At 41.7% G+C, this 72,089-nt stretch overlaps 1 protein-coding gene across 1 annotated transcript; it reads left to right on the plus strand.

Annotated features, from left to right (window-relative positions):
- The first annotated feature begins 31,963 nt into the window (after nucleotides 1–31,963).
- Nucleotides 31,964–42,425, plus strand: ZFP64 (ZFP64 zinc finger protein). The gene is made up of 6 exons (XM_065645924.1): nucleotides 31,964–32,114; nucleotides 32,596–32,835; nucleotides 34,191–34,352; nucleotides 35,215–35,277; nucleotides 35,875–36,126; nucleotides 39,926–42,425. The coding sequence occupies exons 1-6, from the start codon at nucleotides 32,060–32,062 to the stop codon at nucleotides 41,218–41,220; spliced, it is 2,067 nt and encodes a 688-aa protein (XP_065501996.1). The 5' UTR covers nucleotides 31,964–32,059; the 3' UTR covers nucleotides 41,221–42,425.
- Nucleotides 42,426–72,089: the final 29,664 nt, after the last annotated feature.

Here is a 72,089-nt window from a genome sequence, read left to right on the forward strand (position 1 = left end):
GTTCCTGCGGACTGGGGTGGTGTGAGTGTCACCCCAGGTGCCAGCCAGTGATGTGAAGTACCGGGGTGGATGGTTGTGGGTAGAGAGGGGGCAGCATCCGATGCAGATCGGTCATGCCAAGGGGTGTAAAAGCCCATCCAGACACACACAAGGAAGTTTCCTGCAAGCACCTCATACCGATGAGAGCAAACCTGAGAGAACACCCTGATCCGGGCAAGGACCCAAGACCATGATCCCATAGAGGTGCTGTCCAAGCCCAGACATTACATGTGACACGAACCACCTCAGATTACTAGCCCCTGTAATTTGTAACTCTTACAACAAATCTCCCCATTCCTTTTGATCTGTATATGAGGTCCTTTATGTCCTTAACAGGGGGAAAAATCACCTTGCCTCCCTCGATGCTATACTGGAGGCCACCAGGTTAATTCCGCACTATATGCATGGATAAAAAGGAGGATAAGAAGAAAGAGCAGGTCATGCCGTGGCAAAGGTTGAGAAGCTCTGCTTTAAACACTTTATGGGAAATTGTAAAACTTCTAAACAATTTAATAGATTAACTTCCCTTTCCAGTGGCATCTGTAAAACTGAATTATCATCCTCACTTTTAACTGATGCCCAGACCCAATACTCATCCATCAGGGATCATTTACTGATAAAGCAATCAATCCTGCCATGGTGCAGAGGGGACAAACTATGCAAGATACCATCACCAAATATCCTTTCCACCCCAAAGCATTCTGCGAGTCTTTGTCAATGAAAGTGCATTTGTCTGGTCTTATCTGCTGCAGTATACGCGGAATACAAAGGGAGAAAGTAAAATATGCATTTGATGTCCATGTGCAGATGCCAGACATATTATCAACCCAAGGAGGACTGCCTTTTTCCCAGGAATTGAACACAGCACCTGATAACCAACCACTGCACCACTACCTCAGGCACCAAATTAACAGAAATGAAAGGAAACATGAAGCTATTCCAGAATAATGCTGCGGCGTGTGAAGGATTTGAGAGAACAATAAGAGATAGTGTTGAAAAAACGCGTTTCTGTCATATCCTTGTTTCAGGAAATCTTCTGTGACTTAAGCCAGAATCTCTAAAATGCTGGTCATCATCATCATCAGAGTATGCAAAATACGCCTCCTTTTGTATTCATGCTTTGACTCCTCACTAGTAACAGTTTTGCTTTTGATGTTTGTTTTCATAATATCTTAAAGATTTATATGTGCATTGAGAAGATTACAGATCAAAAAGAATCGGAAAAAGTTACAAAACTTTCTATAATTATTTTAATCAACAACAGGATTTTATTAAGGTATGTATAACGTGTGCGACTATCATTTGAAGAAATTAATTTTTTTTTTACTGGAAATATCTCCACTTGCAGTAAGAAATTGTCCATTTCTACTACAAAACAAGTAGATTTTTTAGTAATAAGAAATCATGTTTGAAATAAACATATCATAACTTATTTTCTACAACAGAGGGAATTTTTTTATTTTCCTGCTAATTCTAATAACATTTCTGTATTAGCTGAACATAAGGTAAAAAAATAGAGCAAGTTTATTTCTTAGCCAGATATGAACTTTACTAAGACCAAAGTCATTTTGTGAATGCTAACGTGGCTACTGGAGCAGAAGGAAACCTTTCCCTACTGCTGCCTAGGAGCTGGGATTTTCATCAACAAACAGGTTCAGGCTAAATTAAGAGATTTAGCGTAGCAGAGTTTTTCAAAAGCTTTGTAGTTGTTCAGCTCCACTGAATCGGACACTTAATTCCCGTTTGTGACTATGAAAATCTCTCTTCTGTAATGTCCTGTGTTACAATTCTAGGCTGAAAAGCAGGTGCACAGTAATGTAGAAAGAATGCCGTGCAGGTACTTATTTTGAGGAGTAAAGAAAATAACAGCTATCTTATCGAATGCTTAGTATTTACAATATTTAACAGGGTATCTCCATAGCAGTACACAACCAGATAATAACAAATTAAGATTTTATTATGATTTCTGTATTTATGTATGTGATCTATCACCCAAGATGTCATATGATTTTTTTTATGTCCAGAAAATATGATTTCTATTGTGTGCCAAAGCAAGCTATAAGCAGTTCAGGGAGGACAGCCGGTACAATACAGACCTGCTGGTGACACAGAACTGAATTTCTTTTTAAGGGAATTAACAGGGGCAGCAACTGTAGTGGGGCTCAGAAGTGATGACAATAGGAAAATCTGCAGGGAAGATAGTCTGACTCTGCAAAAGTTACTGACATATGTAGGACAGTAGAAACAGCCCAAGAGCAAATACAAATCCTATCTGAAGATCATGTGGTGAAATGTATCAGAAGGAATTACAGGAAACGAAAACGCAAAGGTAAAACGTAAGGCGGAATTGTACGCCGTCTGCTGCAGAGAAAACCGACACATCGTATGAATCTGGTCTGGAAGAAGCCAAGAGTGTCAGAATTGCAGGAGACAATAGAAAGGTCAAAACCTGATATTCAGTCTCAAATCCTTTTGAATTTATATGCGAGTCAGGATCAAGTCACCAGATCAAAACCTACCCCAGAGGATTTTGAGAGACTCACAAGTGGAAGGACTTTATTTCTCGCTTCTGATTCGGATGTGACTGAAAGCTCCCAGCAGCAGCCGCTCCCTGCAAGCTCCTGCCGTTTGGGGCTGAAATGCTGTAAGAAATGTTCTCAAACTTTCAAATTCCATGACTAGTGTTGAGCAGAGCAAGCTGCCGGTTTGTGCACCTAGAGCAGATGACAGCAATCCCAAACTCAAAACTTCAGGCGTGGAAACCAATTAAAGGTGACCACTGTGCTTTTCTCACCATCCTTTTCTGCTCCTGCGTAGATTTGGTGTTAATGACCGCGTCCAACGAAGAGCTGCTCATAGGGAGCAACTCACTGGGAGGGCTGCAGTTCCTCCCATCCTGCCTGTGGCCGGGCAAAGTTTCTGAAGGTTGTTTCTTCAGTGCCTTTGAGTGGTTTTATTGAACCTGCGGATAAACCGCCCTTAAGGAGACTGCCCAGGCGCTGAGAACAGAACAGTAGTTATAAGGAAAATGAATTGCATCCTTGAGGTGTTGACCCTGTTGAGCACTATTTGGTCAGCAGCAGCTTCAGATGCTGACAGCAGGAACACGAAGCCAACCCCACTGGCTGGAGAATTATTCCTGCAAGCTTGGAGTCTAGTTTTACCCAGGCAGTGGCAAGCAATAAAAAGCTCCTGCTATCAATATGCTGATCACCCATTTTATAGAGGACACTAACCAATACTTCTCTGTAGAGCAAATACAAGAAGCATTTCTTAATTCTGCTAACCAGTCACCGACTGATACGAATTTCTGCCAAGAATTTGTAAGCGATGTAAAGCAAGCTGAAGAAACCGAAACTTGCCCAGTAGCATAAGATGCAGCATAATATGCACAAATCCTCTGCACGGCCAAACAGAAAGGCACAGAACCATAAACAAATAGGCAAAAGTCTCACAATTACCACACACGTGGCAAAAAGAAGCACGCTGAGATGAGGAAAATCATTTCTCCAGAAAATCGGGCAAGAACTGAAAGGTTCACCGTGTTTCTTGGTCATAGGCATTCGTTACCTGGGTGCAGCCTGGATGCTCACCCAAGGCAAAGCAAACGTAGTTTGGGGCCTGTGGAGCTCAGGGTCTATTCCCTTCGTGCAGGAGGTTGCACTTTATCCAGAAAGAGCGAGGACGGAGGGACGCGAGGAGAAGACGTGGAGCCCACAGGGAACCCGCAGGAGCCTCCTACAGCTCCTGGGCTGTTCCAGCTCTCCCTGCCAAAGGCAGACCCGGGCGCCAAACACCTCGTTTATACCCAGCCTGTTGTAACTGCTGCGGTCACCAAAGCGTGAGCGGTATCTATATGCATAGGCTGTCACAACAACTTATTCCAACGCATCTTTCTCCAGGCATCTTGTTTCTGAAATAGCCCCCTGGCCCCCGTGGAAACCTTCCTGAGATTGACTTTTCAATATTTTTAACAGTATTAGGAGTGACTTCTTGCCTCTGTGCATACAAGTGATAGCAACTATCCCTGTTTATCACTGTGACAGATATGTGTGCTAATTAGATATTCTTTCATACGTCCAACCAAATCCCAACTCTTTTGCAAATCAGAGCCTGCACTCAGCTCCTCGAAATGACTGCTGCTTCTCAGAGAACGCTTTCAAAGCATGCTGTGTCCTACCATGAGGAAACACTGATGCTAAGGGTGCAAACAAGTGAATGTTGATCAAGAAAGCCATAATAAAACAAGCTTTTGAAGTGTAACGATTTCTAAACATAAAGCAAAACCGTGGGTTGTATTTTTACAACTTAGAAAATTAAACAGTGGGCAGAAGACAATGCGTCGGTGTCTTCCACGATACCGATCTTCGTGCTGTGTTATGCACAATGCAGAGAGCTACAAAGGCAGGGGCTGCCCGTGCAGCTCGATGTGCCAGATTTCAGCTGGCTCCTCAGGACCTGGCACAGGACCACAAGGATGAAACACACAGCAGCGACTGATCCGCCCGCTCACCCGCGCTGGTGGGGAAGCTCCGGCAGCAGAATCAGGAATGGTGAGAATGACTGAAGACCTTCCAAAAGAGCAACTTGGCTGGTTTTCTTGTGTCATGCCAGTTTGTGCAGCTGGGACTTGACGCACTTCACAAGAAGGCAATGGAGTGACCTTCACCAGGTGCTCCAGACCCTCGAAGGGTTCAAGGTCCCACCACACAGGTCTGAGAGGCAGCCTCATTCCTCAGCCCTGGGAACTGATCAGGATCAACAAATATTAGTAGATGTAAGACTTAAATGCAAATTTTGAAAACACCTTAGGGCCAGTTTCTATATGTTCATTACTCGCAACCAACTCGAGATTTCCATAAGCACTTTATTTCTATTTAATTAAATAAGTAAGAGCCAGATTTTTCAAAGCACTTCATAGATCCCACCCCACTGTGATACCATGGCTGAGCTCTTCTGGGAATCTGGCTGCAAGGGGGTGTGTTAAGTACTTGGAAAATCTTGCTCATTCAGATCTGGCAGGCTGATTCTGAAATAATATCTGGAAATCCACTTGCAACATTTGTAATAACTATCCATTTGCATATACAAAAGCTGACTTTTGGCATGAATATCATTTTCTTCTACCTTTCCTTTGAAAATCTGATCCAGACTGTCTAGACAAGTCAAAACTCCCATTCGTGCCTAATATTTTGCAATTTATTATTTTGCTTTCCCTTCTGATTAATTTGGAAACCTCCCTTAGCAAAGATGTAGTGATAGGAGGATATAGTTTTATAGGCTGCTCATATAATCCCACTACTCTGGTCATACATCCCCTTGAAGTTTGCTCTAAAGCTTACACACAAAAATCCAGCCTCATAAATCTAATTCCACCTAGTGGCATGCACTTTCAGACATCCACAGCTCATCCAAACGCACACTTATGCATTTGATTTTTATTTCTTCCTATACCTTTTTTTTTTTTAATAGTAGCATTGTAAATGTTTAAGCAGGTGAACATTGTAGAGCTAAAAGAAATTTAAATGTGCCATGTATTTTCTAAGCAAAGATACCATGGGAAGACACTAAGATACTTTTAAAAGGGTCTGCTTCTCTCTTTCTCTTTCTTACTCAAAATGCAGCTTTTACAAATATGACATCTTAAAATTAAAATGTTTGTTCTGAAAGTAATAGCCAAGATCATAGAATATTTATGTGTTCATTAATATTTGAATTTTGAATAATGCATACTTGTATATTTCCACAAAAGAATGCAATGTGTGTTTTATACCAAAGTCATATTCTTTTCCCTGTAACAAGTACAGAAGCAGCTTTATTTGCATTACTCACTTGCAGGTATGTAATATCAGATTACACGGTTAATTCCCTTTGTTTCCTAGAAATATCTATGTCAGGCTTTTTTACTTTGCATACAGAGGAGGTCCATATTCATAACAGTCTATTCTAAATGCAGAAAAGTTCTATGCACTTAGCTCTTAATTTTGAAACAGCTTCTCCTTTCATATGTTCTATTCCATTTGTTACTAATTGTATCTGCTTCTTACGGAAAGTTTTGTCTCTGGGAAACCTAAGCCGCATCCTCCCACTTCATCAGTAACGGTTTATCTATGCGCAAGGACACACGGCTGCATCTCAAACAGCACTTCGTGCGCTGCCGCTCACCATCACTCTTCGGGATGCTGATGAATGTGCTGACAGACAAAGGCTAATTGGCAGACTGCACGGAGTCAGTTTTTGATGACACAGGAGAAATAATAGGAGACAGAGCAGGTAACAAAGAAAGTTTAGAGGGAGTAATAACAGAGACATAGACAGAGAGCATTTCATGCGAGGAGAGCACGCAGGCTGAAATACAGCGGGAGGGAACTGAAGAAGCCAAGAAATGCACAAAAGCGTGAAAGAGGGAAAAGGTAAAGGGGAGCTAACCCTGTATGTACCGCTGTTACACTGGCGGAAACGGCTACGATAGGAAAGAAGGTTTGGGATGGCACTTTCAAAGTTGACGTGATTCACCGAAATGTTTGCTCAAGGTTCATGAACCTACTAAGCAAACGTGGACCTATTGTCATAGGAGTCTGGGCTTGCTATGTATTTTGTACTTCAAATTGTGGGCTCCATATGCAGCAGTTTCACCTGATGTTCACCTTGCAATTTGGGTGCGGACACAGTCATTATGAGAGCAAACATTCATTAAAATATTTTGCTGGACACTCATTGGCAAGCATAATTACGGTACATGATTTACGACCACCAATGTGTTCATGATTTTTTGTGAGGCTACTTGTAAATGGCTAATTATGAGTGTGTGGACATGGAATTAATTTGAATGCAGCCCAGATTTTACACTCATTCATGCTCGAGCTGTCTATTACTATTAATTTCTATAGCACCCAGTTGCAGGAGAGTTGATCGGGTCTTTGAGCACAACTGTAAAACTTTAAACCCAAAGAGGGTATTATACGTAAAAAGAACCTGAGAAAGATGATGCAAAGTAAAACAAAACCACTAAATTGTCCACAGACAGTTCTTCTTTAATTGCAACCGATTGGTAAAGGATTTCCTATACTTAAGTCTGTAATTAAAAGATTGACCACCTCTAATGCATTCTTCCATTAGAAATATCGCATGTATTTCCAAAGCTGAATTTTGAGCCTTAGAAAATGCCTTTGAAATATCGGCTAACATAAATCACCTTTTATCCACTGTTCTCGGTAAAACTTCACAAGTTGAGATTAGGCACCCATGTCTGTAAATTATCTGCTTATTAGCAGAAATGTGGGGAGGGCTAACATGCTCGGCCAACTACTGGGTGGAACAGACTGAAGAAGAACACGTGCATTTAAATCAGTTGAGCCTGTAGCTGAAATCTTTCACCTCGGTTTTTAAAGGGAGCCAGAGTGCTCGGGATCTTCTTCCCCAGCACAATCCCACCGAGCCCAACAGGCTGTGGCCAGACGAAGCGTCTGCATTGCTGACTCTGAGCTTCCATCAAGGCTTTACACATCTCCCTGATCTAAACTCCAGTTATAAATAATTGCAGGTGAAATATGCACCCGTAATTATTGTTTTCCTCACTAAAAAAAAAAAAAAAAAAAAAAAAAGTTGGCATTTGATCTTTTCCTTTCTCTTCTTTTTATTATAAAGCACAAATATGAAAAATATACCATCGCACTCTGCACTGTGCACAGAGGCATTTTACCCTTTAAGCCTCCAAAGAAATCTCAGGCCCGAGCAAAGTACCTAATTACTGTGTCTCCATTCAGTGTGTCCCAGGTCAGCGTGCAGATATATGCATAAAGGCAATAGCAGCTCTGGGAAATAATCTTCTTGATTATAAACAGCCATATACATGTTCTCCTGTGTGTAAATACGTGCCACTCACCACGATATAACCGCACAGTATTACTGATTAGGTATCAAAATGGATGGATATACGTATGTTTAAGGAGGATTTTTAAAGCTATTTCTCTCCTAAATCACACACAACCTAAGTCAGTGGGAGTTAGCCTTTTAAAATTTGACCTTTGCATCACACATAATGTCTTCAAGTTGGATATTTTTCACAGTAACTTGCTCCAGAGGTAGCTGAATAACACTTTCTGATAAACGTAACAAATATAATCCATGCATTTACTTTTATTTCGCCAGTGTCCATAATTTGGGGAGTTATTGTTAAAAAATGCGCATTTACTACCACATTGAGGTAATGAAGAAGCCGTGTCTTTTTCCTCTTCTCTTGGCGTGTGAATTGGATTTCTAAAATTCACTCTAGTAATCACAAAACGCTGCTGCAAAGAATTACTTGATAAAACCTTTTGAGATTTCAGCCTACCTCGTCCCTTTGTTTCATAACTAGAAGGAGTATAATGAATGCAAAAACTCAGTGAATAGAGCTCAGCAGGGCCTACTTTTTCTCATGACTCCTGTGATTATAATAATTTGATTTTATAGGTGTCTATCCTAAGACCCCAGCTAGGGAGCAATCTTTACTGAGTCATGAACTTTCACATCATTAAATCTCTCTACATTTATTTTAAACATATCAAAAGTGTCAGATAACTTTAGATCCACTAAATTTTATTTGCATTGGGTGAAATGAAGTTTAGCCACTTGAGAAAACAAGTGGAATCGTTTCCGTAGCGCTCAGGAAGGCGGTTGGGCTCTGGAGCCTGCGATTCCGCCCGTGCGGCAGCCGATCACGTCTCCTGTTCGGGCCGGGACACATGTTCACAAGGCCAGGAATCTGAGTAATTTCCTACCGCCCTGAAGGGAATATTAAACTCTTCTGTCAGTTCGATGTCTATTATTTATGTTCCTTTTTTTTTATTGTTGTTGTTGTTGATTTCAAAAAATATTTCTTTGTTGGTTCAACGCTGACTCCCCATAGAAAGTGATGAAATGCCCAATATGTTAAAAAACCTTATCACTAAATCAGAAGCAGAACTATAAATTTTGGCTTTTGAAACTGAACTGACTGTTGAGGATCATTTTGCTCCTGAAATATTACAGCAGTGATCAATTTGCTGTAAAATTAAGCAGTTTAGCTCTGCAATCTATAGATGGAAAACATGTTGTTCTTGAGCAAAGTTTATGCCCTGCCCAAGGGATAAATTAAATTTTATGGGTAAGACATGCATTATTATATGCTTATCTGTTTAACATATCATTCTTTTCCACATCAGTATTATAAATATTTTTAATCATACATTTGATCTCTTGTGCATATAGTGATATGGTAATTCCCTCTGCCCCCCTCAAAAAATACAACCAAACACAGTTAATTCATCACAGAACAGGGGAGAATATTCTAATCTTCCGAAGAAATATGCTGAAGATTGAAGCAGAGGCACTTAAAATCGGGGCTACTTTGCAATCATTCAGTGGAATAAATTTTTCCTGAAGGAAGGGGTGGAACTACGTTACCTGTTTTTATTATGGTTGTTATTATTGAATATTTATATTACGAGTCTCTAATCAAAACTGGGGGCTGCAGATGAAGACAATCCAGTCATAAAAGTTAGAGAAAGTAATCAAATGTATTAATTTAATAAATTTGTTACTGGTTTTATAAATTTCTGTTGGTTTTCCTTGAATTGTAGAAACTAGATTCAAAGCTCTCCAACTGACCGTCACTTTCAAATCCTGGGCAACTTGTCTTCAAGTTTCAACAGAAATGGACCTTTTGAAGCATGAAGAGTAAGAACCTGTGAATCCTTTGCCTTTCATATACGGGAGAGGGCATGGAGAAACCCTTGAGGTGTGTGTAGGACGAGCCTGAGGAGTCCTGATGCAGTGACAAATGAAATCATAGGTGTAACCACCTGTTCGACATTCACAATATGTGACACTATAGCGTTCAAATTAGAAGCAGATGAACTCCACTTACCCATGTTCGCTATCAGCCACCTCACGGATTATATTCTAAAAATGGCCATGTTGTAAGAACAGAGTTGAAGGTGGACAAGCTGGAAGAGTCAGTCCTCTCCGGTATCTTTTTCCTTTTTTTAGCTTCTGTTAAAGCAGATTAAAGGGCTTAGAATCAAATCCTCAATTATGAGTTAATTCATCTGGTCAGCTTGAATGGGAAAAATATACAGCAAAGACATCTTCATTTGGATATTTGTTCACCAGTCACCTTCAGCATCTGTCATCTGTACTTGATGCTGTCCATTGTGAATACTCCGTGTCATACTATGTTTTACGAAATCTCTCCCGATATGCAATTTAGATTCGAGACACATGCAAATTTTACTAATTTCATCTGGAACTGTGCGACTTACTTCTTTAGTCAGCTTTGAAAATCTAAAGCGTGGGTCCTTGTAACGTTATCTTCATGGTTGACAGCCCTTTTCTGCTCTCACCGCCCACTTGCTTCCTCTCAGTCACACAGATCATCAGCCTCCTAGTTTTTGGTGACATGGATACCACCGACATTATTTCTACTTATCTTAATCTGCACTTCTTTCTTACTTTTTATTTTCTGTAGCATATGTTCCCATCATTTTTTCTTATTGACATAAATACTTTCAGCAGGCACATTTCAGCCCATATCGTAGGCTGCCGATAATATGTTTCCATGTGAATAACCTTTTCCCATTTTTACGGAATGAGAAGTTCAAGTTTATCATAATAAAAAGGAGAAAAACCAGCACCTTTCTTCGAGGTGAGATTTGTTCCACCGTGCAGAAAGTGCTGGGTGGTGCACTGTGGGCCAACCTTGCCTTGCCAGGAAGATGCACATGGTGGAGGTAACTTGCCTTCCTCACTGGGGTGTCGCAGGGGTTAATCAGTGAATGTTTTATAGTTCTTGGAAGATACTGATTTACTAAAGATTATTATTGTATTATTATATCCTTGCACATTATATCCAAAGGTGAATGGTTTTGAGGAGACAATGCAGATGTGTCCCGTATTATCTCCACCACTGTGAGGAAGTTCTACAAATGTGCGTACATCTCGGGGGTACGCTGCCAAAATATCATTGCTGCAGGTATATAAACGGGCTGCCTTCTCAGGCCTTTTGGTAAACTTTAATTCTGTTTTTTTTAAAATCCCTTCTAAAATATTGCTCTCTGGAGCAGGCACTGTCTGTGTGATCTGTGTTTGTACAGATCACTGAGATCTCAATCCGTGACTCAGTGTCCTGCATACCAGCACACAAAAATAAAACAAAAATATATGAAAATGTTGCTCTCTGAGCAGAAGTTGTAGCAGGCAAAAGATTCAAGTCCTAGACATAATAAATACCAAGAAATTCTAACTAGTCTTTGTGAGGGTTGTAATGCTGATATGAAATTATGCCACGAGAACTGATTCGTAACCAATTTACAAGTAGATTTTTACCTGCGAACTAAGGGAAAGTCATTGTACATCTGGATTTTAAGACTCTGTAGTACACTCACAATGATCATAGGTAAATTGGAAGCATGTGAGAAACAAGCATAGAATGAAATACTGTTCTCCAGATATGCACTCTGTTGGAAAATGCCTGGGATAAACAGAAGTGAATGACATACTTCAAAGATGGCATGATACAACTGTTTGCACATTGAAGAGGTAGAGAAGAGAACACTGGAAAGCGAGAAAGACTCCTGAGGAGAAGAAGAGCGTGGACCGCCCTGTGCTCTGGCATGGAAGGAGGTTCTTCAGCTGGCCTGTGAGAAGCTATTTGGAAGATGATTATGGTCAGGTAAGATGGATACGTATATACATACAAGAAGAATGTCTTTAAGAAGTAATTTCTCTAAAATAGGTTTAAACCGAACAAGTATGACAGCGTTGAATCTCTAGTTACTGATTTTATAGTCTTAAAGAGAATTACACTGATTAAACATGCCAGATCTACTCAGATATGTTAAATCCCTGTTAACGCAACTCAAGTTCTAGGCTGGAGATGGGAGCACATTGTGAGCCGTCCTAAAGGAGAGGACAACCGGAGGCCACGGCTCTGAGAAATCTGCACCCAGAGGCACCCCACAGACCCCAGACATACCGGATAACGTGAGATGGGGTTTATGTCACACCTTACAAAATATCCGTTATAACGTTACAACGCAGCACGTGTGCAATTTCTTATCTGTAAAAGCCATCCTACATGAACTACTCAATCTTTGAATTCCTGAGGCACATACGTTATGCACTGCGGGCAAGCACCAATTGTAGTAGCATGATATTAACAAAGACTTTGGTCCCATGCATTGAATTCAATGACAATTTGCCACTGTCTTCACTGAAAACTGGAAAGAGCCCACAGATGAGATGGAGAAATACATTCATACTCTTCCTTGTCTCTTGGAGAAGAACAAGACAAAGGAGGTGGTTCCAGGACTCCAACATCTCACACAACTCAACTACACTTGATTATTATTTGCTTCTCACAACCTGAAAAGACACCTACTACCAGATTTGTCTGTATCAACCCTGCTGAAGCTGAATACTTTCATACATATGTATGCATAGCTTAAGTTTTTATGAGCATAATTTGGGCTTTTCAAAATAGTGACACAATAACAAAGCAAAATTGAGACATGCATGCAATTTGAATACTGATTTGGTTTTATCTCTTGCTGGTGCTGGCACTTTTGATGCTGCTCTTTTCCTTTCCATCTTCTTTCTGCTCTTATTTCCCAATGAATGGAATTAGTTGTGAGTGCGTTTGCTGCTTCTACCAACCAAATATGAAACCTGAGGAAATATATATCTGTGACCTCCCTAAGAGTTTCAGGCATTTACTCATTTGCTGCTACCTCCGAGTTTTCTACCGACTACTTAAAGACGTGTTCCTGATCCTCTTGTCAAATAGCAAAACGAGCACTGTCAGATGGCTATTGCTGTGTTTCGTTGCATTTTCAATACCATCTGCCCTGATTTTTGTTTACGGCAATGCAGCACTGCAAGGAGGGTATCGCAAAGGCTGCCATCTGCTCAGATTGCAGGTCAAATACCCTCAGTGAGGTGTTTGCCTTGATTTGCAGACTCAGGGCAGGATTCCCAGAGCTCCTCTGGAGTGAACGCTAGCCACTCGAGCGGCCAGCAACGAGGTCACCACAGCCAGGTTCCTTCTGCCTCTGCTGCTGGGTCGTCTTGCAAGTTAAAGAGTTATCAGAGGGTCCCTTATGGTAGAGAACGAGGTCTGATGAGGCTCTGCCGTGTCTCCTCACCCTTTCGGGAGGTGCATGAGAGGCCCCTCACACGCAGCAACAGGCAGATTTGAACGGTTTAGCCTTGCGGAGAATCTGGTCCTGAAAATTCTTCGTAAAAAGTACTCCAAAATTTCAAAGAGAAAGCTGAAAAGTGCTCAGGGGCAATCTGTGGACAGAAAACGGGGGTTAAATGTACCTAATAAATTATTTGCAGATGGAATAATCACCGGAAAATACAGGATGCATTTAGAAGGGTTGGATTTGGTGTGTCAGATTCCTCTGGATAGCGAAGCTACCCCAGAAACTGCATTTTCTCAGGTATCGTTCCGGTATGTTACCAGGGCAGAACTCCCATTTGGAACCAGATGCGAGTTCAAGTTTCTTGTACCTGATTCCAGCCAGTACCTGAAGGCAGACGGGAAGCCACTAGAAAAATTTTACAACTGGTTTGTTCCGTCACTATCGAATATGAAGCTTCTTGTATTGGGCAGAAACTGGAGTAACGGTTTCTTCATAACTGTATTCCCAATCTGGCAGATATTTCCACATGTTTGAACTTTCATAATGTGAGCAGAGATTCACTCGCTTCTTTAAAGTTAAGCAGATGTATAGACCGAGTGCAAGAGTACATATGTGTATCATTTACTGGTCATGTTATCATCTGAAGAATTGTTATGTCATGGAGAGAAAGACAGACAGACTTAAAATTACTCATATATAAATGTAAGTGAACATCTAAGACCTTTTGGAAAGCTGTTAAACACTTGGTTTCATCCTGTGGCAGAGCTAAATTCAGCACAAGCACTAAGTTTATTTTAACTTTGGATAAAATTCTCAAAATGTACATGAAAGTAGGCTGAAGTATGTTTAAATGCAATTGAAAGCCCAGCATTTCAATACGTGAAGTACATAACAAAAGCATATGAGACTTCGTAAACAGAGATTTTAAAACAAATTTAATAGACTTTTTAAACTACCAAATCACTGTCAGAGCATATATATTTTAAAAGACCTATAAATATATTTTAAAACAATCTATTTTCCTTTCACTTAGCTGCCAAGATCTCCATTAGGAGGTTTGTGTTTCCTTCCAACATTAAAGAATATCTCTAACATCTGTAGCGACGAATGCTGAAGTGTCAGTTCTGCTCCTGAAACAAGCAATGCCGCCATTTGAAGGAGGAAAAATGCGAAATAATGAATGTGCCTTCGGAGAGCAGTCTGTTGTAACAGAAGATGCGCAAAGCCTCTTGCTAGGTTTGATCTTCTGAGTTACTTCGACACACCTATAAGGAGCGCAGTTAATTATGCAAAACTTAGTCAGTGGGAAAAGTATTGCCCAGAGGTGCTGAACCCAAACATAAAGTGCTGCAGAGCACATTGCAAGGGCTTCGTTCCATGTTTCCTCCCTTCCAGGTGTTGGTAAGAAGAGAAACGCATCGCATTAAAACACGAGTCCATCTCAGCTTAACTGGAGAAGCCACAACCTGAAAAATTATTCGGTTTTTTTCCGTGCAGGTCGCCAGACAGAAGAGAGGAACGCTGCACTCGACGGCGACTTGGGAGGTTCGTGGCCACTTTTCCACAGGTGCTTTCTGCGTGACGTGGGCCCCTCAGTGCTTCATCTCCCTGTCGGTAACGGAAAGCAATATTGCCTGATGTTTTCGTAACCATCAATAAACAGGCGGCCATACTAATGACTGCCAAATGCTCAAGTCGTTATAATAGAAGGGAGGCACGTACAACCTCCGCAGAGTAATTAAAATGATGTCTGCAGGAGCTCTGCTGGAACCACAGTCCAGAGCACCATAGATCCTGCTGTAATAGGATGGGCGATATTTTGTCATTGCAAGTATCTTTTAAAAAATAATCCCCGCGTCTAATCTATAACCAAGAAATGTAACAGGATCTGCAGCACTTCCAAGGCCAGGAGAATTCACAAACAACATTTTCTGGCGAAGTGATTTCACTCTTCATTTCAGGAAGAAAATGCAAACAATCCATGCTAAGTGTTTTAAACTGTGTAGATGAGGTCTAACACTCAGAGACACGGCTGACAAACACTTATTCTGCCTAAAATGGCAGAAAATTTCTAACATGAAGGTTTTCACAAATATTTCAGATATTCTCAATTTTTTTGTGGAAAGTTTCCTGCAATTATGTATAATCTAGATAGGGTGTCCTGCCACTTTTGCAAGGAAGAATGAACACAGACTTTGGTGACACACAATCTTAAAAATAACAAAAATAAGTAAACCATTTTTTGCAATTTAAAAAAAATCATCTTTGGGTGCATTTTAATCTCAGAACTATTATTATCTAGCTGTACCTATAAAAAATCTCAGTTGACATGTGATTTGTATAGTTTTATACCCAAATGCATATATACAATGATAAGTGTGCAAGTGTGTAATTTATCAAGACACAGGGGTACTGAAAGGACTATATTTGCAGATCTGAAGGGGTTTTTTAAATCTGATTCCTAATACTCGTGTTAAAGACAGGGGCTGAAAACCACAGTGGTTAAAGAGAAAGATAATAAACTGCTTGCTACTCGACCTTAACTACAAGGAAGAGGGAAAAATCAGTGTTAATCTTGCTACTCAAGCCTTAATCAATTTTATATTTTGCTTAGCTTTTCCTTTTTCAGCATGTATATAATTTTATATATAAGATATGCATGGTTTACATTTATTATCTGTATATCTGCTCACCCCAAATAGCTAATTCATCCTTGATTTTTTTTGATTAAAGTTACACACTTAATGTTATTTTAACATAGGGCTTTTTTGTAACGTAATGATATTTAATTTGCATTAGCACAAGTGACATACAATAGATCATGCTATTATCATGATTGATATCAGATGAACTGGCATAAATTCAACATTATAAATTGAGCCTGTAAATGAAACTATTATTTTACAGGAATTACTGTAGTAGAAAGGCTAAGGACCCTCAAGTCAACCTCAGTCAAACCCACTCTTTAGAGTTTTATATTTTATGCCTGCAATAAATGCTTTGGTGAAAGCCCATAACCTGCAAAAAAAAAGTCATTGGAAGTCTATTAATTATAATAATACTATCCAAAAAGCTGTGAGGGCTTATTTTTGTGACATCACTCTTTGATTTCTTACTGCCTTAAATTATCCCTTTGTTGGCTGGGTGAGGGTAACAGTCATGCATTTGTCATTAAATATAAGGAGTTTTAAAGCCTGATCCACCTTAGCTCTAATTGATATTGCTTTCATTTGGCAGATAGTGACCTGATTTATAATTTAAATATGCATCATTATATGCACCTCTTCTGTATAATGAAAAAGCAAAGTTACTCTCATCTTTTCCCGCAATGTTAACATCAAGGAAAAGTATCTTTCTTTTTTCCCTTTTATACTCAGAGCCTAATTGAAAACTGTTCATTGAATTTCAACATGATAGAAAAGTCTTTTTATCTCTCAATTTGTCCATTAGCTATTATAATTGAAGTATCTGCTACACAGCTGAATTGATATTGTTCTTGTTTAAATTCTGGATTTCTCTAAATCTTCTATGAGGCATCAACTAAAAAAATATGGGTTAGGAGACATTAGCTAACAATATTGCCTAAATGGGACATTAGACTAGCACTCCACATGTGTGAAGCTACAGAAAGTAGGAAGTCATCTAATTTTACTGGAGAACGTGTTGCATAATAATCTTAACAGCATGACCATAAGGTTTGCTAATTGCCACATCTGTTTAACAGCTGTCAGATGTTTGCCATATGCTGCCATCAATATTACAATAGAGTACATTACAGGGAGTTTTATTGTGTTTGACTGTTATTTATTTGCCACAGACATTACTACAGCCAGTGACATCTATTTATGTTAAATCACTAATTATATTTTTAAAGCTGCATGCAAAATCCAGGGTTTTCAGCTTTCTTAGACCCCATTTCTGATGATGTAACTAGTAACTTTTTCCCTACAGATCTCTGAACTGATCTCTTCTTATGGTAAATAATTCTTCTGCAAAATAACTTATTTATGCTGTTTTTGAAGGATGTTTCTAAATTCAAGTTATGTCTGTAAGAACTCAAAACCAAAGTTCTTTGTCAAAGAACTCACTTCATCTCATGTTTTTGCACCGGGCCACAGGTCAGGGATGGACAATAACTCAGTTTTGCAGCTCAGAAGGCTGGATACCCCTATTCTAGTCCCAAACCTGACGCTCACTCACTCCGTGAGCTTGATTCCTTGTATGATCTTAATTCCGATTTGCTGACCTGTAAGCGAGATACCTACTGTCCAGCTGTAACAGAAGAACTCATTCATTAAATGTCTGTAAAAAGTAAAAGGTGAAACAGCACTATTACCATTGAAGTGTATAAATATGGCTGATCTTTGCTGTTCTTTTAAACGTTCTTCCAGGGATTTTTTAAATTACTTCTTTCAACTGGTCTGTGCGTTACTTTTCTGTTAAATGTAGCTGCTACAGCAACGAAATAGGAAGCAGAGATTGACAAAGTGCAGACGAGGCAAAATATGCATGATGTGATTTAATATGAGTTGATAGGTGTCACTGATCTCTATTATAAATAGACTGCGAATTCCATATGATGTATTATTTATCTATTGTAGATGCCTTTTTGTTTCATTAATAAACCTGGAAATCAGACGTATACATTTCCAATGATGAGGTTTTGGCAATACAAGGGATCGTGGTATTTGTCTGCAATTGCTCAATTATTTTGATGATTTTCTTCTTCCTTCCACATAAATTATTAATGCTCGAGATGTTTGTTCAAGATTCTTCTGATTTTAGCTCATTTGTCCAGCTGCATTCTTTTTTTCTTCTCTGACTAGAGGAGATTATGGCAGTGTAAGGACTTCCACTTGGACCTGAATTCTGGCTCCTCTGAGATGCTGCACTGGAGCACACAGCATCCACCCTCCGACCGAGGTTCGCGTTTCACTGCGACGTCTGGGAACTCCAGCAAATCTCACATGAACAATGCGGTTTCAGTTTAAATCTGCCTCAAAGCAGAAACTCTTATGCTGCTGTTCTACCCCCACTAAAAATGATTCCCTGGTATTTCTGTACTTGAGAAAGTCAAGAAAATACATTGCTGCTTATTTAGATAGGAAAGGACTCAAGTTTTTCCGGTTTCGGAAGAGAACAGTAAGCAGCAGCTGGTGCCTTCCATTGACTCTTTCTGAAGATGCCCAAGCAAAGATCTCCTTGAAGACATTAGAGGGCAAAGAGTTTAAAATAAAAGGCAAAGCTGGGGGTTGTTCCAGGAGCCCCATCGTCCAGCCCGGAGCCCCTGAGGTGGGTGAGGATGACGGGGGGTCACTGGAGGAGGGCGATGGCGCTCTGGGTCCCGACACCACCAGCCTGGAGGAGCAGGAGCTGCTCAGCTCCCACGGGAAATCAAAGTGCCTCACAAGAACGCCTCCATCAGTAATCTAAACTTTGCCTGCCTTCTGCATTTGATCTCCTTATTTTCTTCTTCTATGCCTTTTTAATGCTGTTTGTAGCCATTTCAATTATGTGATTTCCTTATCTGTATACCATTGAGAATACTGTACAAGACTTTATAAACAGCTACTAAGTTTATCTGCCTGTCATTTGGTTTTCATTATGCGAGATAACAATCTTTCTCGTATCTTATAAGAAGATATAATGTGATTGTTTCTAAATGGGGAGGGGGAAAAAAGTCCAGTCTGCGTTATCCTTAGCCTTGTAGTGTTTGTAACATCAGTAGTGTCAGCACAATTTCCAATGTTTTTCCTTGCTGTGGTCCAGGAAGAATTATCTCTCAAGTTTTTTGTGTTTGCTGCTATCTCCTCTTTTTCTCCGTTTTAGACACAGTGAGTTTCTTATCTGGAGCGCGGTTATATGGCCACGGATTTACCTATATTCAGTCTGATCATTGCTAACTGTTTCATGGGGCTCATGCACTGAAGGGAAGGATGAGAGGCAATTGTCAACAGTTCGCTGTATTAAATACGGATAGATATTATTCATGTAATTTGACAGTTCTTGACTTTCAGCTGTATAGTGACAGTGAAACGGTAGGAGTTGCAGCAGCCGAACTTCTGTCTTACTTCAAGATAAGCTTATCAAGTGTAGCCTGAATCCATTCAACTCATAAGCAGATCAAAACTCATGTCATGCTGAACTGCTGTGCTGATTCCTGCTTCCTACTATTGCTTTACATGCCCATATGGTCTTAGTTGTTTGCCATCTTACAGTTATTTTGCAAGGTTTTCAGGAGACAGACTGTCTCTTGTATTTGTTCAGCACCTTGTACGGTGAAGCCATGGATCATGCTGGATGCCACCAAATGCTCATGCAACATCAATAACACGTAATGAAGTGATAATAGGCGATGGTCAGCCCTTGAATTTTTGTCTCTCTTCATCAGTTACGCACTTGGTCTGCAAAGAGTAGCTGCTTTGTTTGGTTTCCCATTTAACTTTAAAAAAACCCATAACCACCCTGAGGTTCCTCTTGTGCTGTTTATCCCAGAGATTCAGAGGAAACTGAGCAATATGCAGGAATCGCGTACATCACCCGGGTGCTCCCAGCGCCGCCGCGTGGTGTGGCAGCTGCAGACCAAACCATGTCTTCAGGTTAAGGATTGATCAAGTGTCCGTGGACCTTCCACGCTCCCTGACGTGCCTTCTGGATCACAGCGCTGTTTCCAAACTGGTTGGACTGGGGGGACGGGGGAGTGGAGCGGAGAATAGTAGATTTGGAGAGCTTCTGGCAGTTCAATGTTCAATTTAAATTTAAAAAAAAAAAATTAAAAAAAAAAAGAAAAAAATGTGAAAGCTGAAATCTTTCTTTAGCCATCTCACTCATTTTCTTCTCTGCCACTTTGCTGGATTTTGATCTTACAGGGGCTGTAAACTCCAGGCTAGGACTGTCTTTCTGTTTCTGCCTGTACAATGAAGGGCATGAGAACATATAAAAATGTACAGATGTTGCTCCTGGCCGCGGCCACAGGCTGGTGTCCACCTTCAGCTAGACCTTGTCCACTTGCGCCCAGTGTCCCGCCTCCAGTGGGCAAATACGGGACACTGAAGAAAGTCACTCACTATGGACTTCCCCAGAATATTTTCAAATAATTTATGTTTATTAAATCACTGTTTATATATTTTTCTTCTCTGAATTTGCTCGCTTTTTGAGTACACTTCTGAGCAGCAGTCAACAAAAGTAATTGTTATCAGAATAACAGAAGATACAGAAGTTTTGCAATTTCTTAACAGTAGGAAACCCTTTGCTATTTGACTTTTCACTGTAATATGTTGGTAGAAATATGACTTCAGGTTTCAGAATTAAATGCATGCCTCAGTGGTTTAGTTTATGCATTCATAATTATATTTACAATTAGAAATAATGCAATCAGGAATAATTTTTTTTTAATTGGCTGAGTGCACAAAATGAGTTTGGAAGAAAATGTAGTTTTAAGCCATGCCTTCTTCCCCACAACTTCGGGTCATTTAAGCTTCGTCTCCTACATACATGAGGAAATTATAGGCTAATGAAGTCCATATGGGGCAGTATTAGAGCTACAGATTGCTGGGTCCCTCTCTAGGTTCCCTTTTGCACAGCAAAGCTCCAAATGCTGTGGATGCAATAACAGGATATAAAATCGCTGCAGTGACTCTGCACAGTTACACTGTGCAATGGTTTCCTGTAAATATTTTAATTCCTTTATAATGGAAGAGTGAAGCTTTAAATGGAAAAGCAGAGAGGGCGCACGGCATCATGTAATGGAGAGTTCACGTGCCCTGCCAGGCAGGGTTAATGGGCATTGCCCTGCAGTAAACCCGCTCCTGTGAATCCTTGAAATGCCAAAGTGGCACAAACCAAGACTGTGAAGCAGGTCCTTCTGGTGTTAAAGGGAGGCTGCAGGGCAGCGCTGAACCCAAACGCATAATTCGTAGACACAGGATGTCATTTCCGATTGCTTACCTCTCATTAATACTAATCAGAATGGCTCTCTGTGAAAAATTGATTTTTAATCGGAGAAGCTAAATCTGTGATCCGGTGTTATTCTTCCTTGAAAAGCTGGAAACATTTCACCGGGAACTGACGGAGAATGTTCTTGTTTGCTGATTGTTTCAAAAGCACTGAATGACCTTTTTTTCCTTCAGTCTTTGGCCCAAATTAGCAAACAAAAATACTTGTTCGCATGCTTCGCACAGTCATTTTTGTCAGAAATTCATTTTCCGTCAAAAAACAAACTTCAAGAGATGTTTTCACTTGCCAGATTGAGAAGCACATTAACGCTTAGCTGCAAAGAGGAGAGCAGACTCCTACAGTGGGCTTCCCCACTTCTCCGGATACTTCTCAACAGGACTGTCACGAGCAGCACGAGGTGCAGCAATGTCAGTTTTAATTAAAACCTTTTGGTTTACCTACTGCACTGAACAGCTGCAGCATAAACTGAGGAGTGAAGGCAGCACAACGCGTACAAGTTAAGGTTTTGTTAAACGCAAACAGGAGACAGCACTGACGTGAACCTCACACAAAGCTCGTTCATCCCAAAAACTCTAGAAAGTTTTGATCTCTTCTCCCTGAACCATTCCACACAAATTTTTGCTGATTTTCAAAGAATGTCAGACAGAAAAATTTGCAGGTGGTTGGGCTTTTTTTCTTCCCTCAAAATTAAAAGTCAACCAACTACTTTATGCTTAGATGTATGTGTGAGTGGCTTATGAAGCACTGCTAGATAGCATTAAATAAGTAGCCTACAGAATTGCTCCATCTAATTCAGTAACAATTACAAATGTAAGCTTGCTCCCCAGGCTTTTCAAAGACAATACTTTTTACAGGGTGGATAGTAGCTGTTTACTGATACTAGCCACAGTCAAATTTTGGAAATGTTTGAGATGAAGGGGCTTTAGGTAACCAACAGTTGTAGGTATCCAGTTCTTTTTGAATTTTGGTGTGGCTGCAAGATTTGGCAATCCAGAATCTTCAACCTCCATAAATGGATGGGCTGCCCCGTGTGCCTCTGTTCATCCTGATGAATCCACCTGCTGCTCTGACTCAGCTGGCACCTCTTCTAGGATGTTCAGCCTGGTATTTTGAGGCGGCCGGTGTAGTTCTCCAACTCTCTTGGCAGCAGAATGACGTGGGGTAAAAGCCCATCCTGGGCAGAGAGGCTGCCACGAGTAGGTAGGTGTCCCGCTCGCCCATCACTCAGGACAAATCCTGCCTGGAACTGAGCACCCATGTGAGTGTGTAAAGAATGAGGAGGTGTGATCCTGAAGAAGTTATCTCCTTCCTCAGTAATTAAAACGGGGCTGGAAGTGTGTACCACACACCGGGGGTGGGCCCGAATCTCCTGGAGGACTCTTTGTTAAGTAATTGCCACAGGATATCACAAACTGGTGTGTCTGATCGTCCTTGTCTCATAAGTCTGAGCTGCAGCTGGGAGGGTGTCAATAAAAATTCACTTTGAAAGAGTGATGCAAGCAGGAAGGCTGTGAAGGACCAGCCAGCCTGACCCCCCAGCAGAGCTGCCGGGTGCTTCCCAACCCCTTCCACCCAAAATCAGCCCGGGGAGCAAAGATGACTTACACAAACACGTTTACAACGACCGCCCTGTTGTAAGGTGGTGGAAATGTCCTGCACAGGGAGCAGCGATGAGGAAAATGACAACGTGCTCTCTGGGCAGCTGGAGCTGAAGGACGTTTGGCTCCAGCCTGAGCCCCTCTTGCCTCAGTTTCCCCTTCTGTGTAAAATCCAGGTAAACGTATTCATCTCAAAGGAAGGGGAGATTGTTAATTAGATAGAGATACTCGAGTTATTTTAAACTGAAAAACTCTTTAAGTCTGGTGTGCAATGTGTGTTTCTTTCTTTGCTTGTTTTTCAAAGATTTTTTTTTTTCTGAGCATTCACAGAAATATCTTTGCAAGATGAGCATCTCATTTTCATGAGGATTTTAGGAAAACCCCAGGGAACAGCAACTGTGTTACCTGGAGTTACCTTGATATCATAAGGTACAGGTAGCAACTAGTCAAAAGACACAAAGGACCTTTGGAATTTAAACTTGTTAGGTGTTCTGCTTAATATAGCTGAGCAAGAATTTATGCTAGCATTGAAGTTTTCAGAGCTAGGCTGTGCTATTTAAAATGGAATTTCACACTAATGAGCCTAAAATAAAATAATGTGTGGAAGGAGATTTCAAAGTATACTCAATTGTATCAGTTATTGCATATACACAGAAAAAAAAATTACAAATACAACCAGACAGCACCCTCTTCTGGACACTAACACCCCTGCAAAATGCTTTTTGGAAAACCTGGATTTTGCAGCACATCATGAGAGCTATGCTGGTCCTAAAGGAGAAAGGGAGAGAAGGTAAGATGCTATAGATAAGGTTTCACATTCCATTTTCCAAGAAAAACATAGAAAATATTATTCTACTTTTATTTTTCTGTATGTTTTATATTATGTAAATGTAAAATTAACAGAAAGAGCCAATTTGCTAGAAGCAGATCCTAGTTACGAAAGATTCCTTTTCATCACTTGTGTTATTACTGGGAGACCTTTCAAGTGGGTCACTCAGCAGATCTGGGTTAACAATTTTTTGTGTCAAATAGATGCTTAATTTTTGTCTATTTCCGGGCTTATAATAAAAAGATTTTTTTCTTTCCCCAGTATATATGTTCAGAAAATAGTTTGTGGAGCTACATTTTATTCTGTAGTTCTTTATAAGCAAATATGTTTTACGTATTTGATGTTTGGCCTTCTTCAGGAAGATGCTCTTATGTTTCTGATTCTTGACTGAATAAATTTAATTCTTAAAATCAAATTTCCAATGCAAATTTAAAATTTGCTTTCAGTGAATGTGCTGCCGGACTCTCGGAAAGTCGTGAAGCCTGATAATAGATGAACGAATTTCTTACAGGATTCCTGGAAAGCAAACACATATGATCCTGGGGAATATTACCATGATAAAGAATTAATTGTAAAATGAAAACGAGTGGCAGTTGAAGTTCAGACACTCTTTCCCTAGCTGTTGGGTTTTTTTTGTATGCAGATGTTATTCTAAAAGAACTTAAGATGTTACCCCTCCATGTTTGCTACCCTTTTTATGACTGAAAAAATAAAGTACCAACGTATGTGACATGAACACAAGGCTAAAGCCTTCTTTCGGAAGGATTATCATTTTTTAATTTCTTTTGTGCTGCAAGTAGTACAGAGTTCAAGAATAGCAGCATTAAGTTGTGGTGCAAAAAACAAAATACTTTTAAAATTATTGTTATTTTCCCTCAGGACTGACCAAGCTAAATACCTTGACGATTAGAGATAAGTAGATAAAATCTTCTAGTCGGAATATCCTCCAGTGCTTTGTAAAATGGCAGTGTGTTTACATAGTGTCCAAAAACCTCTGCGTTTGAACTATTTCTGACAAAGATCTAGACTCATACTTCCCTGTGTTATGGCCGAGTTAATTAAAATTAGCACACAAAGAAAGTGTCTCATATACTTTATAAATGTAATCTACAGTAGCATAAAAAGGAAATGCAACTCTTGCTCACTTGGATGATCCCACTAAACTCAGAACAGGACTTTTCTTGTAAGAAAGCCTCGCGGTCACCAGGAACTGTAGCTCCAATGCCCGGGACATGGTACTTAATAAACTACGTATAATTACACGATACGAAAGGAATTTCCTCTTTATTTTTATCTATCATCAGCTAATCTAGCTGAAGAAGTCTTTTAATTTAAAAAGTTGGAGGGGTTTGATCTCCAATAGCCAAGATATAAGCAAAAGTCCTCCTTAGTGTCATTGTCAGTAAACCATTCCTTTTCCACGGACCTTTGCATAACCCGTGGCTGTGTGAAGAGGAAACCTGATAAAGGTGTTTTCCTGGCAAACTGACAGGCATTGTTCGTACTGCAATTCTGCAGTGTTTTCTACATGCACAGACTTCATGAAAGATGGTAAGATTTATAGAGAAAAACTGAAGGAAGAAGATTATTTTTGGTAAGCTTTGGAGGCTATGAATTAATAAATTCTCGTTGTCCTGGCTCTTAGGAATTTCATTCTGTCTAAATTTCAGTTTTGTTTTCTGCTTTCCCTCCCCGGTAGAGTTGAACCTGGGAATAGCATCACTCAACGGCTCGTTAGTTTGATAAAGTGGCGTAAGTGACTATAGCTACAATGGGTACTTCCAGCTCAGAAGCATTTATAGGTCTCAAGGGAATTCTGAAAAACACCAGAAAGTCTTTAGGTACTGAATCACAGGCAAGTATTTTGAATCTTTAATTTTTTTTATATATTCTTTTCTATGAGAATGTCAGAACTAAAATATGGAATATGCTTTTCCCACTTGGTTTCTATTACTTGTAAAGCATTCAAAAGCTTCTAGAATAAAATTACCTCTATGCCCTGCTAGAGAGCAAGCAAAACTCCACTGACTATCAAGGGAGTCCCTCTGCTGGTGTTGCTTTCCATTTTTAACCCAAATATAATAATAAAAATGACTGAATATTAGACTGGAGCTGTACAATCTTAGATCCAGCATTTATTTGTTATCATGTTTATCCCAGTGGAGTTTTACTGTACTTTGCTATTTATACAAAATGCGCAGAAATATATTCCACAAATTAACTAGTTTATTTTCGGGTGTGACACATTCATCATTGTAATAATAGAAGTTTGTTTTAAGAGTTTGTTCAGATTATGATAGCTAATTTGCATTAGAACAAAACAACGAATGAAATAAATGCAGAGAGATAAGAGGCGCAGGAAGGAAGGGAAGGTGTCGCAGAGAAACGGTTTGCAAAGAAACAAGTGAATTGCAGTTAACAGATTTTTAAAAAAATTTACGAAGTTTAAAAAATGCAACAGTTTTACAATTTAGCAAAAATCTGAAGTCCACCAACTCTTGGAAAAAATAAAATAAAAAGCGGGGGGTGGGATAAAACATTTTCTGAAGGATAATGAGAGCCTGATGTGGGAAGAGCATTTCCAGGCACCACCCCCGGTCAGCGCAGGGCTGGGGGTCCCAGGGACGGATGCTCCTTGTGCTCAAAACTGAATTAAATCCTGAACCAGTATAGCTAACTTTTCCAGTCATAACTGTGTATTTTCCGCTGAGTGAAAACAGTGAAGCGTAGCTGTGTAGTTAACCCTATGAAAGGCTGAAGAGTTCCCCTCTGTGGATTTAGGTCTGCTTTCTGACAGTGAATAATTAGACATCTCAACATAAAAATACTTTCCTATTTTGTTACAGTATTCATTGGAGGTTTAATCACAGTTGTCAATGTGCTATTTCAGTGAATAATATTTTCATATTGAGTTATTTTACAGTTCATACAGCAGTAAGAAATATTTTAAAGTACTAAGTGATTATTTAGACTTTATTTATTGTAAAGGAAAGCAATGACGTTGAAAATATTGTATAAATAGCAAATACATTAAACAGCAAAATCCCTACCTTGCATTAGGAATTGAAATTACATTATTTTAAAACATTTGAAAAACATCATCATAATTATATGTTATCAACACAGATTACCTATTATTTTAATATAATTAATTTGAGCTCAGTGCATTTATGTTGCCGTGTATGTCATTATCCATCAATATAATTATGAAATGCTAAAAATTGGGGTTTGAATCTTCAAGTTATTTTAATTGGCTGGGTTTCTTCTCTAAATCCACCGTTCGTTTGTCTCCATCTTCAATGTCTGAAATTTGTAGAAGTTGCGGTTCTTTTTTGACTGTCCTCTAGGCCGCATTCCAATCTCACTTGTGATGTTTCGGCAGCAGGGCCTTCAAGAGAGAGAAGCTTTCTTCTTCAGTGACCACAAGGGTATAACCAAGTTTATATTATTTTCTTGCAATACTGTTGGGGTTTTTTCACATCTTATTCGTATGTTTTGTTCATTTGTACATTTATACACTGGTTTATATAATTTTTTTTCTCCTCTTTTAAACCTATCCTCCTATTGTGAAAGGCAAATGGAACCATAAATGGTGTAATATATTTTAAAGGGTTTTCTCTATGTCAGGGTTTGTTCTCCTGTGTAGCTCAACTGATAACTCTCTTCCCACCACTTCAATAGGTTCGGCTTGGTATTCTGTTGTGGTTTTGGGTTGGGTTTTTTGTTCCTCTGAGCTTGCAAGGTAGGATACTTTGTTCCTGTGTGATCCCAGATGACAGGAGGGTGGATAGAAGCTCGGTATGAAGGTAAAATCCTCCACATTTCTTGTCGTACACAAATGTCTGTCCCCAGGAAAGCATCGGGGCCGCAGCTGTCCGACCCCGTGCCCGGGAACGCCTGTCTCGCAGGCTCTGATGAGGCCGGACTTTTTTATGCCTCTGTCTGATTTTCTTTTTTTTTTTTCCTTCTCTCTCTCATGATTGACATTTGTCTTTTCTGGGCCTTGTTTGCTTGCTCTGCACTTGTAGGGAGCCCGAAGCACTGCAGTATTTTCATTTCAGTCAGGTTAAGGGTGACGAAGATTACACATGCATGCTGATTTATGCCTTAGAGGCTGGAAATAGTGTCAAGTGTGATCTCAGCAGAGCTCTGCTCGATGACTCAAGTGCTCAGTTCGGTGTTGTACTCTCAGACATCAATCCTCATCCAGTGAAATGAAAACTCCCCGGCCAGAACATCGTTCAATAAAGTCCTGATCTGTAAGTGGTATTAGTTATTAATAAGATAATAATGATGTTTTCAATGTTCATGCCAGAGCCAGAATCGAGCCTTTATAGGGTAAGTGCTGCTGAAAGGCAGCGCAAGGGAGCAGCGCCAGCCTCAAAGAGCTTTCAGTGTAAATGTGCCCTGGATAACTGGTACCCCTGCGAGCCACGTATGCACATACTCGTGTGCTTCTGAGAACGTTTTGCTGCAAAGCTTTTATGCAAACAGGTGATATAACCATAAGTCAAATGTTTTTAAGGACAGGTCTTTACATTATTATATTTGGATGTCAGAAGTTCTCGTAAACCGCAGTGGATCTGAAGGTGGCTGTTACCTCAAAGACACGAGGCAGTTTTTCAAGTAATTCAATCTCTGCACTACGTTGAAGTCAGTGCTTATTGACTGTTTTTTCTTCTTCTAACCATATATGCAAAACAAAACCCGGAGAGGGTGATTTGGCAGTTAATATTCGCTTAAGATACAAAAGGCCAAGGACTAGAACCACAGGCGCCTGCATTGCGAGCTACTGGTTCTTTTTCTGCAGGTGCCTTTCCCTCTCTGGTTTTAGCCTGCACCTGAAAAACCTTTCCCAGCACAGACATTATCAAAATTCACGTATCCCTATGAAAAGCATTAACTTGGCCCTACGTTCTCTTCCCACAGTGAAAAAAAAGCCTGAAAATTCCCAGCTGAGCTGTATTTGCAGCATGCTGGGAAATACCAGAGACGGAAAGAATAACGCAAGAGCAGCCCAAGACTGAGCACTTTGCTTCCAGCTGCCTTCAGCCCTTGCCAGCACAGGGAACTCAGCAGTTCGGTTTGCTACTGACCAAGTGCTTTTTGCAAGACAGCTGGAAGGAGTGACGGAAGGGATGGAGGGAATTCCTCCTTCAGATGCCAGCTGCGGCAGGACGGTTAGCTCTGAATCTTTTCCCGTAAATTAATTTAACACCTCTCATTAATAGCATCCAATTGCATAAGGTAGCAAATGTTTCTAAAAGAGCTGGTAACGCACCAGACACAAAATGCTTCGTATCTGACTCAGTAGTGCAACCTCAGACCATCCCGCTATCAATTAAATATTGTTACCCTGACACGCAGCTGAAGGAGCAGCACATCAGTGAGGATGCCTGCGATGCTGCTTCCCTGCGGTGTTTGTTCTGGCACTCAAAAGGGGGCACGTAGCCTGCCCAGCTGTCATTACAGGTCCTTGGATAAGTGAAAATTCACTTTTAACAAAACACAATGCCTATTCTTCTCTAATTGAGTCAAGCAGGCTTGTATTCTAATGAAAAGGCATTAAACCAAGGGAGAAATAGATAAAAATAAGTTATGCTGTGCTCCACAGTACACCTGTGACTGCAACTATAACTGCTGGGTAGACAGACAGGCAGACACTCTGTCAGCTTTGGAAATGGGTCATAGTGTTGTGGAAAAAAAAACAGTAAAATGAGTCAAAAGTCAGCTTTCAGTTCTACAGCTCTATCTATACTGTGGAAAAATAGTTTCAAGTTGATTACCCTTACTCTAAGAATTAATTTATTTTGGATATACTCCCAAAAGAGTCTCATCAGCCTTTGACTGCATTCCTGTTTCTGTGCTATGCTTTATAGGTACTGGCTGTGCAACCATGCTAACATAAAAACATCTACATTTCCAGAATCAATGTAAATTCCCTAATTTTTATTATTTTGAGGGTGAGAGAGGATTCTGAATAAATTTTAAAACTCCTAATAATGTTCCACATTCAATACATGTTGTGTGGAGTTTATTTGGTTTCCTTCTTCATTAGTATTTTAACGTATTAGTCAAAGTTTTAATCTAAAGTTGGATTAAAATATACGTGAGGTCTTGAAGTGACATAAATTTGATCCTTGCAACCAGCACTATGATGTGCTATCGAACAGCAGGTTTCAAAGGTCGGAACTTGGATTATCACCTTTTTTGTCTTATCTTGGCCCCCTAACAATCCCATGTCTCTGCTATATTGTTTTGGCAAAATAGGTCAACGGAAGTGTCAAGTGGATGCCACTTTCCCAGGAAAATAAAACTTCAACTGTAATATGAACTGGCATCTGAAATTCTCAGTATGTTTAGTGCATACACACGCTATTCTACATTTATTAATGAATACACAGCTACTTCTACACAGCTATAAAACCATTCAGCAACACAATCAAACTCGCAAGGAGAAAGCAGAATTAATAGTTTGTTTTCCCACTCGCATTCGTTGTCATTATATGATCTTTGGTTACCCACATTAGTCCATTTTCCTCCCTCTGCAGCCACTTTAGCCCTGTATCACCAGGCAAGTGTTTTTTCTCCCACTACTGTGCAATCCCCAGAGCACAGAAGAAACGTTGACGCCTAACACAAGTCTGAAGGTGGCTGGAGCCTGAATTGGACACAAAGTGTGTGTAGATGGAACGTGTCTCTCAGAGACTTCAGCTGCCAAACAGAGTTGTTACTGACCGCATGCAAATGGAGCTGTTTGTCTCTTACAGCTTGGTGAAACTCAAGTAGCAAAAGGCATCTACATGAAGTAAAGGTCATCTGACTTCCAAATTTCCATTTTCTACTCAGTGTATGTATAACGCTGTGGGTTTTTCCTGAACGGCCAATTTTTAATATAGGGCAGAGCAACATAACTTCGTGTGCTGGCACTCCAAAATGGCTGAGCCAGTTTGCTGCTGCAAAGCATTAAATGCACTTGGCACAAAACGTGTCAATCCCCCCTAGAAAGGGGTGTCATCTTATAGGTAAGTGTTTTGTCCTGCTCTGGAGGAGCACTGCCTGTAGTGCACGCTGAGGTCTACATCCAGAAACCCACTCAGACAACAGCTGGGCTTTCCAGTAACTTCAGTGGGTACCAGATTCTTATTTGGCACTATGAATTATCTTTGAGATTTGGGGTGAGCATGACTGAAGGCCTGTAAAGAGCTGGAATATCAAGAGTGGTTTTCTGGCAATTATGCCTGTACGACCAATTTGGTTTTCTGCAGAGTTATCAGTGTCGTACTAGCAATAAACGCGATTTTGCATGAAGATCAGTAATATGACCCGAAAGGCCAAAACTTAAGGCTAGTTTTTACTGTTTCGACTACCCTAGGATTTAAACCCAGTGTCAGCCCTAACTCATTGCCAAACTCCCGCAAGCACTGCTAGACAAATTAAAGCTCCACTTTAAGGTAGAGGCCTACTTTAACCTCTGCTTTAAGGTAGAGGCCTCAGCAGGGAGCAGGGCTGAAGCACACACGAGGCCTCGGCCCCGCTGCCCCAGCCACGGCGGCTCCACGCGGCCACCTCGGTGCCGGGCCGGAGCGGCCACCCGCCCCATGGCGAAGGCACACACGGGGCAGTTCGCCTCCCACGGGACGCACAGGCCTCGCCGTGGTGGGCGCAGGGTTTAGTGATGGCGGTTCGGCCTGTCAGGGGTGTCCCCCATGGGGGTTTCCCCTGAGGCCGGTGTGGTGGCAGAAACAAGAAGGGTTTCGGCCTCGCTAAAGCGAGGTGGGGGCGGCACTGTTGTCCCAAAACCAGGGTTCTTTACCCGGGATGCGTACAAATGAGCCAAATTCAGCACACAGAGACAAGATATTATTGCAAAGTCGCGCAAGTCTGGATGCTGGGATAAAGCCAGCACACCATGTAACGGGCATTATATACAAAACCTTGTTGCCACTCAGGGCAGTCCTAAAGAGCCAACTGGTTACACATTTGCATATTGCATTACATAATCCTTTTAGCGTATAATGAGCAATGTTCAGCAAAAGGACACTTTATCCAACAGCCTCGAGGTACGTGTTAAAGCAAGACTCAACCAACAGTGCAAGCTTCAAAATGGCCAAAGCTGCGAGGTCAGTAGCGTCTGTAGCTCGTGATTTGGTGTTTTGCAAGTCACTCTTTGTTATACGAGCAGACTGACCTAAAACTGAAAGGATTTACACATCTTTAGGTCGGCAGCTGCAGACAGGACGCACTCCTTTAGGGGATGGCAGCAGCACCAGCGGGAGCCCCCAGCCCGGCGGCGGGTGAGGGCGGGTGAGGGCGGGTGAGGGCAGCCGCAGCCTCGCCGCTGCCACTGAGCATGCTCGGCTCCTCCACATCCGCCCCCGCTCAGCGGCCGACAGGCGCTGGGAGAGGTTCCCCGCCGGTAATAAGTGCCGTGCAGGCGGCGGAGCTGGCGTGCCGGCCTCGCTGCCGCCATGAACCCCGGCGGCAGCGGGGAGGCGGCGCCCGCCTTCCCCGGCTCCGTGCAGTGTAAGTGGCGCTGCGCGCCAGCGGGGTATGCGCGCTCCGGGGCCCGCGCGGCGGTGAGCGGAGTTGAGCTGGGGCCTGCGCGGGCCCCGAAACCTGAGTAGCGCAACAAACAGGCGGGAGCGGAGCCCGGGAACCTGGCTGGGGGGGGGAACCCGGGAATCTGGGTGACGCCGCGGCCCGCGCAGGCCGGGAGCGGCGGCGGGGCCCGGGCGGGCTGGGCGCTGCGGGGCCGCGGCCGCTGGGCGGGTGGTGGCGGAGACCCCCCCCACCGCCGCGGGGCCCTGAGACCTTCGGGGAAACGTGCCCGGGGGCGCGGGAGGCCCGTCCTCCCCGGCAGCGCCGTGTCCGCCCCGCCGCGGGGGTCCCGCAGCCCCGGGCCCGCAGGGGCTGCCCCGCAGCGGGGGGTGTGTTCGTGCGTGTGGGGCGGAGCGGTTCCCCCGTTGCCGTTCCCTCCCGACGAGCTCTGCTCCTGTTTCCGCAGTTCCCGGCGGCACCGCCGTGCTGGTGGAGCTCACGCCCGACATCCACATCTGCGGCATCTGCAAGCAGCAGTTCAACAACCTCGACGCCTTCGTGGGGCACAAGCAGAGCGGCTGCCAGCTCAGCAGCGCGGCCGCGGGCGCCGCCGGCACCGTCCAGTTTGTGTCGGAGGAGACGGTGCCGTCCGCCCCTGCGCAGAGCGCGGCCAGGACCATCGCCTCGGAAACCCAAACCATCACAGGTAGCGTCAGGTTGCGTCCCAGGAGCTGCGAAACGCCTGTGCGAAGTGGCGGCATCGCGGAGCCCTCCGCACGCGTGGCCCGGTCGCACTCGGCTGAAGCGGCACTTCTCACGTTCGTCGTCGTGTACCCGCAAGCAAAAAAAAAAGAAAAAGTGGTTTGCTGCCTTCTTGGTATGGTAACAACTACCTAATTGAGATGCAAGTTCACTTAGGGGACTGATGAGCTCTAACACGTTGTGCAACCAACTTGTGCGAACTAATTAAAATCGTCAATACTTACGGAAATTAATCGAGTTACTATCCATTTTATTTTTTAAGAGTGCTCTGGATGAAAAACAGACTCGGAATTGCTGTCAGGCACCAATCCAGGCTTTTTTATGTGAGAACACTGCATTCCCTAACGTTGCACCCGCAACTAATCGGCACGAAAAATATTACACAAAACTTCTGCCTATGCAAAGGTTCAAGTGAGGTCTTGATCCTGCAGACATTTAAATAAAACTGTAATTTTTTTCCATGCATGAAGGTTTGCCCTTCTATATAAAGTTTTGTTTTGTTTTGATCTGAACCTTACTAAAATCCAAATTATTTGACTTTAATTTGGATAGACAGATGAGGGTAGAGAATCTGGAAGAGCAGTGAAACAGACTGAATTTGGGGCTCGCTTCCAGGAATTTTTGTATTACAATCCCTCAACTCAGTGTGGGTTTTGGATGAGTCATTTTTCTGCTTCATATTTACTCGTCTTTAAAATGACGGCAGTTATGTCCTTCTGCCCTTTTGGGGTATAGCATTCAATTGATTTAAAAGCTGCTACTTTGGCTGAGAGAGTTTCACCTGTTATTCTTTTGAGTAACAGCTAAAAACAGTATAGTTGAAAGAGGCTAAATTTCAACAATTAAAAAAAAAACCAAAAAACAAACGTTTACCTGATTCCTGTTTGACAACATTTGCCATATAATTTGTTTGTTTTCTCCTTTGGGCTTTCAACACAGCCAGTGTTGAAAAACAAACATACCTTTATTAATGTAAGACCTGGACAGGCATGAGAAGAAACTGAACTGAAGAAACTGAGGGGTGCAGTCAGATAGGGCTCAGAGGGAGACAAGTGGCCCTATGTAGTGTCGTACTAAGTTCAGTGGGTTCCTCAGGTCTTGACAGAATTTTCAGTGATAGCAAGGGAGAGAAAAGCCTCTTTCCTTTCTTCCTCCCCCAGGTGAATAGGAACCCAGGAACAGGAGTGTTGGTGGAAAAAAAAAAAAACCAAAGAATAAATTGATGAAACTAGAAACTAACTATATTTTTTCTCATTGGAGAAGTTAATATTCTCAAATGAAGCTGTTCTATGTGTTTAGTTTCTGCACCGGAGTTTGTTTTTGAGCATGGCTATCAAACATACCTGCCCAGTGAGAGCAGTGAGCCTCCAACTGCTGCTATCGTCTCTACTCCACCAAAACCACGTTCGAGAAAATCCGCTTCCTCGCTCACACAGAAGAAACTAAACTGCTGCTATCCAGGTAAGGTGTGGACTACACCTTCTTCCTTTGCATTTTAAAATTGGCATTTTCATATAGTGATACGCACGGTAGCTCTGTCTGCCTTAAGCAGTTAAGACACGCAGGACCTGGAAGGCAACCTGCTTACTGAGAGTGTGATGTACCATGGGTACCAGTGGTAGTTCTGTGATTGATTTGACATGTGTGAGAAATATTATACGTGCCTTTTGCATTATATGTTTTGTCTTCGATCAGTTAGCATTTTTATAAGGATGGATTGAACCGAAGTATTTGGAGACCTTAATGAGTAAAAAAAAAATGCAATATGCAGAAAATGTGTGCAGAAACAGCCGCGTAGATGAGTAGTCGTCTTAATGGGAGCAGAAGTCACAGTCCCTTTTCTCAAGCTTGCCTTCATTTGAAAGGCACATTTCAAATGCTGATCATTTCATTTCTCTGCTCTAAAACAGTAGCGCTTTCCACTCGGGCAGGATTCCTGAATGGTGAGCTGTTACCCAAGTTCCCATTTGCACTAACTTGAAGTCATACGTGGAATAAATTAGTTTCCCCAGCATCCCCTGTGTATTGTAAAGAGCATCTGAAATCCTAGGCAGATTCCAGGGAATTTGTTTCAAAGCTTACATAAAACAGTGATGTAGAGAGTGAATTGCCTCCTGGGGAAGCATCAGGAAACTAAAGTTCATAGGTAAGATGGTCACTGTTTTAAGTAGATGTGAGTAAACAAGATGGGTAACTTGTTTTCTGTTAATACTGAATTTTAAAGAAAATGTTCTTGAAAATAGACATGATGGCCGGAATATGGTAGTATATTTCTATTATTTTGTTAGATTCAATTGACTGATCTTAATCTTACCATTTTCAGGTTGCCAGTTCAAGACTTCCTATGGTATGAAGGATATGGAACGTCATCTACGAACACACACAGGTCTATATAGTTTCTACTTTTTTTTGGTTGGTTTCCTTCTCTTGCCTATTCTCCTACAAAATGATCTATCTATAGATAAACTATGTGGAACGTACACGTGTGTCTGTATGTTTTAGTATCATAGTTCTCTGTACCCAGGGAATTGCTCTTTCTGGGTTAGCCATGTCCCACCATGGGCAGTCCCACTCACAGCTACGAAACATGAACGCTGTACGTTAAGGCACAGTTAAATTTCTGAGGTGCGGACCATGTGTTTATCAAGATGCAGTGTGGTGGTGATGCATAAACCTGGTTTGCTCTTCAAATGCAACAATGATCCCAGCCTCTCACCTCCCTTAGCCTTAAACCGCAACTTCGTAGTTGTAAAGGGAGAATGTTCCAGAGGGTCTTCTGAATTTGTTGTGCCTGCAGCCTTCTGGAGCGAAGAAGAGTTCTTGGCTGGTGGGATGGCTGCTGAAATCCAATGTCCAGCTTTTGAAAAGTAGCTCCATTTCTGTTAAGTGTTTACTCTGCTTTTTTTTTTTTTTTTTTTAATTGCAACAACATCCTGCTGATGCAAAAATTCTTGGTGTGTTGGTGCTCTTGTGTTTGTTTCAGGAGACAAGCCCCATAAATGTGAAGTTTGTAACAAATGTTTTAGTCGTAAGGACAAGCTGAAGATGCACATGCGTTCCCACACCGGGGTGAAGCCTTACAAGTGCAAGCACTGTGACTACGCCGCTGCCGACAGCAGCAGCCTCAACAAGCACCAGCGCATTCACTCCAACGAGCGTCCTTTTAAATGCCAGATCTGTCCTTATGCAAGCCGCAACTCTAGCCAGCTAACTGTACATCTCAGATCTCACACAGGTAAGTTTGTACTAAAATTCAGATTTGGGTTTGAAGGTCATAGGGGAGATTTTTCAAGGTGTACAGGTGTCAAGGTACCAGAAAAGGCCTATTTGAAATCCCAAAAGCACCTGGGCATCCAGATTCTGTGAATTTCTTGGGCATAGAGTCTAACAGGGCAGTACAGCTCTGCTAAAAATACCTGGAAGCAATCAGAGGCAGATCTGACTCTTGGTAGATTTTCTTCTAAATTGATTTTGAAACTGCCTATTAGATGTTCTTAAACCAGTAGCACTAAAGGATCTAGTGGATTGATGGATTAAGAGCATCTAGGTTCTTATCTGCATCTCAGATCTGATCCACTATATTAGAAACACTGAAATTGCTTTATAATCGAACTAGTTATATCAGTGCAAAACTCAGCTGGATAATTTAGTTTTTCTTGCATCAGTAAATTAGGAAGTAATTAGCAATTTAAGTTACATCTTTCTTTGACCTTTCTTTGTGGTATCTTCCATGTGCAGACTGATGGACATGAACACTAGTATGAGCAGCAGGAACTATATTTTTGCTATATGAATAGAAAGCTTTAGCCTCCAGGCTTATAAACATTGTCTCATTTTATATTTGCATTATTTACCTATGTTTCATTTTAATAAGATTTCTCTTCGATAGCTTGTTCCTAGAAGTGATTTGCTGTAAAGATACTGCTGTCTTTGGACAGTTGTCTTCATATGTTGTCTTTCACCTAATCCAGGGTACTGGATTAGTTTCTGTGTTGTGTTTTATACATTTGATTAGTTCTGCGAGTTTTAGCTGCAAGGTGGTTACGGTTCAGTGATTACTAGATTAGCTTTGAACCTATCCTACATCTAATTCTGAATTCAAGTACTAAACAACATTAGTTCAGATGTGTGCAAGATGGGATTTATTTTGAGTAGATAAAAGAAATAAATCCCTTGTGCATTGTGAAGCAGGGGAGGGTTAAACCAATCTGTCTCTAACAGAAAAGAATCTTTTATCCTTCACAGATCTGCTGTGATGGAACAGGCAGGGCCGTCAGGCAGTTGTTTTACAAGTTTCCCTCTTTCTGTTGCTGTATAAGATGATGTGATGGTCAGTCAAAATAGTACGGGTTGTTGTGAGAAGTTATCTGTTAGTAAACACACTAGTCAGAGAATATGGTATCGCATTTTCCTCGTGTCATATAAGAGTGTGCATACTTGTGCAGTTATGTACGTGGGCAGGAATGCTCTGAATTTGACTGTGGAGAACCTATGAGTGATCATGGTTCTCTTGTATTTCCAGTAGAGGGAGATTTTTGTGGCATTAAATATTGCAGTAGTTGGGAAGGGGTTGTAAGCTACTTTATCTCCTTTTGGCTGATCAATCTATTGTATCTTATGCTGAAATGCAAGTCTTTAGTTTTGTTGTCTCTTCCATTTCTCCGAAATAAATCCTCTTTAGTAAAAGGACTTTTTTTTTTAATTTGCTGAAAGAAGGCACTAGAATTTTGAAAGTAGTAATTTCATCCTTGTTATGTTACAAAGATGTTATGCACACAGCCAATTTTAGTGGAAAAGTAAGACTGGTATGTAGAATATATCGCTTACTGGAATTAAATTAGTCGTTCTCTAGAAGGTGAGTGTAATCTACATTGCTCAGAGTGAGGTCATCTACCTAGCATTACTTGTTGAACTAGTCATCTAAAGATCAGTTTCCTGTTAATTCGAGTAAAACTACTCTTACAATTAATAATTCAAGGATTAGACACTGTTTAAAAGCTATATTCTGTCAGTGTCAATTATGTATGGACAGAAATGTAAAGAGATATAAGTAATAACCCACCATCTAAATAAATGGAACCAACATACTTTGCTATGTTTAGTAAATTACTAATTCTTTTTCATACGTCGTGTTGCCCTGTATGTGAAAATTAAGTCATTGCAACACGTACTGTGCCTTCATCAGCAAAGCAGATAAAAATTCAGTAGCTGAGTGTGCAGCTGAGACTGTAAAATGAACTAGATGAACAAACAGCTCATCTCCATTAATAAAATCTGTTTAATATAGATAATACACCATGTATCTCAATTATTAAACAGATACTTGGATTAGCACAGTAGGCCACAGCTTGATTTGAAAAATATGAAGCTAAACCTATGACATATGTAGCTGGATAAGCAAATTATGCAAAATTATACAGTTATCACAAACTCTATAAAATATTAACTTATAAAATAAACCAGCCATTTGCAGTTTGATTATTAAAGAAGATAAATGCTTGCTAAGCTAAGTACACTCTCCTCCTTCCCCCACCAACAATGTCTTGGAACCTAATAACACAATTCTTCCACTTTTTTGAAGTAATACCTACCTAAAGACTTCACGCTCGGGTAGTTTACAGAACCACTTATTTAGATTAAAGGAAAAAGAGAACAGTTATTTACTTGGGTTGATAGGTTTGCTTTGGATTTTTTTGAATGATTTCAGAATGGAGTCATTGGTCTTTACCTTGGAATTGATTATGGACTAAACAGAACTACAGCTTAATTTGATCATGCATGTTGTGACACAGGCCTGCAAATAAAGAAAATGCAAAATAGTCGTTTAGATCCAGATCAAGTGGTTATTTGTGTAGGCAGTCTGACAAAAACAGGCTTACAGAGATCTTGCAGATGAGTGTGTGCATTTTTTGTGCTATATCAGTTAAGAATGCAACCTAACTTTCAACTACTATTGTAAGCTTTCTGGAACAGCATTGCTCTCAGGAAACAAAACAAACAACAACAACGCCAAAAAAACCAACCACCACTACTTATGAATATTTTATGTACCTGTTTGAATGAATGCAAACTGATATTAGATTTTCTTGAAGTAATCTGTGCAACATTATTAGGTGTGATACATGGTGCAAATATCTCTTTCTTGGTTGCTGTAACGCCAGAAAAACAAAAGCTTAATGTTACTTGTCTGTGTAGGCGCATTTCCCCAGGGTCCCATGCTTGCATGTTTCATTAGTCTCACATTTGTCTTTTCCAGTTGCATTTGTGTAGCTGTGATCCCTCTTTTTTTTTTTTTTTCCCAACTATAGTAATGCTGTTGTTGTGCAGCCACCTGCTGCTGACCGAGGTGTGGACTTTTATCCCTACATCTCCCTGTGTTCTGGACAAGAGTTTCCCCTGCCTTCCTCTGCCAGCAATGGTATTTGTGCTGCATCACATGAACCAGGCCAAAAAAAAGGAATCGGTTTTTCTAGTTGGCTAATCTAACTCAACTACATGGTTGAGCAGTAAAGCTGGTGCCTGTTGAGCATCCATTTCTGCAGTAGCCTGCCATTTACCTGGGCTTAAAGTGAACCTACAAGCCTCCCTGTAAATCTGGTAGTATAAACATGGGTGTGTTTATGTTGTTTCCTTAGACTTCAAAAATATAGCAGCTGTTGAAGTTAGTGTTTATTTTTATTAATTCTAAACGCTAGTTGAGACACACTGTTGCTAAAGAGGGACAAATGAAAAACTTTAGTTGCTTCTCTGGAGCACACTGAACAGTTTTACACACAACACAAACTAAAAAATGGAGAATATCTAAGATGCAGACATGAAAAGGCAACAGATGTGGGCAGGCATGCGTGTGGAGAGTTTGTATGTCAGACCAGGTGATAAATACCGTGCTATTAAAGTTCTCTACATCTTGAAAATATGTTGGGAGTTTACAGGTATTTAGAGCACGTCAGCTGTACATAATTCATTATAACATTGGTCTCTCCAGTGGATCTTGGGGTCTCATCCCTAATTTGAATTGTGTTTTTTGTCGACAGGAGATGCTCCTTTCCAATGTCAGACATGTCCTGCTAAATTTAAAATCAACTCAGACTTGAAGAGGCACATGCGTGTGCATTCTGGTGAGAAACCTTACAAATGTGAGTTCTGTGAGGTCCGGTGTGCCATGAAAGGAAACTTGAAATCACACATTCGTATCAAGCACAGCATGGAAAATACTCTCAAGTGTCCAGAGTGCGAATTTCAGTGTGGAAACAAAACGAGCCTTCGGCACCACATAAGAACTCATCAGCCCGAACAACCAGTGAAGTGCGCAGAGTGCAACTACTCTTGCTCCAACAAGGCAGCTCTGAAAGTGCACGAGCGAATTCACTGCAAAGATCGTCCTTTTAAATGTGAATTCTGCAGCTTCGATACCAAGCAGCGGAGCAACCTGACAACCCATGTGAGGAAAGCTCATGGTGACAAAGTCAAGACCAAGAAGCAAACGGCAGAGAAGGAAGGAGATAGGCCAAAGCAAGGTGGCTCCAGGCAAGTTGCCAAACTGGATGCCAAGAAAGCTTTTAAGTGTGACCTGTGTGATGCCTCCTTTGTCCGAGAAGATTCTCTTAGGAGTCATAAGAAGCAGCACAGTATGTATAATGGCTCTAAAAATAACGAACTGGCTGTTCTGCAGCTCCAGATGGATCCCAGTCGGCAGGCCAGCGCCCCAATTACTGTCAGTCACCTCCAGGTCCCACTGCAGGCTGCTCAGGTTTCCCCATACAATGAGGGAAGGGTCAAGATCATCGTGGGTCACCAGGTCCCCCAGACTAACAGCATCGTTCAGGCTGCCTCAGTCAATGTCGTGCCTCCTACGCTCGTCACCCAGAATCAGGAGGATCTCTCGGCCAACAGCCGCTTGCAGCTGCTGGGCCAAGTCAGTTTGTTGGCACCACCTCCAGCTCCCATGTCCCAGAGCGAAGCAGGGCCTGTGGCACAGCCAGCAGTTCTTCTCACAACCCACGACCAGAGCGATGGAAGTGCTTTGCATCAGACTCTGATTCCTGCTGCTCCTGTCAGCAGCCATGAGGCTTCAGCAAACCCAGCTTTCATCACCAGCTCTGGAATCAGCTGCTCTGACTTAGAAGGCCTTAATGCTTTGATACAAGACGGAGCAACAGAAGTGACTGTGGTTAGTGATGGAGGTCAGAGTATAACAGTGTCCACTTCAGCTCCCCCTCCTATATTTTCTTCATCGTCTCACACGGAAGCCCCTAAGCAGACCTATTCTATCATTCAAAGTGGAGCCCATACGGCTTTGCTGTGTCCAGCAGACTCCATACCGGATTAGTCGCAAAGTACTATTGCTAAATAAATGTTGGTCTTGGAGACAGTGCTGAGTTCAGCAGAAATGCACAGCACATAAGTGAATGCAGGATTTGTCCTACAAAGCCAAATTCCTTCCACTTACACGTTTTACTTGTCTGTACATGGAAACGTGTATCTTGTGTGTGAAAAGGGGATGTGTATATTTATGTGCCTCTATTTAAATCGGAGGCTGTGTTCTTTGTAAATTCGGACCATCAAAGCAACTGTGGACAATTGCACCAAGCAGTAAGCTTCCCAGAATATGATTCTTGTATTGTGCCGGCTAAAATAAGAAAGGCTCACACAAAAAGGTAATAGTCCAGGCCATTCTGAAGTAGATTTTTAAGTGCAGTCTGTTTCAATTATGCGCTATGTATGCATTAACTGCACCTGGCTGATTGTTGATCTGTGAGAAATGTCTACTATGGGTCTAATGCAGCCCTAGTAAAGTGTAAGGAGGTTGTTCCTTGATATCTGTAGAAATTTCTGTCACCTGGCACTTAATCTGGAAGTGCTTATGCAGAAGACCAGGTGATCATTTTTAGAAAACAAAAGAATTTTGTGTATCAGGAATAACTCACTTTGTTAGCAAGAGCACGGTTGCAAATCATAGATATGGCACAGTGATCTCTGTCAAAGACACCTTTGTTTTAAAAAACAAAACAACTGCAAATATATTTTTTACAAACACTATGTTTTGTTTTGGTTTTGATGCTGCCTGCTTGTAGTTTCATGGGTGGTAAAGTGTGTTACGTTTTTGTCTCTATTCTTTTGAAGCTAAACAGGAAAAGGGAAAATATTAAATTAATTCCGTTTAAAACGAACAAAAAAAGCAATTCTAATCCAAGGTGTGAAACTCTAATGTAAATTCAGATTGGATCACAAGGAGATAGAAATATGCATCATATAATGGTAAATTACTATAATGAATGAATTCTAGGCTGTATTTTGAACTATGCAATATTATAGTCTTATCTGGTGAGCATTCTCGTAGTGGTAGCTAATAATATCTTCACTACCACACTCTCTGGTTAAAGGACGGACTCTCAACTTGGGAACACAGGCAGCTCCACAGGGGCTTGGGTCTGCGAAAATCGGCGATGGTTTCACAGCCAGACAGCATCCCAAGGACAATTGGTAACATACATGAAGACTGAAAAGAGACTTCAAAACCACCTCTGAGATAACCTCTTGGGGAATAAAAGTCAAGTTACATTTCACAGTATTTGCTAGTGGGAGACAGTGAATGATTGCTTTTTGCGCTAGAAATATGCTTGGAAAACTTGGATATAATAAGGGCCGCTTTCTGAAAAGGGCTCGTGTTTGAAATTTTTAGCTTGTACAGATTCCATTGTGTGTATGTGGGGGAGTCCTGCTCCTGCCCCCTGGGTGTACGTACTCTGCACGGTGTAAGGCTTTCTGCTTTACAACAACGAGGAGGAAAATGCAATCATAACTCAGTCACGCAGGCTGTTCTTGAAAATGTGACCTTCGTTTTTGTTGAATGCTCCAGTATCATCTCCATTATTTATGGGAAATAGTGGTTTTGAAGTTCCATATCTCTTTTACCTTCCTAATCCTTGATTCTAAATTAATATTCTTTTAAAACAAAAAACCCTTCTAGATAATCTTGGGTTTAAAATCTGGGGTTTGATCTGAACTGTCTGGCAGCGCGTCTGACGCCAGTACATATCAGAAAACACCGCACTCGTTAGAGGAAGAAACTTCATAAATGCTTAATTAAAAAGGCATTATTAAAGAATTGTTTCCTAGCCCCATGCTGAATTGAAATATGAAGCAAAAGTTCAAAGTTCACTGACAGTTGTATTTCAGGGTTTATTTTTTCCTACACTTGTTCTCTTGTTCTGCCCAGGGAGGTTGTGGATTCTCCTTCTCTGGAGACATTCCAACCCGCCTGGACGCCTTCCTGTGTAACCTCACCTAGGTGTTCCTGCTCTGGCAGGGGGATTGGACTAGATGATCTTTCGAGGTCCCTTCCAATCCCTCACATTCTGTGATTCTCCAATTTTCCTGGTGATACGGGTTCGTCACCTGTTAATTGTGTCTACCCTACAGAACGGTGATTTAAGGAGCTGACAAGACCCAGTTCCGAGTCACTGGGCACACCTTTTTTTTATATACATTAGATGTAGGCAGGAGGTTTTTATTACATTGGATCACTGCAGAACATTGATTGAGAACAATAAATTGAAAGCCTAGGTACTTTGAATTTTAACAGTGGCCTTGCTGTTTCGTGGCTTTCCAGTCGTGTTTCATTGTTGTACCTATAGCACAGACCCAACCATCACATTTCAGCTGCCTTGAGGCTGCTGGTGAAGCACTTGGAAGAGAAAAGGCATCGCAAGTAAGTGTACTCGGCCTTTGAAGAGGAGCAGCTAGTCCATTGGGGACCTCAGTTTTAATAGCAGTTATTCTATATCTTCCCTTTATTGTAAGACAAAAGAATCTAAATCGATGCGTCCTCTCATACTTGGCTTTGTCGCCGGTCAGTCTGTCTCTGCTCGCTCACACACCGTGTTCCCAGGATTTCCTGCTGCTTGATTTTCTGGAGGCTGGTGATCTCGAGGATAATGGTGTTTGAATTTCTACAAGCCCCTTGAGTGCAGAGTTTAAGTAGCCCAACTGAGGAGTTTGCATGTCAGGAGTCAATTAAAAAGTAACGTTACGTTTCATATACTCGTTGGTAGAAATGAACTCGTGAGCGTGAAGTATTTTGTGTCCTCTATAGATGGTGCTAGAGATCAAGATAAACTGCGGTGGGGACTGTTCTGCTTGATGATGTTTCCTGTTTCATAGTTCCCTGCTTTTCTTTCCCAGATAAATTGCAAAAGCCACTTCTACAAGAAGTTACAAAATGCCTAACTGTGAAGATCTTGTGTTAAGACAAAAAGCAACAAATAATCTAAAAAAACGTTCTAAGTTTTTTGCTGTTATCAAATGCAGATTTATGGCCAGAACATAATGTCACAATTGATCTTAAACTGATTGCTTTTTACTCTTTGTTCATTAATTTTAATCTGTACTTCGTTTGCAGCTTCAGGATTGTAGTGGACTACAAGAATGATACAAAATGGGAGGTTTTGACACAGTTGATGGTTTGAATTGCAATTGATCTGTGTTTGTACTTGGCCAAGAGCTGCACCCAGAGGATGCGCCACCACATCAGGAATCTCATGTTCAATCTAATGTCACACTTAACGTTACACGGCTCTGTTATCTGCATTGCAGTTTCACAAAAAGGCCTGTTTACCTTCTAAAATAGGAAACCAGTAGATTTGTCATATTGTAAAGACTAACCTTCCTTCTGGTCGCGTGTGTGCCTCTAAGATAAACAGGAAAGATAACAAAATGGTGTGAATGAATAGACAAAGCTTAGTGCTGCTTCTTCAGCATTGTTTAGCTGATTGCATTATGTTAGGTGAACAATCTAGAGACTTCTTTCCTCTACCATAAAAAAAAGGCAGCTGATAACGAAGGCTAACATGGAGGTGATTTTTTTTTTTTTTAATTTTTTTTTTCAATTTTCCATTCCAATATTCTGGTTTTATTTCTGTGTATGACGGTAATGCTCTTCGTGTTTTGGAACTGGCAGAAGCAGATTGTTTTAATCTCTGATACTCGTTTAATACATTCTTCATGTTATCAACAGACCTATCCCTTGAGAGCACGGTAATTCATAACAAGTGTTTCTTGTAGAGCTTACTTGCTTTCGAGCACATGGTAAATAAATCGTATGCCTTCCTAGAGCTCTGCCGTAGCCTCGGAGCTCTGTAGCAAGTTGTCTTTTTCCACGAGAAAACATTTGGCTGGATTTTGTTCCTCCCCGGGGATCTCCGAGCCCGAGAGGTGAGCGCTGCTTCCCACCCAGCGCACCCGGCTGCCCGCGCGGCTGCCGCGGCCGCTCCTGCTCCCTTCGCACCCAACGGGTGGTGTTTGCACCGCGTTGCACTTCACTGGCGCTAAGAGGAAAGTGTAAAACTAAATACTCCCCGGTTAGCTTCCTTCAGCACGCTCGCTGCAGGTTTTGCTCGGCACAGGCTCGTCGTTTTCACACAATTGGCTTGTGGAGTCCTGTGTTACAGTCCTCCCTCTTCTGCAAATATGAACCTATGACTGCTTGAAGAAATCAGGCTAAACAGAGCAGGAGCATTAGCCAGAACGCTCAGCAAGCAGTGATGCATAGCCTGTATGCATTTCACATAAAGCAGCCCCCTGCTCTTGTGTCCTTCCCAACCTTTTGATTTGGTCGTAGCTATTCCATGGCACTGCTGTTTAAAACCAGCCCCAAACGTCACATGAGAAGGGGCTTATCCTCCGCAAGGCCTGCTGCAGTGAGCTTTTCCCTCTTGCTTTCGTGAGGTAGGAACATGCGGCAGGAAAAAAAAAAAAAACAACACAGATTCCAAAAAAAATTTGTCTTCAACACCTTAGTGTTTTGGGGTGGCAGTTACCGGCGTGAGCTCCCGCACATGTCCCCAGCAAGACGGGCTTGAGTTTGAACAATAAACCAGCAGCACTCTGGATTAAGCCCTCTATCAGTGCTGCTGGTATCTTTTGTGTGGTTTTGATAAACACTTGAACTGTCATTTGCATCAAAATGGCAGATTCCTGCTCAAAACCAGCATGGATTTGTCCTGTGCGTGGGGACGTTCCTGGGGGAGAGGGCGCGATCAGGCCCTCGTGTGACATGAGACCTAAAAGCGGCAGAACTTGGCCCAAAGCAAGCTCCTCTGGGATGTGGGGGAAATCCGAACTTAAATTGAATACACGTGGGGTTTGCAATTAAAAAATTACAATCAGAATATTTCACAATGGTTTTGGCAGGGCTATTTATTGCTATTGTGATCTGGCTGCTCTGGAAAGTACCTTCTGTTGCGGGGTTCTAAATTGTTCTTTAAAAAATGTTAGAAGCGTGCCAAGGCATTTTTCTCTAGATTACAAACAACTGGGAAAAGGCTTCTTTTTTAGACAGATTTTGTATTTCTGATTCTTCGTTTATTTATTTGTGTTTATGGCCAAAATATAGTCAATCATCCTTTTTGCTATGTGGTGCTCCATAAAAATATTTGCTGTGTCCTCGATGGAAAGGCGTCTATCCTATAATTTCAGGAATATTGACTGGATACTCTAATGGCCTTTTACATCTCTAGTTGGAAAATCTTTAGCCTTGTTATTTAAATTTTAAGAAGAGAAACCAATATTGTTAGGAGAAACTGATGTCTCCTGTCACTTATCCCCATGACCTTTCATAAGGTGATAAAGGTTTCTATAGCGACTTGAGGAAATGATGTCTCAGGTATCATTGTGAATTAAATGTCTGTCGCAGGAAAAGCTTTCTTTTCTCTCTCAGGTATCCATTTCTGCCTTTGTCTGTATTCCAGTTGCTAGACACGGAGAAAGACTCATAAAACACATGGTATTTGGTTACATGGCTGTCTTTCATCTTTTAGAGACTTCACCATGTTGTGGGGAAGTAAAGAAGTCCATGACGAAGAAAAGTTGGGCTTTTTTTAATGCTATGTACCATTAAAGTAACAACTAACACGTATGTTCAGAGCCTGCTGCTGTGATGCCACTGAATTCTGTGACCTGTGTTATCAGATAATCCATTCCATAAGTTTCAGGAGTTGGGTTTGTATCTATAAGAAACATGAATTATGTATTATTACAGATACAAGGTGGTGTGGGCATTGCTGTAAGTTCCTAGTTTCAGAGCTCATGTAAACTTGCTTTTAATGTCTGAAAGCAAAACCTCTCTTGGTTAATCATGAGTGAGTGGATTTTGTAGGTAAAAGCTGAACATTATCTCGGAAATAATTATCTGGGGACCTGCAGGGTTTTTTGCTTTTTTAAGGATGCGAGGATGCATTTATGCCTTCTTGTCCTCCTAGAAACAACATTATGTCATCAACATTTCAGTTTATCAAGCCTGATGCAACAAACACCTAAAAGAAAGCCTGGAGAAACCTCCAGCTTTTTCAGCTTGAGTTGCCGAGCATTGATCTTGTTGAAAATGCAGGAGAGCTGTTAAAATCTTGGTGCTATCTGCATAGGCAGCATTTGGAAATGAAGGCTGGCCCTACGTAGCAGACTTACGCCGTGTATCTCTGTTGGTCAGAGCCGTTCAGACAATTTACTAATATTTTTCTTTCCACCACCAAATGGAAGCTTCTCGGGAGCGGGCAGCCCTGGGCCATCGCCCCGCTCCGCCTGCTGCTTGGATTTCACCATTTAAATGTCGGTCTCTGACAGAAAAGATCGATTCCCCCACCTTTCCTTAACACGGATCACAACTTCATGCTCCCAAAGCGCGTCTCCACTTTCTGTTGCCGGCCACAGTTAATTATCGTGTCAGTATTATGTGTTCTCACTGTAGCAGTGCTGCTGAATTGCCCACCTGGAGAAGGTGACGTGCAGATCAGAAGTATATTGTGAGGATGAGAATAACTTGGATACCTCAGTGATGAGCGAGACGCAAATACCTGGGTAGATACTGGAGGTAGTAACACCTCATGATGGCCTAAAGGAAAATTTGGAAGAATAGGAATGCATAAAGCTAAACTGCATAATGCATAGCAGTCATAATTAATAGATTACAGTTCTTTGTGAAACATGCGTTTTTATTGTAATAAAGCAAAGGGACTAGAGATGGTGACAGAGTTGTAGAAAAACAACAATGTAAAATGCCATGTTAAAGTTGTCAAGCTAAAGAAGTGATAAAAATGTACCTTGTTTTTTAAATTTTTACGAGACTGATATAAGGCTAATTATCTTAAACAGTAGCACTTTCCCTCATTCTCCAGGCATATTGGATCAGTCTGTTTCTGTAAGTACATACAGTTGTCGGGGGGTTATAAAAAAGTTGCCCATCCCTGGTGTCTTAGTCCCTCCTAAAAATTTCAGAATTTATCATAGGAAACAATTTGCCTAAACAATGTTAAATTTTGCTTTTGTCATGAAATTGTGTAGATCAGCCATTGATATAATTTTAATTAGATAGGGATGTTCATGATTTTTTTTCTTAAAAAAAAAAAAAAAAGCCTGCCAGCGAAATTGCTTTTTGGTGATGACTCTGCTTGAAAAGTGCTCTGCAGGGGCCCATTCTCAATTGATTATCTTTCACAGCTAATAGCTTCAAAGGCTATTTGGTGGACAGTCCAGTTTTACATTTAAATGTAAATCCTGATAGCCTTGACAGACTGATGATCAGAAAAAAGGGAGATAAAAACAGTAAAATAAATGTACAGCTGGTATAACTTTCACCAGCTCCTCCAGGGGCAATTGTAGTAAAATTTAAATGGTTACAGCTTGACAAAGCTCTTTAGAGTGGACGGTGAGTGAAAACTTTCCTGAAAAGATCCAGCATTAATAAGTTGCTAAATAGCGTGTCAGCCTCAAGAGTTCAGTACAGTGTCAATGGCTCCCGTTTGCGCTTCCTTTGGATTCCGGAGTAAAGCTCAGAGCACTGAAGCCACCTGGCTAAAGCCGGACTTTTGACGAAGCTACAGCAGACGAGTTCTCTGGGAAACCAAGTTCACATTTGCAGCCAAATCCTCGTTGCGGGCCGGGTGGCATCGGTGCGGGAGGACACGTCGGCCGGACGCGGACTTCCCGTGGTGTGGGAGAGGAGCCGCGGCGCGGGCCGGGAGCGGGAGCCGCGCTGGGCCCCGGCCTCCTCGCTGAGGGTGGGGCCTGGGTTTTCACAGAGCTTATGAGAATCACCACAGTGGCGTGAAGATAAAGCCAACGAAGGCGGCAGGAGTTTGGTCCCCCAGCAACACGCCGGCCGCCCCATCGCTTTTATGAGCTGGCTGGGATTTTGGCGTGGGGAGGAGATGCAGGCTTCAACTTATGGCTCGTCTTGGGAACAGATGAGGCAACAAAAGGACACCGAGGACTGCGTGTTGTGGGCTCCTTCGGCAGGGATGTGCTTGTCATCTCTGCTGTAGAATAACCGAATTGCAGCAGCCGGGAGGACCCCGTAGAGGTAGCCCACATTCTTTCCCATCGCCATTTTTCCTCTGTCACCCTTTCGCTGAGCCTTGTCCTTTCCGTAGGATCAGATCACAGTCAGTGTCTTTGTCGGCTTCATTGCCTGAACTGTTCAGGGCTGTCCCAGTCCCTGGCCATGCCATATTCACATGCCAGCCGCACCGCATTGAGAGCAAAAAGCACTCGCCGAGAACAGAGCGAGCGGTTAATGCTGTCCTGTTGGCAGGAACCCTGGGGAAAAGCTCTTCACCACAGAAAACTACTGAAATAAAAGGCTGTCCAAAAGCTACTCAAGTTTCTTACTTTGTCAACATCTTATTTAATTTCTAATGTGTTCTGGGACTCCTTACATAGCAAGAATTGAGTGTGGTTTTGAGCTGTTTGACTGTGTGAGTCCTTGACCAGCGGAACCGCTGGCAGGGTCACAGGTGCCACTGCTGCTCTGGCCGCATTAGCCAACCTCACCCTCTGCTCCCCACGCTCCCGTAAAGTGCCCCGAAACTGTGCTCGTTGAGGAGTGCTACCTCTCTGTCTCGTGCAAAATTTTGTTGCAGGGGAGCTGCAACCTCAGGGTGTGATCTCGAGCTGACCGCTGCTAAGCGTCAACGGGAGAGCTGCTGGTCCCCGTGCTGCGCTTCCGCGGCCCGTGGGAGCGAAGGCGGACAAGGAATTCCTCATCTCCGAAATATCTCAACAAGTACAGGTAGGTGACTTTTTCTTGGTTTTTTTTAGTTGCCATGGAAACTGAGCCACAGACACTGCTCATTTTTCTCTGTGTAGTCCTTAATTGTCCAAACACTCAAGAATACCAGTTAGCTACTGTCCAGCATTCTCCAGACTTTCAAAGCGAGGAAGAGTAACGGACAAAAAGAGAAAATGGTCAGCGTAGAAGCCATTGAGAATCAGGAGACCAAGGAAGGAAAGTCTGTCTGTCTAAAAGGCAAATAGCAGGGTAAAGAATTAGGGATACCTGGTGATGAAGAGACAGTAGGAAAGGTGTCTGTGCTGAGCAAGGGCCACTGCAAGTGACTGGCACGCTGCAAGAACCACCCCTTGTCCTCTGCTTGCTTTTTCGTATCAGTTTCTGCAATCACCAACATAAGGTCTATGAACCCAAGGTGCTTTGCAGTACTGCAGCCACAGTAACGCCTGGCACAGCTCACCTGTGTGCAGCAGCCAAACCAACAGCTTGGTAGGAACTGGATCCCACTGGTGTCTCCAGCCTAATAACGGAGCTGTTCATCAGCCCCCTGCGAGCAGCAGCCGGCGGCCTCTGGGCACTGAGCTGCAGCCAGGATGGCTGGGGTAGGGAAGGTGGGGGGGCAGACCTCGCAATAGCCAGTCCTCTGCAGGAAGAGAGTGCTTCTGTTTAAATCAGGTTTAAATTCCTCTCCAATGGCACAATAATCCTGTGTAATAGCGTAAAGGTGATCTGAGCCTATCTTTTTCTTTTTTCTTCTTCTTTCTATTCTTTTTTCTTAAAAGAAAAAAAAAAAGCACGCGAAAACCAAACATAACCAAAACAACAACAAAATTTCTGCAGTTCTATAAATCCTCTGCAATAAATCCTAGACTCCCTTAGGATTGCTGACTAGCATATTAGCCATAATAAAATGGTATCAAACTGGGGCAAGAGCCCACCTGCCTTTTATTCATCTTTCATCTACAGGGCAGGACTGTGAATTAGCAATGATGCGCCCCCCACCCAGTGAAATCATATCCTACTTCCAATATAAAATTACAAAAAGTGCATAAAACATGTTTAACAAAAACTGATTGACACATACTCCCCCCCTCTTCTGCTGCTGAATTCACTCCCCTGTTTTTTATTTACTAGGAGGTACAAAGCCAAAGAGCCAGCGGATCTAAAACCTCACCCGCTCAGCTACAGCACTGAAAAGGCCCAAATGAAAAGGTTTATGCCATGAGACAACTCAAGCCGTGGGATTGTTCTGATCCTCAGCCCATCCAGACGCTGTAAATGTCCCTGTTGTCCCCGGAGCAGACTGGCAGGACCTGGCAGCAGCGAGGAATTGGAGATTCCTGGCACAGGGGCTGGGTGCGTTGTGTTGAGGGAAACCCCTCTGTGCTGGGATGGAAACCCCGCTGGCTCTTTGCAGAGTTACTGAACACCAGCTGGTACAGCGCAGTTGCAGCAAAGTATTTAAATTTGAATTAATCCTCTTCTCCTCCCCATGTAGCTAAGTCTTTAATAATAAATCTGGCTATCAATCCAGTTTATATGAAAAGGTATGATCTATAAAATCCATGCCCGGAAATACAGAGTTCTGTCTATATTAAGCTCTGAATATATTATTCATATGGCCACTGAACTTTGTAGGAATCTTTCCATTGACTTCACCAGCCTTTATGTTAGATAGCTAGTTAAAATATGCTTGGTCATATGCCTGGTACAGAAACTAGCAGTAATACAAAAGAAAACAGAAAAAGAAGTTTGCTTTACTTGTTCTGCCTTTTTGACATGCTAGTTTCCTGCTCTGGGATAGGTTTTCAAATATTTGTTTCACAAACCGTTGACACATGCGTGCATAACTAGTCTATTTGCATGTGCAAATTTCTATTATTTGCCGTGCATCTCCACATTCCATTGTATGCATTCATTTTTTGCATTTGTTAAACAGAAATACTTTGTATTTGGAGGAAAACTAGAACCCACACACAATTCTCCTATTTACTATGATAACACCAAGAATTAAAAACAAAAGACATTCACCATTAAAGCAGTATTAATTCATATGGAAAATCCAGTTCATCCAAGGGTTTTCCATTTTCTACCTATGCATGTTATAAACATGTTAATTTATTTAAATCACAAAGACTAGCATTATTTTAGTTCATATTTAGACATACAGACTCTACCATAAACTTTATTTTCCTCTCTTTCCTCTGCATTGTTATTAGTGGAAAACAATTACAAAGCACTATTTCTTTCAAGGGGGTTTCCCAAAACTTAATCTCTATTCCTTTTAATTTTAAAGATGCTATTTTTAAACATTGTGCATAATTTTCTGTATTCACGCTTGGTAAAAATCAGTGTGCTCGCTAATTGTATGTGACCCGCATCCCACTTCTTTGAGCTGGCTTGTCTGATAGAAGAAAGTATCGCTATGGTAATTGAGAGCAGTTTGCCGGTAAGGGGTTAGTTAGCATCACTGATGAGTTATACCATCAATACCAAACTGATTTCCAAGATAAATGCAACCCTGAGGCGTAACAAAGCACAAGCTATGGCCAACTGTCTGCATATGTGAACATCTTACAGCGATGATACAGCTTAGAATTGCTTTTATCACTAGTCTGGTGATGTATTTATTGTGGGTTTTGGAAAGAAAAGGATTAAATTAAGAAGGCAGTGCGGTGTTATCAGCTGAATTCTTTAGTACAGCTCCTAATCATTGAAGAAGTTGCTCAGTTGACATTGAATGAGTCTAAGAAAAATTGACATATAAACGATTTTCTAGAAAAGCAAATAATTTGGGTTACAGTTATAGAAAGAGAATGTGAGGCCCCTCAGTGACCACATCATCTTCTATGTACAAAGAGTTGATAATCTTATCAATGCGAAGTTGCCTCCGTGCTGCATTTAAAAGCAAGTTGCCTTTATTCCAGCTTCCACTCCATTGAAATCTGCTATAAATACCTACTTTATAACACTGACCCAATATATAAATTGCTCAGTTCAAAAGAAAAGCTTTTTTGGAGGAAGGGGGAGAATGGAGTAAACGCAGTGTGTTGTAAAAGCTAAGTGGTTTTATTGGCACTTTAAAATACCCTTTTATGCTGAACTCTATCAGCTCTGATTATATATAACAACAGTAGTTATGTATTAAAAATGCATGTCAATAGTTCTGCTAACACTGTGATTTGTCATTTGTGTGCCAGAGGTCCCAACAAGCTTGATTGACAAAACCTAGGCATGGCTTAAAGGCATCAGATGCCAGGGTATGTTGTTTGTTTGGTATATGGATAAGAGTAACCATCTCAGTTCTTTAAATAAGAGACTTCATATATCAAGCACAAAACCACTGATGCATTCTGCACTCGCCTCTCCGGGATCTCCATGGGTGATGCCAGCGGAGAAGCCCAGGCCGCTGTACCAAGCCACCAGCCTGCCTGGTGCAGGAGCTTCTCGTAGGAAGTTTTTTCAGTCAAATAATGAATGAAACCTCTAGTAAAGGTTAAGGAACAAATTTCCTCCTATTTGCATAAGAAGGCTGATATTCTTCCGTACTCAGCGAGGTAGAACGTGCCCTCATACCTGTGTGGCTAGATGTCAGTGATGTTAGAGCCTATGAACTCTTGCTCCCAAAACAATGTCTCTACTACAGGAGGTAAAGCCGTGTCTCACTGAGAGGTATTAAACCTTAATTTTCCATGGATGAGCCACTCACAAACAGTATGTATTTTTTTAATGTGAGTCTGTAGCCAGGAAGCAGCCACTCAGACAGCATGTACACCTAAACTTCTTAAATAAGCAGCATATAAAGCAAGCAGTACCACAGTTGCTTGCAAAGAAATATCAGTCAAGCTTTTAAAAGGATGGTTTTAGGACAGTACTGTATATAAAACAGTGAATAAAGTTTCATTGCTCTTGATGCAAGGGGAGCTGCCCTCAGCAGGTGTTGAGCCTGTTTTGTCCAGCAAGAGAACCTCTATTTTAACTGGCTCGTTCTGCTCGTGTGTGAATTCATGGGCTGTGAAATGAAACATCCCCCAGGACAGCTCGCTCTTTGAATCCTCTTGGCTGTATCGCACATAAGTGATGGTTCTCTGAGACTGGAGGAAGTAATTCAACGCTGGAATCCTCCAAAGGGTTTGTCTGCTTGTTTTGCATTATGTTATGCATTATATATAGTGACTTTTGAAGACCTCCTCTTCCTTGTGGTCATAACTATTCCTGCAGGAATTAGATCGGTGGCTTTATATTGATAATTGCAGAGTACTCAGTACTTTGTTTTCTTTTCATCCCACCCTCAGCTGGAGGCCAAGCTGGGTGATGCCTGCAGGAGCAGCAGCTGCTTCTCACCCTTAGCGAGCATGATTCACCACTCGGCCACAGCTGGAGAACATTCACCTTCCTTCTCTCTGTATATACCAGCTCCCACCACCCTTGAAATTGTGTCTTTAGGTGCATCCTCTAGTCCCAGCTCTTCCTCACTGATCAGGACTGGCGGGGGCAAGTTTTCTGCTCTGGAAACAGCAGCATCCAAGCGAGAGCAGGAGGCAGCCGGGAGCGGGGATGTTTGGAGCTACCCGGGTGAGCCTCTCAGCTCTCGCCCCAGCCCTGGGCTGGGGTGGCTTCGGGACGGAACGTCCTGCCAAATATCAGTCGTGGCTGATATCGGTGAGTCCTCGTGCAGATGGGAAGTTTGCAGAATTATTGCTCGAGGGTGACAAAAGCGGCCTTGCTCTATTTGTAAAGCACTTACCACTCTTTATAACTTTGCAATCTAGACTGGTGGGGATAGTCACAAAGGCTGGCCATCACCTAATGAGGCTAATTGCACCCTGCCTGCTCCCTATCAGTGGACGGAAACTATTTTCTCCAGGGCTGAGTCAGAACAGTGTCAGCTTTGACTCACCCTCTGGAAGAGCTTCTCTCTCTGTATTGATACTCAGTGAAATTAAACCCATGAGGCTGAAGTTGGACTTTGAAATATTCCCGGGAAAGGTGAGGGACGTGTCAGAGACCCTTCTTTCATCCATACTTGCTTAGTTTAGAGGCACTTGGTTTTAGTGTTAAAAGTAGAAAGACTGTTAAACAAAATGTACATTTTAAAAAGTTATTTTAAAATAAGTTGTAAGCTGCATATTTCAACATCAGTCCCTGGGTAGCCAGCATGTTCAGCAAGCGATGCCCAGCTGTTTCCGAAGGTAAGCACTCCGTTGAGGAACAGCAATACACTCGTTCTTCTGTTGTATAATACAAAATGCATCCAATCAACTACTCAGCCAGTTCTGTTCGTAGCCTTAAGATGTCACTAACTGACTTGGCCTTGGCGTTTTCTGCTGGTTTGCAGCAGAGCTGGTGCTGGAGAAGCGGAAATAGGCTGTTATTTTTAACACATCTCCCCCCTCCTACAGTGAGTGACAGACAAGGTGCTGATGTCAATTGGCTAGTGTTACAGGCATTAATTAAGTCAGCTAAAAGTCCTTTTAGTTTCCATTTCCTTCTGCAGGAACAGCTAAGCTACATAAGTGGGCAGCGCAAGAAGAGGAGGCGAGCGCTGCAGCGCCCCGGGGCTGCTGTGCCGGGCTGCGGAGTGTGTCTGCTTGGGGCGCACGAGTTCCCCAGCTATTAGTAGTACTGCTGTGAGGGGCCCAGCCGAAAGCTTCCTTTATTGTCAGGTTACGTTAAGCATCTCAATGTTTTTCACTCCTCTTTTTCTCAAGCCCCTCTGGTTTGGTTTGGGTTTTTTTAATACAACTTTTTCCCTTTCTTCTGCAGGGCACCGTGTATGCATGGGGGAGCAGATGGCACAAGTTGAATCATTCATCTTCTTTACTAACCTGCTTCAGGCATTTACGTTCCAGCTCCCCAAAGGAGTAAAGGAAATCAATCTGGACTATGTTTTGGGTGCAATACTGCAGCCACATCCATATAAACCCTGTCCTATTCCACGCTAGTCTCCAGTCAATAATTGCAGATATTTAAAAAACACATATCACTATTTCAATTGTATTCAAATAAAGGTAGGTCAGTATAGCAAATTAATATAGCGTGCTTTTATTTAGGAGGTCTGACCTTATATAGTCGAACTTTTTGAAATTAAAATATGTGTACTTGCCAAAGCTCATATAATCACAACTTAGGCATATACAAGTATGCAATGTTACCAAAAAAAAAAAAAAAAAGTATTTTCACACTCAGAGGATGTAGGATTTTAGAGGTATGCCAATATTTCTTCACATATTGCATATTAGAAGCTATATGATGACTCCTGATGCTCAACTCCAGACTTTCCACTTAAGCAACACCTGTTTTGAAGCACATTTACCAAAAATAAAACTAGCTTTCCCTGCAAAATAGCTACCTAACCAGAAGTTTCCCATCCTACATTTATGCAGTGGTTCACTGGCACATACATGTAGAACCTGTATTTGTCCATACCAAATCATATCTTGTTTTGGTTTAGATAATCTGTTCAACATCTCACAGTCATTTTGAATTCTAATCTTGTCTGTGGAGTGTGGGGAACATCACTTGCCAATGGACAAATAAATAATTCTTAAAGATGAAGAACGCAAGTTTTCATGATGAATTACCAAAAAGGTTCGTCCTCAATCACTGAGACACCAAGAATATTTTGCAAATCCTCAAAAGAGTTCACCATTTCTAAAACTAATTTAGAATGTCAGAAGGATTCCGTGGAGCCAATTATCTGGTTATTATGCTATGTAACTATGTAGTTACTCCTTGTGTTTTGCAGGCATCACGTCACAGGATCAGCCTGTCTTTCTCCTGGAAGCAGCAAGTTGTTTGCAAGCGGAAGGAGCACTGAACTGGCTGCCAGGCTGACCTTGGCACTTGGCACATGAGCAATCAAACCGACCACAAGTCTTATCTGGAAAATATGGAAGTCTATAGGATGACACTGGTGTGGTACTAGAATCAGCACTATGCATTTGTTGGCTGCCTTGTGCTCTGAACCCTGTTAAATTGAGATATTTACACTAAGAATGTCTAGAACTTTACTATCGTCTTGTCTGGAATTAAGGACTGAGGAGCTTATTACACACTGTTCCTTCAGATTCATTGCTCTGCTAAACACGGCTTTCTCCAAAACCATGCCAGTCTTCTCTTTCTCCATGTTTCTTTCAGGACCTTTCAGGGTCCATCTTTCAGCAACTCCTCCAGTCAGATCAACCAAAACATCTGCCACCTGTCCTGCCCACGGCTGGACAGACACAGAAAAAAGTTTCTACAAACAGCAAAAGTAAAGAAACCCCGCCCTACCTCATATCCCCAAGTAGGCAAAAGAAAGCACACACTGTTTTATTTACAGAATACAACAGCTAAAGAATGCCATTCCCATTCCTTTTTTTGATGGGAAATTTCTCACAGCTCACGTCATCCTATAGGGAAACCACTTTAGTCTAGTACTAGTCATCTGTACCTTAGTATTTGTGCACTACCTCATCTTTCATTGTCTACTAACTGCATTCTATATGAATAAATAAGCCATTCCTCATGAAGCCACTGTTATTACTGCACAGTATATTCCCAGCAGCAAATGGGACAACCACAAGTCACATACTAGCAGACCTGTGTTTTCCATGGCGCTCTCTCATTAGGCAACCTCTCCACCCAAGGGCCAGGGGGTGCAACCATTAGAGTCAAACCCATCGCTATAGGTGAGTGTGTAAAACAGCTTTTTTGGTAAACGTCGTGTCCTTCGTGCTGGCTCAGCAGCCTGCTTGCTTGACCCCACTTGAACTTCTTGAGAGACACTAATGGAAATGGCCCAAATACAAAAAAAGAAAGTGGCCTTGACCCAGCCCAAATAGCTTAGAAGTAGCACACTAGCAGCTAAGGGGACTTGTACTGACAAAGCCATCATCCTATGGCTCAAGTTTTGTCTGGTTTTGCTTGATGAGGATTCATAGCACACTTACCTTGGCACATATTTGCCAGGACGGGCAAAGCTGCTGTCGGGTTCCTCAGAGTTATCTTCGCTAGGGAAGAGGAAGATCATGGCCAATGGGGAGGAACTGGACACTTCCTTAATAGTGCTTATTAATTAGGAAAATAAGTGAGTATAAAAAGAATTGCTTTTGTGTTGTGTAGAGAAACTTTAAAGGACTAGTGTTAAATGTTTAGATCTTCAAGAAAACACATCTTACAAACTTTATTGCTTTAAAGAAAAAAAAAACAGTAGTGAATGCTAAACACCAGGCAATGTGCAAGAGCACAGTAAGAGAGGACATGCTGGATCTGGGTTGTAATAGAGGTCTCTTATTCAGGGTTTACTGCCCTTCCATGGTTTCATGAACCTTTTTGTGACCCTAAGCAAGTTACTCCCATCTCACTATTCTTCCATTTCCTCTTTCTGTAAAATGATATTAATAGCACTTCAGCTGCAGAGCAGGTTTATTATACAAGGCTTAATGAATGTTTGTGTCCCTCTGATTGAGATTCTTTCCTGATGGAGGCAAGAATTTTAAGCAGGTTGATTAAATAGAAAAGGTTTCTAACTCTGAAACTATTATTAAAAGCAGAAGGAATTCTTTCTTAGGGAGATTTTAATTTGAATTGTCTAAAACATAGCAGCCTTAGTTCTTCTGTTATATAGCAACTTTAGTTTTGTTTCCCCTAGAAATTCTGTTAGGAGAGTGCTCTGACTTTTGAAATGATCCAAGGCAATTAATGCCTAGACAGACAGTACTAAAGTCTTATTGCCCTGAGGAACAACAAATTACAGCAGTTAACACAGACAGAAAACTTGTCACTGTATCAGCAATATGTACAGAGTTCCGGAATTGATGGAAAAATGAATTTTTGGTTGGTTGTTTAGATCCAGTCCTCTTCCCCAAGGCTGTGATGTTAGTGTAACTCCCTGGCACGAGACTTCAAGTGCAGAGAGGTGCAAGACTCTTGCTGTTTGCGGGAAGAAAACCCAGCAGCCCACAACAGAATGGATGAAAAAGGCCGTACTGAGCATGGAGCACTAAATCAAGCCAGCAGGAAACACTGAAGACAACTTTAGGATGCCTCGAATGCCTTGGGGAGGCCAGCAGTGGTGTACCTGTGTTCGCCTGTGACTGAAAGCCCAGAAACACCACAAATGTCACGCTCTTTGAAAGAGGGTTCCCACTCTTCCTTCGAAAGACTGCTGCCAGAAGCTGCGGATGTGGCCTCCTCTGCTGAACTTCGTTGCCAAGAGTCATTTACTGAGAAAACAGGTCGTGCCTCTACCTTCATCTGTCCTGAGGGGTTCAGATGCCATTTCCCTCCCTGGCTGCAGCCAGCCCTTTATTATAGCTCCCCAAAGATGCCACTTCAGCAGGGCACGGCCCTCGGTGTTTGGGGTGCTGCCGGTGTTTGGGGTGCTGCTGGTGTTTGGGGTGCTGCTGGTGTTTGGGGTGCTGCTGCTGTTTGGGGTGCTGCCGGTGTTTGGGGTGCTGCTGGTGTTTGGGGTGCTGCCGGTGTTTGGGGTGCTGCCGGTGTTTGGGGTGCTGCTCAGGGCGCTTTTGGCACAGCCTGCGGCACAGCTCAACAGCCGATTCCGTTATCAGACCCGGAACTTTTCTTCTGAAAGAGCAGCTCAGTTTCCCAGCCCTCATTCCCATCTGCAGAGTATCTCTGAAGATGACTAGTGAATTCACAAACATTATGAGTATTAATTATGCCAGGTTTTTATCTGGAATTGCTCGGTTTTCTTTCCCCGCCTCTTGCTGTCATGTAGTTCAGGTAGCTTCTGCCACCAAGAGCATTTGGTAAGTGACCAGTCCTGCTGAAAGAAAATTGTCAGGCACTAAGTGAGTGTGTTTTAAGCCTCACAAGATTAAATAATGTGGGGCTCATAAAAAATATGAATTAATTTGATGTACACCAGTCTTAGGTGTGATTTGCACTTCTGGGTGAGTAAGGACTCCAAGAACAAGGGTCCCACACCATGGCAATGGTGTATGGCCATGTCATCCACCTTCTGTTCAAGCCAGCAGCGTGCTCGAAAATCAGTTGGGTCGATAGAGAGTTACATGCATACCCAAGGAACTCGCTATAGGAGCTGAACACTCGGCTCTAACACTTCTGAATCACACTTTATAGGTGTTGTATACTTCTTAAGTATAACTCCTTAAAAACAAAACAATCTTTATCACAGTAATAAAACAGTAACTACAGTACCCTCGTTTGCTTTTGTGTCACGACAGAAGGAATTTGTAAACACTCTCAAAACTTTCGGAAAAGCTTCAAGAAGTTCCCCAAAAGCTAAGCATTTAAAATGTTTTCATTCCTTTCTGGAATCAGTCCCCTTTGGCTATGAGATTAAACAATCCAAGCTAACAAATATATATATAGGCTGTTTTCGCAGTTGTATATAGTGCTATTGCCAGTGACTGGGTGGCAGCAAACCTGCGAAGGTTTTTGTAGGGAAGCCTTACAGCCAGATCTTCACTGCAGTTTGCACGGGCTCTGAGCAACAGGTGACTGCACCTCTGACGGTAACACACGGAGGGAGGGAGGAAGATTTAACCGTCTGCTCTGGATTCAGATATTTATTACAAAACGGACCTATGTGTTTGAGTAAGTAGTTTTTACAAGTGGTTGTATCACCTGACGTTAGCAGTTATATGAATTTAATCTCTCTTCTGTGGATATGATGAAAAGCTTGACAGAATGTAGACAGTGGCCAAGGCAAGTGTTACAGAGCACTGTTGTGGGTCAGGGATTATATAGCTACTGCTGCTAGCCAGAGACAAAAGATGTGATTTTTTTAAGAGTTAGCCTCAAATAGAAACCACGGTGTTTCCATTATTATACAAACCGGGCTTAAAGTCCTTGTCTTTCTTCCTGCTGTGTTAAAACAAGTTGAACTGGTTAATAAAATTCAGGGACAAGTTTTGTTTTTCTCAGAAAATGGAGTGGATGGAGCCTCTTCAGAAAGCTGTATGATGTAATTTTGCTAATATCTGCAACTTCTAGCCAAGAAAACTAGTTCACGATTCCCTTGTTACAACCAGAATGGCCAATGGAGCCTTTATAAAACTGGCAAGGGGAGGAAAACACAGGGGAATGTATAAAGGAAGATTTTACTATGGGAGCAATGGCTTTAATATAGAACGCACACGTGTCCAGCAAATCTTCCTTTTTTTTTTTCCACTCTGCTTTGATTCAGTGACCTGACATTCACTCCTAAACCTAATCTGCTTCTCTTGTTCTTGATATCAACTACAGAATAAATAGATCAATGTCGGGAGTCAGCGTGGTGACACGGGAGCAGTGCTGAAAGCGCTGGGATTTGTAGGTGGTCAGGGAGGCAGACACACAACACGCGAGCGAGGACGTCGGCAGCTTTCGTACCGATGGGCTGGGAACCGGTGACTGCGAGGTGCCTATGGACCCGTCATAACGTAAGGAAGAACATTTTCGGTTCTCCTTCTGCAGATACCCTGAGACACAAAACCGGCAGAAATTGCCGGAATCATCTTGTTGATGATTGATAAGTTGACAAACTGAAAAATCGATCAGCCTGTAATAATCCTTGTACACATCTGGAAGGAGGCTGGTTTGGAGCTGTGCAAAATTATTGTCACAAAAACTAAACGGTGCCAGTTTTGTCAGAGTTTAGATTCTGGATAACAAATCAAACAATCAGTGAGAAAACTTTTGGGATACTAAATGAATTCATCGTTTTCTTATGTTTCAGTGTTACAAGTAATATGTTTTTTCTGTTTGGCAAAGACTCTTGTAGTCAAAATGTTTAGTGTCAGCTTAATCCTTCTGATGTTTGAGAGTCGTTCATTTATGAAATCGTCAGGTTATTCAAATCCTGCTCATGTAGAAGTTACTACCAAATTAGCATGAAATCTCCCAACAGAAATCAGAAGTTTCACGGAGCTTTTGCTATGAAAGAATAACAACAACAACACTCATTTCTTGAAACCTGTCCAGAATGTCATACTAAGTTTTGAGTGTGTTAAAAACTCACGGAGACCTTACCTGTCAGTCAGTTCTCTCAAAATAAATTGTGAGAGCTCCTCTGGGAATCTAATTCAGATCTTGTGTCTTTTTTACCTCCATTACATTTTGACATGGTCAAGAAATAAAACCATTAAACTTCCCCGTGTAAAAATGTATTTAATCAGCTGCAAAACTACATTCTGTTCTCTCTCCCCTGTTATGGGGATCTTTCAGCATCAATGCAGAATTGCACATACAGAAATGTAGACAAACGGAGGCTGCAGTGAGAATTAGATTTATGATCTTCTTTCACAAAGAATCCTGTTTTTTCAGCCTGTCTACGGAGTTGTCAGAACCCATTAAAAACAGAGGTCCTTGTTTACCATCCAGTCTTTAATTTTTCAAACGTGGGTAGAGTGGTTGTGCCTTCGTAATAACAGTTGCAGTAGTTGTTTGGAGGGAAACCGAACGTTTATGCAGACACTTTCATGCAAGTTTTTATTCCGAGTTTATCAAAGACATTTTTGAAGGCACACCTCTTAAGGAAAACCGTTCGAATTTCAGTTTTCCGTGTTAACAGTTTATTTATTTCTTTATTTCAGCTGCTGGTCTCTCTCTAACAATTGCATTCCCCATCACTTTTCTTCCATCAGAGGCAGCAATCAGAAAAAGCTGTCATTGCGCCTCAAGGTTTCTTGTTGGCTAATTGGAGTTTCTGGCTCTTTATCCTGATGATTAAAAGAACAGCTGAGTGGAAGTCAGAATGCATTTACAGAGCTGACACACCCAGCTCTGCTCTTTGGTTTACTTGGATTAATTTAGCAAATGAAACTCCTGTAAACTCACATAACTTTTTTGCTTATACAAAACTACTGTTGCTATATAGTTCTAAGTAAGCCCTGGGTAAACTCTCCTGTAGATAACTAACTCAGCATAACAAAAGCCTTTAAAAAGCTTTTTGTTTAGAAGTGTTTTTCTGTAAAGTAACATTTTGTGCTGGGGCATATAGATTGTATGAAATGAAACGGCTCTTTTCAAGAAGCTGCCTTTATTTTAGTGTAGGAGAAAAACAACTGTTACTGTTTACACTCCTCAATCAAGGTAAGCATGTTTGTCTAAAGTATTACCACAGCTTGGCTTGCAAACACTTGAAGATTACTTACCATTTTTCTATATATAGCCTACTTTGTGGAATCGTCTTTATCAAAACTTTTGGGAAAATCTTTAACAGAATCTGAGAAACTTGCCTAATTTATGCAGCCATCTATTCTCCTTCTGTTGATTCCCCCCATGATATACGTTTATCCCTGTTGTCTGTGAAAACCTAGAATTAAAACTGAAGCATTTCTATCTTATGCCTGTAATTGCTGGTAGAAAAGAGATGGTTTTTATGGGTAAAAGCCATAATCTGTTTAGTGAGTTTTAAACAAATCGCCTTGTAAACCCAAATACAGAAGTGTCCCAAGTTTACAAGACAGACATTTCCAAACAGTGAAGCCTTACTTCGCTGCAATTTTTAGAAACTACTTTTAAAGAACTCTTCCCACACCTTTTGTAAGGAAACAACACAAAGTGAACCGGCCGGCTCCCGGGTTTTGAGAGCGCTGGGGACGCGGTCCCCACATCAAAACTATTCTGGAGAGATCAACCATTGATGATTTAAATCTTCACTACTTTATCTCTTTGTTTGCTGCTTGGAATGCTATTGATACCTTCTTTGTCTTTGTAATTGTTTTAATTAGCCACCCAGCATGGGCCCCTGACAGTGCTTGTGATAGAGTATTATGGACAACCCAGCAGGACAGTGAGCCTGTTAACATGAAACACAGACATCATGGCAAGCTTAATTTCTTTTATTTGTGTCATTTTTTTTTTCCTGTCTTCTTTGTTTGTGTGTGTGCGTGCGTTATTACTCGGGGGAATGGAAATAACTTCTCAAGTACTTTGCTGTTTAAAAAGGGAAAGAAGCGTGAAAACGCCATAGCAAACGTTTCTCGGGGATTGTACAATTAGAGCTGATATTACCACGTATCGTTTCTGGAGTCAGACGAAGAACGAAACATTGGCCGTATTGATTAGTCTTTTCATGCATCGTGTCTTCAGCAATTAGACTGATATTTATGTCATTTACTGTACTCTCGACTCTGCCAATGTCTTCTTAATTATTATTTTTTTGGCTCTGTAATGTTATTTGTTCCTGTTGACCACACCCTTCTTTTGTAAATGGAAATCTGGATGTTCAATTATGATGCAGATCTGCAACTCATTAGCAGTAAGCTTTGGTACTGTTGCCATTTGAAGACAATTCTGTCATTTAACTTGTGGGAACTTTTGGCAATGTGCATATTGTGGGAGGGGAAAAAAAAAAAAGGCAAAACCCAAAAGTTTGGTTTTTAGAGATAACTCAACAACGTCAAAACTTCAAATCCTTTCATATGGGCTTTCTTAAAACACAAAATTGTGCTTGGGATAGAGGAATGTGAATAGAGAGAGAGCTGCTTCATGAAAGCACAAGTTTCCTTTGAGCTTGGCCTGTTGAAGTTAGCCCAAGGTCAGTCCCTGCCAATTATTGCCCCACTTCAGCTGCTCTCTGGACATTAATAAAAGCATCTGCTTTATTAACCAGGAATCCAGTTTTGCACTCTCAGAGCAAGGAGTTTGGGATTCTTTTTCCCCCCACAATGTTGAATTTCTAGCTCATTACCGTATTTGTTTCATTTTGTTGGCCTCTGTGAAATATATCTGTGATGAAGTATTAGTTTGTGACTGATAGACCAGATTGAGATCATTCTCCACTTTGACAGAGTTGAATGTAAATCCTAAATACCTGGGAATTCCGATGATGTGTTAACCTAGAGGCACTGCTTATTTTCAGTGTTGCATTTTTTTCACACCCCTTAACCAGGAGGAGAAGGTGTGTGGTGGGGGGGAGGCTTGTTTTTTAAGGAAGATGTGACTCCTTACTGTTTTGAAGAGAAGCTGAAATACAACCCGTGGTGTGGGAAGCCCGGGGGGCAGGAGGCGAGGGCCGGGGCTGCGATGCTGCGCTGGGCGCTGAGCTCCAGCCCCACGAGAGCAGAATCACTGCGCAGTGAGCTCAAATCGCAACACCAGAGGGTGATGCCCCCGGTGCAGGGGAGGCTGCACAAGAAGCATGTCTGCTCCTTTCACAGGCTGCAGCTCAGCAGCTGAAGGTAAATTCTCACCCTTTTCTATTTATGTTAATAGAGCAGCGAAGACTCTGAGGGGTGGGGGGCTCCAGCAGGAGCCTGTTCAGCTTCTGTGGGGACAATAAATCAAAGAAATATGAGCTGTAACTCCATAATTCAATATCCTAGACAAAATTACGTAATTTAAATTTGGAGTATGAGAAACCTCCGCTATTAAAATAGTGACAGAAGGCTCTTTATCAGAACAATTAGACAAATAGCGTTGCTTTATGTAAAGCGTGAGAGACACGGGGTCTTTCAGGGAAGGAAGCAGTAAGGTGTTCGCTGGCCATATTTTTATCTTCAAGATGGTCTAAAATATTAAGTTTCTCTGTGTGACAGTCCCATTTCCTTTGGTGGATATGAGGGCAAAGAGATCTCTGTAGTTTTCCTCAGCACAGCTCACTTGCGTTAGCAGGGTTGGGACATGGCAGAAATTAAGCTCTACCTTTTAAACGAAAATTAGCAAATCTCGAGAGAAGTCATGCAACATATTATGTTGGTCACAGATTTCTTGCTTGACCTCAGGCAACCCACCGTGTGCTTCAGCCGCCTCCCCCCATGACGCAGGTGCGGCTCCTTTTGCTTTTCTAGAATGTCGTAGGGCCAAAAAGCCACTAAAGATTGCAAAGAGCTCAGAGGTTGCTGTGAAGAGACCTGTTGGGGCTGAATGGAAGAGAACTGATCAGTATCTCTGGTCCCAGTGCTTAGCCATCCTTTACAGAAGAATAAATAATCTTATTTATGTCTGGTTGTGTCTATTTGTTTCTCATCTCCGAATACGAACATAATTCTCTGCCAGCACTCAGACTGAATAGCTGTGGCACGCCATCTTTGCCACATTGATACTTGTAGTTGTATGTGATATTTTCATGTTTTAATCTAAAATAATTGTGCTAAACATTGCAAATGTCTTTGCGTCGTGAAATCGCGCTCTTACGAACTTTGATTTTTATATTTCTGAAGGCTCCGTTCCGATTATTTTGCATTTGGATGTGCATTTACTTGCAAGTAGCAGTGGTGGCACTGCTAATTAGGTTTTGATTTACTTATTTCTATATGTATTCATGGAAAATGTTTGCACAAGTTAAAGGTGCAATTTGGTGTTCGGTGCTTATTATATCCCTAATAATGCGTCTACTCTTTTCGATAAACCTGCCTGGGAAGAATTAGGTGTCCTCAGGGAGAGTGGTTGAGCACCTGAATTAGATGCTTACACACCTGAATTCAATACTTACCTTGTAAAGGTGTAAGCAAAATCAGAACAAACTAAACCCAGAAAGAAACATTTGCACTCAAAGTTTGTGGGAAGAGACAGAATTCCTCCTGTTTTGGGGAAGTCTGACATGTTATTAAGAGATTATTATACTCTCTGTGATTACAATGGAGCCATTGGTCTGGAGTCGATTTTTCTTTTCAGATCAACAAACCTTGTTCACTGCTTATTTATTAGATGGTGAAGGCTCTTCTAAAGCAACAGTAGAGAGTTTTTTGTGTCCCTCAATCTGACTCACAATTTAGAAATAATAGCTGTGTTTACAAATCAAGCATGAGCAAAACTCTCCTGGGTGAGGCAGTGTCTAAATAGAGACAGTTTAATTACTTCTTACTCAATATTTGGTAGGCAACAAAGGCCCATCCCAATGCCAGCGGAAATCGGTGGCTGTCTTTATGGGATGCTGGATTAATTATCTGATTGGACCGCTTTGGACAAGGGATTTTATTTTTTATGTTGGAAAACTTGCGTGGGAAAGCTTTGTAAGTTATCTGGAAATTCTGGACGTGGGCACGCAGTAACGTAGCCGGAATCGTGTGGGTCTCTCCTCTCCCCAGGCAAACTTACGCATTGTAGAGTTTAAAAAGAAAAATAGTATCTTCTGCATCTTGGCTTGAAGTTCTCACTGTCAAAGACTACTAGAGTGTATTTAATCTTAAATTCGTGGTTTGATAGTGGTTAACGTTCAGGCTTATTAATGACCCCACTGCACAGACTGTTGGTGGCCAGCCCCAGACGGGGGGTGCGGAGGTGCCCTTTGTTGGGGGTGTTTGTGGGGACCTGCTCTCGGGTGTGGGCATGGAGGGGTGTGCACGTCTTGGAGAACAGACACCACCAGCTTAACCCATCCTGATGCAGATGCCACGACAGGGAAGGTGTTTCTTGTACCTCGAGCAGCGGGGAAGGCCGTTGTAAACTTACTGGGGCGAATGGATTCATGTCTGAAATAGGAGAAATACATGACCTAGCTAAAGCCATTAATTTCTTACACAAGAATTCTTGTAGTAACGCATTTACCGAAAGGCAGTTTGAGTGTAAACAATTAGTTGCAAAGGTCGAGTGATTATTTTCTAGTTTTCATTTTGAACTAGATGGTGAAATGTTTACATCACCTATTGATATGATTGATGTGGAGAGCAAACAAGAAAAAAAAATCCTTTACTGGGTCAACAGGTTACTTAGAAATGTGTGGAAAGGTTAATCCGAAAGCTTCTGTCCTTCTTAAGTGACCATTGTTATTCATGTATTCATAACCCTGGAAAAATCATAAAGACCTTTCCCCCGCTCCAGGAAGTTATACTCATGCATTTACCTGTTACAAATGGCTAACTAAAGTAATCCACAATTTTTATGACCTCTCACTGCACTTTCAAATGAGGTTGTTTTTTTACTTTGTGAGAGCTTGGTGAGGTATTACTTTCTGCTCAGGTGTAACTGAAATCCTGGGTCATGCATTCAAGAATGTTGTTGCCTGCAAGATATTAATTGCTTCTCAAACCTTAGAACTACTCCAACTTCCAAAGGTTAATGGAGCAGATAGATTTAGGACATGTTCCTAACCACACAGGTTATCCTCCCTTCCAGAAATATGACACTCGCTGGAGATGGGTCATTCATTTTTATTGTTTAAAATGTAACGAAGCATGGCATTTATAATCCGCTGGCTGGGAACATCTTACTTGTGAAAAAAGAGGCCACGATATGTGCTGCTTTTATGGGTTTTAGCACGCGCATCTTTGTTCGCATTCTTTGAAAATTTGTCACAGAGGCGTGTATTTTAGTTAAAGCACCTGGTTACCCTGAAAGGACAAGCCCAGTGTGCCCGGCTGGACACTGGTGCCCACAGCCCTCCCAGGGTTGGAGGTTTGTGAAGAGCTGCAGAAACTGGCCTGATGCGAGGAGCCCAAAACGGTACCATGAGAGAACATGCCCCCCCTAGTTAGCGCCAGTGAGAAGGAGCTGGTTCAGCTTTGCAGGTTGCAAATGTGGTGGGTCATGTGCGTTGTTCATGAGTGAAGTCCTCCAGCATCCGTATTTCAGAAGCTCCCGAGATTCCTCGGAATAGACTCACAGGGGACAGGAGCGTGCTCTGGGTTACATTACGCTTGGTTGACACAAGCTTGCTTTTCTGTGGTGTAAAATATACTCAGCTGAAATTTGGAGTGAAATGTTGGTTTCTTTAAATATTAGTAGGCCAGGACCCTTGAACTCTGTGCCAGACAACACTCTTGAACAGCAACAGCAAATTCCTCATGTGAACTTCATTATCCACTCCTAATTTTCAGAAGTTATCTAAATTCTATCTATCATAAACCCTTGGCAAAACAACTGCTAAGTTTTGATAAATATTTGATAAGCCTCAGGATTTACTAGGAAGATTCATGAGGGTCCCCTCGTCCCTCCCACACACACTATGGGCTCTGGAATTTTAAAAATATTTGCACAGGTTGTGTGTGAGCAGCGTGTGTGGATACACGGCTGCCCACAGCATGGGTAACCTCCAGCTTCTCCTCTTTGTCTTACACAAACGTATACGGCAGTTTGGCTCGCCGGGTTCTCCAACTCACTAGGTACTGAAAATAAGGTTGAGAAGGCCTAACTCTGTTTTGTATTAGTTAAGAACCACGTTTCTCTACCCCAGTTAAGGTTTGGACTGATAAATATAATCAATGTTCCGTCTAAAGGAGATAAATACTTCTTCTGGGTTTCTGGTGTATGTCAGTGAAGTCAGATATTTTAGTAGGTTGAAATTGTGATATAAAAATGTCATATCCACTGTTGTTATAACAGGCTGTATTAAAACAATGATGAAAGATATTTTCAGAATTATAGGGAAAACAAAAGAGAATTTTGACCTTGGTTTGGGAGATATCCATTCAAGCATTAAGCTTCAGTTGCCATTCCACGGAAATGAGTCAAACTATCTGTAAAGGCAGGTGTCATCCAGACTTTTTTCCTCTCGTTCAAAGATACAAGCCTGAATAAATACTGCCCTCAAATCTGTCAGTGATTTTTTGTTTGTTTGTTTTTTCTCCCCCTTGGTAGATAGTGACAAGTTTTATACTTTAAGTTTTGATCTTGTGGAAGAGTCTGTCCAGCGTTTCTGGCTGCAGCTTCATTGCACTCCAGACTGCTTTACGTTAGTACTGGGCTTTAACTATCTTGAGAGAGTGGCAGGAGTTTTTCAGGTGTTACTGAGTAAAACTCAAGAATATTCAGTAGAGTCTTCCTTTGTAGATCTAATTCGAAAACTTTTGCTTTATTTTTGTTTAATTCCTTTAAAGTTCTGAGTATATTTACCTTTTCCTCTCAAAAATGGGAGGCTCGTATTTCTTTCCTCCAGTTTCTCAGTAGGGCTCTTATGAATCACAGCAGTAGCTCCGCAAGCTGTCGGTCAAATACGCATGTGCATTGCCCACCGCTTCAATGATAAACTGCTGACTGGAGACTACAGTGTCTGGTTTTAAACCTTGTAGTAGTTTACCTTCTGCACTCCTGTCAAGCATCTTAAAAGGCTCAGGATCACTTGAAGGCTCTGTCTCTGCTGTAAGAAATATAGAGTTTAGAGGAAAACTCCTAAGGACCTGGGGTTAGCGCTGCAGTTTCAGTACAGATCTACGAGAAGAGCCTGTAGAATTTCTGATGGGGGGTGATTTGCCCCCCACACACCCGCATCCAAGGACACTACGAGTGGTAGGAACACGGTGACTTCAGTTGTCCACAGAGCGGGATAGTAAATTATGCAATGCTCCTTATAGCCTCCTGCTGTGGAAACTTGAGTTTACAGACTACAGAGTAGCACTTTGCAAAATATGAAGGAGGAAATTTTACATCTTCATTGCAGAGTGATATTGAGGATGAAATGATTTCAATACCTAGGACAAATAGTAAGTGGGAGGTCAGTAGATAAAAGAGATTAAGAGCACCCAAAAGGTCAGCACGTCTTGCTGCGGAGCCAGGCAGAAGGCAGATGAAAGGGAGAGACGTGCCAAAGAGCAAGAGGTTTGGCTCCTCATACAGTACGGGCTGCCCCTCCAGCTGCTTAAAACGCACTCCCGTTGGGCTGCTGAAGGAATATATACATCACAAGAAGGGAACAGTTGTTTAACAGAATTTCTTCACTACTGCATTTGGATTAATTGAATCCTGTGCGAGGCCTTATCAGGAAGAGCTGTCAGCAAAGAATTCCAATAATCCAATCAGGAGGTCACGAGTGCAAGAATAAGTATCTACAAATCGGATTGAGAGAGCCAAACCTGAAGCCAAGCAATATTCCAGAGATGACAGAATAGATGATTTCACCACGTTGCTGATATAATTAATGGAGATTGATAAATTCATCACAACGCCCACGTTTTGTTTGTCGTACTGGAAAGGTGATAATCTAAAATCCTCATTAAAAAGGCAACAGAACAAAACAAGAAGTGTAAATCAAGTGATAGTAGTAGCTAAACAATCATGTCTCTCGTGTTAGAGTTTATGCAATATTATGAATGTGAAGTACTTTTACGCAGGTGTCCAATGTTAACCACCAAGTACAAAGCCAGTTGATAACTGAGTAACAGATGAATTCGAGGATTAAAAAATAACCATTGGTCACAGGACTGTTTGTGTCAAACAGTCACCTAAAAACAATTATTCTGCAGTTTAGATATTCAGGAATATCATCTGTGTCAAACTGTTCTTGGGAAGGAATATTTCAAGTGGACGATTCAGACCTTAGTCACTTCTTGTTGTGTTTTTCCCATTGTATTTATCAGAGAAGTCTCATAACCTGAGTTGTCTTATATAAAAATAAAGCGGTCCATAACTGCATGAAAGACAGCAAGTCCATCTTTCATGCAGTTTCATATGTCAGGCTATCAATTTAAGTTTTTGTTTGGTGGTGGTGTTGGTTGTTTCGTGGGGATTTTTTGTGGTGGTTTTTTTTTTGGAGTGGGGTGAGGGGTTTGTTTGGGTTTTTTTGTTTTGCTGGTAGCAAAGGATAGTCTCAAAAAGAGAGATGCAATGTGTGCTTACAACTAGGTGTCGACTAGGACAAGCACTGTAAATGTGTATATAATTTTCAGCACGTACCTTGTCCCAGTTGAAAGCTGGTATTCTACCAGGACAGACACAGGGACTTCTCATTCGGGGCAATTTTAGGGCCATGAATTAGTAATGCAAAAGAAAATGCCCTGATTTGTGCTGTGAATAGGTCTCCCCCCACTCTTGTTGAAGAACTGTAAAGTACCATTCTGCAATTTTCTGACTAGAGATGCAGAGACAATATATCTACATATTTATACGTTATTTGTTTTATTTCTCTTTCGGTGTTATGGGATAGTAAAGTCTGCATATGTCAATAAAACAAAATTAACCAAAAATGAGAACAAGTGAAATACATTAAGTTCAACTTCCCTTACACGGGAATGACTGAGAGTAAGCTTGTGATTTAACCCAGTATGAGAGTTGATCTGATCTACTGCTGAGTGCAGAAAGGCTTTTCTAATCCAAGAGACGCCTCTGTTGTAAACCCTTGTATTTCTAACCTTCAACATCTTACCAAGGGTACTGTCCATTGCTTTCACATCATTTTCTGAGTTTAAATACCTCTCATCTGAGCTTGTTCTTCCTTAATCTTTAAACCTTGATTAGTGCTACCTTCATACTTAATCATTCTCCTGCTTTGCAAAGCACTTGGGGATCGTTCCGATGACAAATTTCAG

This window comes from Caloenas nicobarica, chromosome 15 (genome assembly GCF_036013445.1).
Source record: "Caloenas nicobarica isolate bCalNic1 chromosome 15, bCalNic1.hap1, whole genome shotgun sequence".
NCBI lineage: Eukaryota > Metazoa > Chordata > Aves > Columbiformes > Columbidae > Caloenas > Caloenas nicobarica.

Bases quoted from the DNA above. Each gene is read 5' to 3' on its own strand.
- ZFP64 (XM_065645924.1), top strand. From the start codon at position 32,060: ATGAACCCCGGCGGCAGCGGGGAGGCGGCGCCCGCCTTCCCCGGCTCC. The intron at 32,115-32,595 runs GTAAGTGGCGCT...CTGTTTCCGCAG, and splicing joins CTTCCCCGGCTCCGTGCAGT to TTCCCGGCGGCACCGCCGTG. The intron at 32,836-34,190 runs GTAGCGTCAGGT...CTATGTGTTTAG, and splicing joins GGAAACCCAAACCATCACAG to TTTCTGCACCGGAGTTTGTT.